General features: G+C 36.6%; 3 protein-coding genes and 1 long non-coding RNA gene across 4 annotated transcripts; 1 reads left to right on the forward strand and 3 right to left on the reverse strand.

Moving 5' to 3' along the window:
• Positions 1 to 36,687: 36,687 nt before the first annotated feature.
• On the forward strand, positions 36,688 to 40,021 carry LOC142504612 (stem-specific protein TSJT1-like). Its single transcript, XM_075617480.1, has 5 exons — positions 36,688 to 37,001; positions 38,175 to 38,415; positions 38,503 to 38,623; positions 38,864 to 38,973; positions 39,732 to 40,021. Exons 1-5 carry the CDS (start codon positions 36,799 to 36,801, stop codon positions 39,765 to 39,767), a joined length of 711 nt encoding a protein of 236 aa, XP_075473595.1. The 5' UTR covers positions 36,688 to 36,798; the 3' UTR covers positions 39,768 to 40,021.
• An 8,987-nt stretch (positions 40,022 to 49,008) lies between these two features.
• On the reverse strand, positions 49,009 to 50,125 carry LOC142504613 (uncharacterized). Its single transcript, XR_012804255.1, has 3 exons — positions 49,989 to 50,125; positions 49,353 to 49,531; positions 49,009 to 49,252 (listed from the first exon to the last, which is right to left on the reverse strand). It is a non-coding gene; the product is annotated as an uncharacterized LOC142504613 (long non-coding RNA).
• Positions 50,126 to 53,992: 3,867 nt separating this feature from the next.
• Positions 53,993 to 55,068, reverse strand: LOC142504630 (uncharacterized). Its single transcript, XM_075617496.1, has 2 exons — positions 54,842 to 55,068; positions 53,993 to 54,767 (listed from the first exon to the last, which is right to left on the reverse strand). Exons 1-2 carry the CDS (start codon positions 54,905 to 54,907, stop codon positions 54,288 to 54,290), a joined length of 546 nt encoding a protein of 181 aa, XP_075473611.1. The 5' UTR covers positions 54,908 to 55,068; the 3' UTR covers positions 53,993 to 54,287.
• A 347-nt stretch (positions 55,069 to 55,415) lies between these two features.
• LOC142504629 (uncharacterized) lies at positions 55,416 to 57,073 on the reverse strand. The gene is made up of 2 exons (XM_075617495.1): positions 55,961 to 57,073; positions 55,416 to 55,884 (listed from the first exon to the last, which is right to left on the reverse strand). Exons 1-2 carry the CDS (start codon positions 56,907 to 56,909, stop codon positions 55,490 to 55,492), a joined length of 1,344 nt encoding a protein of 447 aa, XP_075473610.1. The 5' UTR covers positions 56,910 to 57,073; the 3' UTR covers positions 55,416 to 55,489.
• Positions 57,074 to 63,039: the final 5,966 nt, after the last annotated feature.

Raw genomic sequence — 63,039 nt, forward strand, 5'->3', positions numbered from 1 at the left:
CCAAAAACAAGTGAACCATGAGTAGCACAAGGAAGGGCCGAAAATCTGCATCTTGGATTTCGAAATGTTTTTTCATGTATTTCGGTTTTGGTTGAAAGATCATGATCATGTAGTGTTTAAAAATCATAATGCGACTTGATTGAAGAGCAAAGAAGAACATATACATGCCTGGTTTCGTTTTGAAAAGAAAACGAACGAAACGCAACGACGCGGCGCGGAGGAGACGGAGTGTTTTGCTACCTTGTTTTCTTTCTCGGTTTTCTCTCCTATTTCTTGCTATGAGGCTCACGTTTTTGCTCTGAAATGCTCTCAATATTTCGGTGATGGGGCAGGGGAAATGGTGGTTAGGAGAGTGAGGGGAAGGGGTTGCAATATAAGAGGGATGGCAAGAACAAGTCTACCTCTTTTTGAAATTTGAATTTGTTTGATATCAAAATGCTTGTTGGAGAGGGAAATGGATGGGGTGTGGCCGAATCCTACATGCTAAACAAGGCTAGGATATTGATCTAATATTAATTAATTAAGGGTGATTAATAAATGAAAAGATTATCATGCTAAGGGATGACAAGGAAAGGGTCAAAGGTGAGTTGGCAAAGAATTGTTGATCATCAAGGGGGGTGGCCGAAAATCATCAATTAAATGGAGGGGAAATATTGTTTAGTTAGTAAATTTTTAAACCTTAAGAGCCTTACCTCTCCTTTAAATAATTTAAGGAATTAACACATTAATTATGGAACCTAATTGAACTTATTTCCTACTTACCTCAAGTTACTTAAATAATTCCTTAAACCTCCTTTTAATTTAAATCAACTTATTAGCTAACTAAAATAAACTCTAGGAATGATTTCTAAATTCTTAAATTCTATCTCAAAACTCCAACTCCAGTCCGGCCTCACTGAATTAACTGAAAAGATAAAAATTTAAACTACTGCATAAAATAATTAACTTTAAAGAAAAGCATTTAAAAAATCATGCAATAAAATCATTTTAATTTAAAATACTAAAATTATGCATGACTTATACATAGTCTAATTTACGGGTTCTACATAATGACACCAATAAGTTTGGTCTGAATAGCCTGAATTTCTTCAAACATGGATTCAGTTTCTATTGATATACCAGGAGACATGGCCTCAGAAGCTTCTGGTTCCTGCTCCCAATTTTCTTGATTGAAGTTTACCAAAGCTCTGTCAGTTGGTTCATTTTCAAGATTGACCATTTCTGAAGCATCCTCTGGTATAGATTCTTGTTGAAGCTGAGGAGAAGAAGAGAGAATCGGAACAGCAATGGAGCTTGAAGGCTCTGTAGACGGTTGATCAGCAGAAATAGTAACTGGTTCTTCAGTTGGTTGCTCAGCTAAATCAGAAATAAGTTCTTCAATTTCTTGAACAACTGAAACTGTAGTTGGCTCTTCAGCTAGCACCTCTTCAGTTCCTGTAATAACTGCATGTTCAGTCGTGGCAGTCGACTGAACTGGCTCTTCAGTCGGTTGAAAAGTAGCCTGTGAGGTTGGTTCTTCAGTTGTTGTTTGCTCTCCAACTGCTTCAGTTGTAGTCTGCTGAATATCAGACGCAACTGATTTTAATGACTTCGAAGATGTTTTCCAACGACAATTCATCATCAGTGTGAAGTTGAAGTTCTGCAGTTGAGGATTGAGGAGCAGAAGGTGACACTTGCGCATCTTTTGAAGAAGTAGCAATTGCTTGCTCAGAAAAATCAGCAACTGGTTCCTAGGATGGCTTTTGCGTTGGAACTGATTGTTCAGCTTCCTCTTCTGATGGGAGATTTTGGGAATTTGCTGGAATTATCAGTTCTTGATCCAGTTCCCAATGTTTGATCTCCATCTGTAGTGAGATAAGATCCGAGTCCAACTGATCATGAATTGCTTTATCTTTGAAGGCAGTTGGACTGGAAGGATCATAGTTTTGGCGTAGCTGAACAACCATTTGTCTCAACTTCTTGGCTCGTACTTGATCGAAAAAGTACTTTTTCCTCTGCAACACTTGAACCACTGAAGCTGCTTTCACCATTTTTAGGAATATGGTTTCCAGGGCAACAAACTTCTTCAAAACTGATTTGTTTTGTAGTTGCCTGACAAACACCTGAGTCCTAAATCTCACCCATTCATCATAAGCTTTAAGATTAGTCTCAAAAAATTCATTGACCTCTTTCCAGAGGAGGTCAATATGGGTTTGGAAGGTGTTTGTGGGTCGGGGCTCTTCTGTCAGTTTCTCTTTGCCCTTGGAGTCAGTCAGGACATGAGGAATGTTCAGTCCTAGTCTGGTTGCATCGATCACTTCTCTAATCACTATTCCTTTGGGTCGGCAAAAGGCAATAAAGTTTGGCCATAGATAGTGATTAGTGGAGCTTTAACTCCAGCAGGCTTCTTTTATCACCAGATTCGGTGATAGGCTTCTTGAGAGGAGTAGCAGGTTGAGGCAACTGCTCTTCAGTTAAAGATTTAACTGATATTGCCCCCAAAGGAGTAGCCTTGATCGGCTGCTCAGCTCCTGATAGAATCAGTCTCTCAGTTGGGATTGTGCCCACAACGACTGCTGGTTTGGTCTTCAGAGTTTTTGGCTTCTTGGCAATCTTGGGAGAATGAGTCTTTTCTGAATTAGTTTCATTGACAATCAGTTTGCATTTGATTGTCTTTTTCTGATCGGTTTTCTTGGCTTTCTTTGCTGGTTTAGGAGCCGCCTATGTCTCAGTTTCCTTCTTTATCTTGACAAACTGCTCAGGAGAGATGTCCAGCTTGAGCTTCGGCAGCTGAACACTCTTATCATTGAAGATTTTGAATTTGTATGACCTCTCAGAGGAGTCACCCACCAAGACCTTGCTCTTCAGCAGATAGCTGAGCTGCACAGCAAATCCCTTCGACTGCTTCGAAGACTGAAACATGTTCTTTAGAAGGTTGAAGATGATACCTTTCTAGTTCAGTCTTTTTCCAGTCATGATAGCAGTTTTAGCTTGAAATTTCTCCAAAGTAAGGGCAACAAACGATCCTTCTTTGTCTAGAAGCCCTTTTGCCACAATATCAGCCAGTAACTGAATTTCTGGCTTGAGTTCCTTCTTGGGGTCGGAAACCTTGATTTTCCGACCATCAGCAGATAGGAGAGTTTGAATCTCCTCAACATCAGAAGTTTTTACCTCAGAAACATTGACCAGACCATCAGTTGGCAGCTGAAAGAGGTTGCTGAAGGAGTCTTTTTCGATCATCAGCAACTGATTGTTGACGGTAGTAGTGAGGTTTCCGTCAGCAGAGATAAAACCGTTGGTATAGAGATCCTGAATCTCTTTTGGATAGATTTCTTGGGAAGAAAGTCCCAGAAATGTCTTCAGTGCAGCAGCTTCTAATTTGAGAAACACATTTTTGATAGCCTCGTCCTGAACAGACAGGACTGAATCATACTCAACAGCCATAGCGTTCAACATATATGCTGGAACATGATGCCTTACATCGATATATGTTGTTCAGTTGGTATGTATGCCAATCTGATTGCTTTCTTCAGAGCATGATCTCTAATGAAGTGATGCCTGACATCGATATGATTGGTCCTTGAGTGAAGAACTTGATTTTATGTTATTGCAATCGTGCTTGTATTATTACAAAAGATTGGTGATTCTTTTGCAATGGCTCCATAGTCTTTCAGTTGTTACTGAATCCGGAGCAGTTGGACACATCAGCTTCCAACAGCAAGATATTCTGCTTCAGTTGTGGAAGTTGCTATGGATGTTTGCTTCTTGCTGAACAATGAAATCAGTCTATCTCCTAGAAACTGACATGATCCACTGGTGCTTTTACGATCCAGCTTACATCTTGTATAATCTGCATCTGAATATCCAACTAAATTGAAAGAAGAGTATTTAGCATACTATAAGCCCGCATTTTGTGTGCCTGAGATATTTTAAAATGGGTTTGGCAGCTGAAAAATGTGATTGCTTAGGATTTGCCTGAAATCTAGCACACATGCAAACAGCAAATACAATATCAGGACGACTAGCAGTTAGGTACATTAATGAACCTATTAAACCTCTGTAAAGTGTCGTCTCAACTGATATTCCCCCTTGATCATTTTCTAGTTTGATTGATGAACTCATGGTAGTATTTGCAGCTAAACATGTTTCCATGCCAAATTTCTTAAGCAATTCCTTCGTATATTTGGTCTGACTGATAAAGGTACCAGCCTCCAGTTGCTTCACTTGCAGACCAAGGAAAAATGTTAGTTCACCCATCATACTCATCTCGAATTTTTCCTGCATTAACTTGACAAATTTCTCACATAATTTGGTGTTAGTTGACCAAAAAATAATATCAACATATATTTGCACAAGTAAAATGTGATCATTCTTTGAAAATTTGAACAGAGTCTTATCAATTGATCCAACAGTAAAATCATGATCAGTTAGAAATTTTGAAACGTTTCATACCAAGATCTTGGAGCTTTTTTAAGACCATATAAGGCTTTGTTCAAATGATAAACATGATCAGAAAGAGAGTGATTGATAAAACCTGGTGGTTGTTCAAAATATACTTCTTCCTGCAACTGATCATTCAGAAACGCACTCTTCACGTCCATTTGTTAGACTTTAAAATTCTTGAATGAGGCATAAGTAAGGAACATTCTGATTGCTTTCAGTCTTGCACTTGGTGCATAAGTTTCATCGTAATCTATTCTTTCTTCTTGCCTATATCCTTGTGCAACAGCCTTTATTTTTTGCGCACAACTGACTCGTTCAGTTTGTTTCTGTATACCCACTTTGTACCTATAATGGTTTTAGAAACTGGTCTTGGAACTAAGTTCCAGACATTTTTATGGGTAAACTAATTTAGTTCTTCTTGCATGGCATTTATCCAGTTAGGATCTGCAAGAGCTTCATCAGTTTTCTTAGGTTCCAGTTGGGAAACAAAAGCAGAATGAACAAATAAGTTAAACATTTGATTCCGAGTTCTTACCGGATCAGATGGATTACCTATTACCAATTCTGGTGGATGTGATTTCTTCCATCTGTATTCAGTATTTGTTGCATCCATCTCAGCAACTACTTCGGTTGGCAACTGAATATTCTCTTCAGTTTCAGTTGCTGATTTATCAGTTGGTAACTGATTATTGTCATTTTGCTCCACCAACTGATTATTAGTAACAATTTCTTGTTCAACTGATTGATCCAGTATTTCTGGTTCTGGTGTTTGAAGGATATTTCTATTAATGTGATTCTCTTCTTCATTATCATCCTCAAAATTGATATATGTAAAGTGATCAACTAGCTCAACTGGATCAGTTGGATTATCAGTTAGCACATATTCATCAAATACAACATGAATAGATTCTTCTACATTTAAATTGCATTTGTTAAAAACTCTGTAGGCCTTACTAACTGATGAATATCCAATAAATATTCCCTCTGCAGATTTAGCATCAAAATCTTTTAAATGATTTTTGTCATTATCAAGAATAAAGCATTTGCAGCCGAATATTTTGAAATAAGATACCACACTTTTGCGTCCATGCCAGATCTCATACGGTGTTTTCAAATGATTTTTATTAATCATTGATCTGTTCTAAGTGTAACATGCAGTGTTTACTGCTTCTGCCCAAAATCTTTGAGAAATACCAGAATCAGCAAGCATTGTTCTAGCAGCTTCTTTAAGGGTCCGATTTCTTCTCTCAGCTACGCCATTTTGCTGAGGAGTTCTTGCTGCTGAGAGCTCATGCTTGATCCCAGTATATTCTAAAATTTTTGAAAGATTTTGATTGATAAATTCAGTCCCTCGATCAGACCTTATTCGGTCAATCCCAATTGATTTTTCATTTAAGTCTTTTGAAAAGCTTAATCAGTTGTGCAGCAGTTTGGTCTTTTGATTTAAGAAATATAACCCAAGTACATCTTGAAAAATCATCCAAAACTACTAAGGTGGATTTCATTCCACATAAACTCATGACTGGTATAGGACCAAAAAGATCCATATGTAGCAGTTCTAAGTATCGGGAAGATGATTTACAACCATTGTTTTTAAATGAAGATCTTACTTGCTTACCAAACTGACATGCTGAACAAATTTTATCTTTTGAAAAATCTATTTTGGGTAAACCAGTTACAAGATCATGGTTACTTATATAGGCAATAGATTTGAAGTTTAGGTGGTTCAACCTCTTATTCCACAACCAGTTTTTAGAAGATTTGGAAGCTATAAAACATACTGGTGCATGAGGTTGATCAGACCAACTGACTTTATAGGTATTTCCACAACGATTGCCAGTTAGGATGACCTCATCAGTTGAGTCTCTAACTAACAATTGTGTCTATCAAACTGAACTGAGAATTTATTGTCGCATAACTGACCGATGTTAATAAAGTTATACTTCAAATTCTCAACTAGTAATACATCATTGATTGTAAATTTATCATGGATAAGCTTACCATTACCCATAATTTTACCTTTGGAGTTGTCTCCAAAAATGATGTTTGGACCAGTGTATTTGATCATTTGGGATAGCAAACTTGCATCACCTGTCATATGACGCTAACATCCACTATTCAGATATCAGGTTGATTCTTTGTTTGTACATGTCACCTGCAATCACACACAATATATAATCTTGGTACCCACATCTATTTGGATCCTAAACTGATTAGTCCTTAAGGAACCCAGACTTGAACCAGTCTAACTGACTTTCCAACTGCCGTGTTCCAGATAGTTTTTCTCGGCTTGTGTGTGCTTGATGTATAGTGTGCAGATGAAGCAATATGAGTTTTATCATTTTTCAACTGGTTGTTCAAGTCGATATCTTTTCTAAACTGGCTTATTTTTATAGTAATTGAAGTAGCCATAAGAATAGTTCAGGTTTTTATTTCTTAACCTTTTTGGTAACTGACTTCGTGGGTCAGCTGAAATTTTTGGGCTATAACCGATACCATACCTTCTAGCCTTGTTCTTATTTTCAATAGGTTGTACAACCGGTTTACTTGGCTCTGGTTGTTCTTGTACCATGACTGATTTTACAAAGTGAATATATTTCCCTTTGTCTATATTCAGTTTTGGCTGAGTATCGCTGGTGAAAGTTTCATCTTGGTTGCTAAATCCTAAACCTGTTTTATTAGTAACTGATTTTTGTTTATCTTGTATTTCAGCTAGTACAACAGATGATTTATTCCATGCATTAATAAGCTCAGTTTGCTTTGAATTCTCAAGCATTAACTGATGAATCATAGATTGATTCTTGTTTCCTTCAACATTTAGCTCAGCAATCTCCCGTTTAAGACTCAACAGATCAACCGATTCATCAGTTTCAGTTTTATCGTCTTTGCGATCAGTTTGCTTTGCTCTGGCCTTCTCAAAAGATAAGGCAAGCTTGTAATACTCATTAATCATGTCATGAAGTGTAGAAATAAGTTCATCTCGTGTGAAGTCAATTGAACTAAAGTCAAATACCTGTTGACTTGTTGACTTCAGTTCTGTGTCATCAGCCATCAGACACTTGACCTCTTCATCATCATCACTAGAGCAGCTCAAGCTCTCATATTATGAATCACCACTGTCATATTTTGCCCATTTGGACTTTCTTTGCTCAGCTAGAAGCACCTCGTGCTTCTTTCTGTAAGATTTCTTGTCATCCTTAGATATTCTCTTGTGCTCATAAGGTTTATTTCCCTTTTCAGTTGAGCCTCGACTGTCCTTCTTTGGCTTTGGACAGTCAGCAATGAAATGACCAGTTTTGCCACAGTTGTAGCAAGCACTAAGTTCCTCTTTGGAGTGATTTTTCTGATATTGTCTTTGAAGGTTTCCTTGATTTCTTCTCATAAATCTTCCAAATTTTTTGACAAACAATGACATTGTGTCATTGCTTAACTGATCAGCAGATCAAATGAACCAGTTGGTTCCAGTTTGACTGCAGTTAATGTAGTTGTAGCAGCTGGTGTAGAAGGTTCTCCTTCTCTGGTTTGCAACTCAAACTCGTAGGCTTTTAGATCAGCAAATAAACCATGAAGTTCGACCTTGTTCAGGTCCTTTGTTTCTCTCATTGTCATGGTCTTAACATCTCACTCCTTTGGAAAACCTTTAACTACTTTCAGTGCTACATCTTTATTTGAATACATTTTTCCACTGATTTTTCATCGTATTCGTGCATGGATTCTCCAATCTTCATCTTGATATTATCGAACTTTTGAACAGCAACAGATAGCTTATTCTCTTTTGTTTGCTCATTGCCTTCGCAGAGCTGATCAGTTTTTCATAGATTTCCTTAGCAGTTCTGCACATCTTTATCTTGCTGAAAGTGACTTTATCCAGCGTTTTGTTGTCCAAGTTGGCTTTTCTCTTGTCTTCAGCTGTCCATTCATCTCGTGGTTTTTCAATGTTGTGGGGTGCCCCATCAGTTATGGCAACAGCAGTATTGGCCTTCAATATTTTCATGGGTCCGTCTGTAATAACGTACCACATGTCATCGTCTTGTACAGCTAGATGAGCCTACATTATGATTTTCCAATCATCAAAATCTTCTCTGGAGAACATTGGAATTTTGTTGAATGAAGACATGGTGATCAGTTTGTATATAGAAATATTCAGAAAACAAGATTCAACTACTCTGATACTACTTGATAGGATCAGTTAAAGGTGGAAGAGTGTTTAGAAGGGGGGTTGAATAAACACTCACATTTTTCACAAACTTTTTTGATATAGATGTTCGGAGATTTCAAACACTCCTACGTCACCCCTTCTATCACAAGGATATGATTTTCACTAAAAGACTTTGATGGATACAGACATTTTTACAGACCCACTTCAGTTTTGGACTTAACAATTCCAAACTAAAACTCTTAGTTACAAACTTGTTCACAGTATTTACTAGAACTGAAATATTTTAGCACAACTGATCTCTTTCAAGATCAAGTATTACAGTATGTGCTTGAAATTTTTAAGTATAGCCTGAAAGCTATGAATGTATGCAATAAACGTGAGCTTTGATATTTGCAAGGATTTCAGCAGAGTAACAGATTAGTAAATCGATCAGTTGATTGTTTTATATTCCGAGAGAGTTGTTCAAAATTTATTTCTCAGCTCCTCTTCTCTGCTATTTATAAGCTTCCCTCCAACGGTAATATTAAATACGATTTGAAACTTTCTATCTGTTTCTTGCCACGTCAAAATTCTTCTGACAGTCGTACACTGCAGCTTTTCTGAAATGCGGCGATACCACTACTTGTTGCAGTCAGCTTTTGTCGGTTGAATGTCTTTTTCCATAACTGATGATGTGTACAGCTGAGGAATCAGCTGATCGAATGCAGTTGATAAGCTCACAACTGTTTTTAGTAACTGATCAGTTTCCAACTGATCAGTCAGTTGTCTGCGTAGTTCAGTTGCTAGTTCAGTTGCCTTCAAAAATATGCGTATTATTCTTCAGTTATTTGCAACCGATAGTTTGCATATTTTAGATCAATTTCTATCAGTCTTCTTGATCAGTTGGTTTAATCTTTTAAACGCTTAGCTTAGTTTGTCAAACATCCAAAATTTAGTTTCCAACACAGCTGGTGCTGATCCTCAGACTGATCTGAATATCATCACATAACAAAATGTGCTAGAAATTGAACTACCTCCAAAATCTCAAGTACATTCACCTCCAAGGATTCAAGACTCAGAACAGGGTGTTACCTACATTGAAAATCAGAGAACATGCGACATGAACATGGTTCATCAGTCCTTGTCCACTTTGAAAATCGAAATATCTGTTCTGCGGGCAGATTAGATGGCTTTAACATCTGATCTTGAGTTGTTCAAGACCAATATCAGGTGGTCGTAGCAGCCCAAGCAGCAGATACAGACCAAGCCATTCATCTCATCAACAGTTCAGGAGAAATAATTACTTAGTTTAATTTTAAATTGTTAATTATGTTTTATTTTTCATATCTTAGTTCATTTATAAAAGTTCAATTTAATTTTGTTTATTGAACTATTGATCAGTTTTGACATCACCAAAAAGAAGAAAATTGTTAAGATATAATTTTGAACTTAAGTTTTGGTGATTATGGAATAATCTAATCCGACCTAATTAATTGGATAAATGCAATATACTCAAAGATCCGGAGCTTACAAACTGAACTTTGGTGATTCAAAGAAAGAACTGATATGATAACTCTATACGGTGAAATAAACTAATCTGAACCAAGCTATGTCATGTCGTGCTAAGGTGAAGACATTCTTGAGTGTAACAGTTAGTTAACTTCTGAGCTTATTCGGCAAGGACAGACAAAAAAATATTTATAGCCGTTGGTTACCTCTTTCTGTGTTAGTGTCCAAGATAATTTAACTGGATAGTACTATATTTGCAAAGACGACAAATTCACGTGGCATTTTGTGCAGAATTTTCGGTATTCAGTATAATTGTGGGTATCGTCCATATTTATGAACGTTGTATCAACAACTATAAAAGGGGAATGCGTTAGATACATTTAAAAAAAAATTACTCTTAATATATCTTCAAGAATTCTCTGAATCATTAGCATATCTTGAAATCTTAGTTCAAGCTAATTTTCACACTTAAAAGTTCTATCAGAACGCTTAAAGATAATTATGGGCAAATTCGTTCTCACTTATTATTTGTTTACACGAGTCTTATTATATTGTGAGAATCATTGTGACAGTTAGAAAAAAAATTCTGAACAAAATGAGTCAAGCGATTAGTTTTTATGAGTTTCAACTCAATAGAGTCAGTGAACCGAGCTGAAGTGGATTAGTACAATAGATTATATCGATCAAATCTTTTAGTGGAATCCTTCTTAAAACTGAAGGAGGAGAGACATAAAAGCTTGGTTTTCGAACTTCCATAAACAAATTATGATATAAAAGTTTGGTCTTCGAACTTTCATAAAAGAATTCTCGTCTCTATTTATTTACAGTCATTTATATCCATATTATCTTATCTGATATGAGTATAAATTATTCATTTTTTATTGTTAGTTGATTATGTACTTGTATGATTTGTTGATCCTAGTATTTAGTTTGATTGAAAAATTAAGTTGAGATGCTCACACAGTTTGGGTTTGCATTAGTTGGCAGTTTATTCAAAAGTGCTTATCCACTTTCTTCTCACTCTTTTTTGGATCCTACCATAATAAATACAAAATTCTTTTTTTCTTTTTTTCCCCTCCGAAGTACCTTTTATTGGATCGATTTTACCCTTCTCCGTCTAAAGGAACTATGATGCTAGCCAATTTGCATAATTGACTTTCTTTGAGATTAGATCTACCAAATATCTAGGAATTATACAGCTTTTCCACTTTTCTTAAAAATTAAATTTCTGTTTAATTTTTTTTATATAATTTTAATATGTATATGCTTTATGATATGACTTAAATTTTTGTGTGGATCGATAACATAATTGCTTAGTTCTTGTGTGCTCAAACCTCGGACCATCCATTGTTTCAAAATTTGGACCCGGTTATTCTTTTCCTTGTGCAATAATTTATAAATTAAATGGAAATTGTTTTATAATCAATTTATACCCAAATTAGCAAATTTTATTTAAATTAGTTTATATATGCTTTGTCTAAGTGATGTAAAATTTTCTGAATCGAGAATTTTGAAATCCGATAAATAAAAAACTAATTATTCCCTATTATCATCTGCATAAAATATCGAATTATTTACTGACAATAAAAGAAGGGATATTTAAGAAAATATAAAGTTTTACACGAGTGTTTTGGGCATGGCATGAAGGTGGTAGGTGTGGGGATCCGGACGCTAATCATTCTCTTAATCATCATTTGGGACAATTTAATCAATTATAATAGACATGGTCTAAATTTTTTTTTTTAAATACATTAATAAATGCGGAACGTAATGGAATACATTATAATATACATGTCAGTATTAAAGTACAAGTCTTGTACTATATACAATCATTCAAACTAAGGTTTAACAACTAAATATCAAGTGTCCAAACCCTATCTCTAATCATGGTCCGTAGTCTCCACTCTAATCACAATCTCTCTTCATCTCCTCGACCCCGATCCTATCCCACCTGTTGCCATGCGCACATACAAACACGACAACAGCCGGATAACTCCGGTGAGAATAAAATCCCAGTATAAATCAATGAAACATGCAATCATATAATCAATATAGAGCATGAAGCAGATATCCATAATATGTATCAAAATCTGAAACCATAATCAGTATAAAACTGTCAATCAGACTCGTGACTCCACGGCTCAGACTAGACTCAATCCTAGTCTCGGGATCCCGGTTTCCAGACGTTGGCATTCCTATATCGAATTCAGTAATAGAGAAACTCCAATTCTATTCAATCGATATAACCAAACATCCGGTATCTTGACCTATCCGTCACAGACTTTAGCACTATCGCCAAATCACTGTCCTGTGATAATATGCAATGTGCCAGTGACGATTCCATCACTATCTGGCACTTATGTCACAAGATCACTCGTCTAATACATGCTTTCTATAAATCAATAGAACAAGCATATCAATTCAAATCAATGCACATAATAACAATAAGTATGTGATTTAGAGAAACTCAAGTATATCATACTCGAGTCGTTCTCCCGGTACCACATTGACTTATACCTTTCTTTTATTGCAGTTATGACGATGTTCCTGTCTGGAATTCAAAGTCTTTCAACACTCAATCTGGCAATGACAATATCAATAGTACCATATCAATATACTACTCAAATCAATTTCAATCTGATCAATCTGCATTTAACTCAAAACCAACGGCATAACGGAACAATCTCGATATCCCTGTCAATACAACATCAGCAGATAATAATTACAATCCATAACGGATATCCAATACAATCTGTAATCAATTCATAATTCAAGTCTATTCAATATCAATCGATATATTCGGAAAAATCATAAAAATTCCCTAATCTATCTGTTTCTCAATCTGACTTTGATTCTACGATGTCTAACATGTCAAGAACATCATATATGAATTATATTCGATTCTAACAATATCATAATTTCGAGATATATCAAAACTTGGTAAAACTTACGTCCAGTTGTAGCCTGCGTCGATAGGAACACAGTACTGAAGTCAGATTCAAAATCAGACGGAGGGATCGAAATGTAAAGGCGTAAGGATTTTTGGAGGATTTTCTCGATTTCTTTTCTTCTTTTAAACTGAATTCTGAAGGATATATATATATATATATGTATATATCTCAACTGCATGCCTTGGACACTTGGCTATTTCTTCTTGAAGTTGAGTCGGCGCTCGGGCGGTGCTAAACTATTGCTCGGGCGCGGCATTCTCTATCCAAGCACTTTCGAATTGCACCTTGACGCTCGGGCGGTCACAAACTACCGCCCGGGCGCCACATCTTCTGCCCGAAACATGTTCTTATTGAACATTTGCGCTCGGGCGGTCATTTTCTACCACTCGGGCGCCAATAGTTCTGTCCAAAAATGGCACCCATCATATGTTTTGGCCAATCTGGTCCCGGAAGAACCCGTCTATAATCATATCAATTCATAATCAATAATCTCAAATTAACAGACTAAAAATCTCGGCCATTACAGTAGGTTTGTGAGAACATACACATATGTTTCTTGTTTATCAAAAGTTATAATTAGTTATAATGATGTAAATTAAATATTTTAAATCGTACGACAATTCAAATATCAAGTATCGATCGCTTTTCTAACAAGGATGACTAATGTTATCAAACTATATTATTTTCAATAATTGCACTTCTTGTTATCCATATGAATTAAATGTTGGGATTTCGGTTTTCTCGTGCCCGAAACGCAGCGGAAGTTTAAAATTTTTTATTTTATTTTGACAACCATATGAATTAAATTTTGGGATCTCGGTTTTCTCGTGCCCGAAACGCAGCGGAAGTTTAAAATTTTTTATTTTATTTTGACAATCAAAATATATTTGTTTGAGCACTCGTATGGTTTTATGATTAAACATTCATAGGGAGTTTTGAAGTTTATACTTTTGGTGAAAGATTCACACGGCACCAACTATTCCGAGGTTAGCGAAGAAAGCTCTTGATGAATTTCCTACGAACGATCTTCAAAACTTCTTCCTTCAATCTTCAAATTAGGTCCACGACTAGAAGATTTATTCCTTTTCTAAATTGCACTAGAAATTTAGAAGATGTTTTTCGTTGGAAATCAAAATTTGAGAGACAGCTCAAACTTCTTTTCAAAAGTGTGGGCCGAAATTTTGAGAGAGGAAAGAGGAATTTTCGAAAAACACAAGAGAGTGGAGGCTAGGGTTTTTCAAAAATTGTGAATGAATTGTGTTTAACCTTAAGCCTAATACACATATATATAAGCTTAGGGCTCATTAATAAATTAAATACTTAATGGGCTTAATCAATTAATTATTCTAGTCCAACTAGTTTAATTAATTAATTAATCTTTTAAAGTTCAATTAAGAACCTTAATAATATGTATGTTGGTCTTGTACTCCTACAAGCCCATTATACATATACACATTACATTTAATTTAAATCCCTTATAAATTCAACATTTGAATTTAATATTTAAATTATATATTCAACTCCTTAAATTTATTACCTCCAAAATTTAATATTTAATAAACTCAACTTTTGAGCTCAATAAATTAAATCATCAAATTTTATAAATTCAACTACTTGAATTTATTCTCTCCAAATTTCATAAATTCAACTTCTTGAATTTACTATCTTATAAATTCAACTCCTTCAATTTATTTTCTCAAAATTTAATTATCATAAATTCAATTCCTTGAATTTACTATATCATAATATAAATTCAACTCCTTGAATTTATTCTCTCAACGGGAACAAACGATCCAGTGCTTGTGATTCAGGACATAATCTTTTATTCGGGCTTACCCTTACTTGCTCCATTCTATGTATCAACAATTGATCATCAGAATGTCAGAAATCATATTTCTGATTAAACCCATCGAATCATGGTAAGAGCGACTAGTAGCATCGCCTCATGATTCCCTAGGTATCACTGATAGTGCGTGCAAGAATCAGTCGATTATGATTAGCGTACAGTACGGTCCCTTCATCTCATATATCCCGATCGAATCTGCAACCATTGGTTCATCAAGTGTTGCATAATAATTCGATAACTATGTGATACATATAAATAGTGGCATCGCATGTACTATTGGAGAACTCCTTCTCTAACGTACAACTCATACTCTGGCCAGATATTCAACGTACTATTATTTCGTCGGATCACATAGGATATCCACACCCATAGGTGAGCGGTGAATCCCTCACTACAATGCACTGGCTCCTATATGTGTCGTAACTGTACCCAACCTCGCCACCTGATGACTCTCCTGGAGCCGGTAAACGAGTCAAAGCACAGCCCTAGCATATAGAGCCTCAGTGTTGTACCGGGTCGTAAGGACTAATGGTGTACAATCATAACTACGGACTTATCCTCTCGATGAATGATAACCACTTGGAAAGTCCGAGAGAGGGTTGTTCAGTATAATCATCATATGACTACCCATCTGCATATTTGGACATCTCTATGCCCTTACCAAGAAACGCAGTACAAACATCACAGATGCTAGTCTCGAGCTCAAGCGACCTTTATCCATGTTTTAAGCGGCTGAATCGACTAGAAACGAATTTAGATTATACAGTGTTTACAAATGAGTTACAACATCGAATTACGATTAATTTGTATTAAAGTATAATCAAGGATGATAAGTGCAATTTATTGTACTTTTATTACATGCTTTTAACTTGAAATTTTGTTATTCTTGAGCAGGTTTTATGTGATTTGTTGTTGTTTTTGTTGTTGTAGTTTGGAAGCTTAGAATGAGAATTTGGAGTAGTAAAGTGTTGAATTGGAAAGTGAAAAAGATAAAATGGCCGAAGAGTGACCGCACCCGCGGTAGCATATGGACCGCACCCGCGGTCCCTAAAGTTTGAAATTAAAAGATTCTGCCGAAGCCTTACCGCACCCGCGGTCCCTGTCTTACCGCACCCGCGGTCTTTGTAGTTCGAAAATGAAAGGTACTCCGAAACAGCACCGCACCCGCGGTCTGTGTTATACCGCACCCGCGGTCCTTCGCAAAATAGAGTCCGAAAAATCTGCAACTTTGTGGACTTCGAATAAAAGAAGAGGAAAATGGTGTGCTGCGTGGGAAAGTTTGTCTGGACTATAAAAGGCTTCTATTATTCATCATCTAGGGTAAGGGGGGGCAAAGGAAAGGAGAGGAGGCTACAAAGAAAGGATTGAAGCTCAAGTTCATCATCCTTGGAAATCTATTGCACATTTCTGGACAGAAATTTCATTGCACTCCATCTCTTGTTCTAAGTTCTTCTTTCTTTATTTTTATTTGATATGTCTTGTTTAAGATTCATGTGTTGTTGTGTTATTTTTATTATGAACTAATTCTTATTTCTAGAGGAATGATGGAACAAAACTAGACACCATGTGTTGGGATTTATGAATTATGCTATATAAGTTTTCCTTATTGTTCATTTGTATTTTTCCAATCTTAATGCTTTCATTTTATTGGCCATATCTTGAATGATTCTTATGTTTATAATTTATCACTTGGAAAAGGGAATTTATAAACAAGAAAGGGAAAAATGCATCGATAGTATTTATATAGTTCGGGAGGACATATATTGCTATTGAAGCCATTAAAAAAAGTTATTGCTTATTGTGTTATTTAATTATAGATTGTTGACGGGGACGTTACAATCCTTTGTTAGATAATTAGTATCTACTTAGCACTCGGGAGAGGGAGTAGATAATTTAGAATTCTTGGCTAATGTATAATAAGGACATTTATAATATAGCTACACAAAATAACACATGGTGGATAGTTGCGTGAAATCGGACCTCTAGATCTTTTATTTCATAGTTATTTGTTATAAAAAGTTTGGTGTTATAATATAATTAAATTTATTTTCAATTTAGTTATTGGTGCAAACAAATCTGTCAATTGATTTTTTTAAATAAAATTGAGACTATTTTAATTGCAAGCATTAATATACATTTAAATACGTACTCCTCGTGGGATCGACACTTGTACTCGACAATACATTTTATTACAACTTGACGTTGTGCACTTGCAAGCAATTAAGAAATCACGCGACAAGTTTTTGACGCCGTTGCCGGGGAGTGTCTATTTTAAATTTATATTAGTATTGTTACCAATTAGTCTTTATTTTAATTTAGAGCTGTTTTTATTATAATACATTAAACATTGATTTGTTTCTTATCTTTGTTTGACAGTGCATGCGAAGATCGCAAAATCTTGACTTGCTTATCTTTGATCCTGAGATCGAAAGAACCGTAAGAAGATTAAGAAAGGCAAGAAGAGAAGAGATTCGAGCAATGGCTGAAAACAGAGATAATGAAAATCCACCCCCTGCAATGCCCATCAGAGATCATTTTAGGCCGGTACTAAATGCTCTTTAATCGGGCATAGCACGAGGGACTATTAATGCAAACAACTTTGAGCTTAAGCCCGCATTGATAAACGTGGTTCAACAGAATCAGTTTGGGGGAGCCGCTACTGCAGATCCTCATCTACATCTCATAACATTCCTTGAAATTACTGACACGGTAAAAATAAATGGTGTTTCTGATGATATAATTCGATTGCGTTTGTTTCCTTTTTCTCTTAGGGATCAAGCAAGAGGATGGCTCCAATCGCTTCCTTTGGGGAGTATCACTACATGGCAGGAGTTAGCAACCAAGTTCCTTGCTAAATATTTTCCACCTGCGAAGTCTGCACAGTTGAAGATAGAGATAAGTACTTTTAGGCAGACTGACTTTGAGCAATTATATGAGGCATGGGAACGGTATAAGGAGTTGTTGAGGAGGTGTCCAAACCATGGTTTTGAAGATTGGGTACAGATTGAATTGTTTTATAATGGTTTGAATGGACAAACAAGAGGCACTGTGGATGCAGCAACTGGTGGAACGATATTTGCCAAATCACCTGATCAAGCATATGATTTGCTTGAACAGATGACCATTAACAGTTATCAGTGGCCATCTGAAAGGTCAGGAGTAAAGAAGACAGCTGGTATTTATGCCGTGGATCCTATCACTTCACTAACCGCCCAAGTTTCTGCATTGACCACACAACTAGCAGCCATGAATAAAGTGAGCATACCTGACACTGAAGGTCCTTCCGTGGTTGCTGAAGAAACTCATTCTCTTGAAGAAGCCCAATATATCAACAACAGAAACTTTGGTGGATTTGGAGGATATCGAGGTAACCCTCCTCCTAATACTTATCATCCAGGTTTGAGAAATCATGAAAATTTTTCTTATGCAAACAATAAGAATGTGTTGAATCCTCCTCCGGGGTTCAATACATCAAAAGGGGAGGGAAAGCCTTCGTTTGAGGAATTGGTAGGTACATTTGTGGCTGAATCTGGAAAGAGGATGGCTAGAACTGAGTCTCGGCTTGATAGCATGGAGACTCACATAGGAAACATGGGTGCTACGATGAAATCTTTGGAGACACAAATTGGACAGTTGGCTAATGCTTTGAGAGATCAGAACAGGGGTCAATTTCCGAGTAATACGGAAGTTAATCCAAAAGAGCAGTGCAAGGCAGTCACTTTGAGGAGCGGAAAAGAATTGTAGGTTCAAAGTCCCAAGGAGATGGTGGAAAATGAGAAGTCAGTGGAAGATGTTGAGTTTGAGGTTATAACAGAGAATAAGGTTGAGGACTCTAAGACAAAATTTGTACAACCTCCTGCATTTAAGCCTGCCATTCCATACCCTCAGAGGTTCAAAAAGAAGAGTTTAGATGATCAATTTGCAAAATTCCTTGAGATTTTTAAGAAGATACACATCAATATACCATTTGCTGATGCATTGGAGCAAATGCCCAACTATGCCAAGTTCATTAAAGATGTGATGTCTTAAAAGAGGAAGCTGCAAAATTTTGAGACAGTGAAGCTTACTGAGGAGTGCAGTGACATCCTACAAAAGAAATTACCACAAAAATTGAAAGATCCAGGGAGTTTTACTATTCCTTGCTTTATTGGTGGTTCTCATTGTAGTAAAGCTTTATGTGATTTAGGAGCAAGTATTAATTTGATACCATTTTCTATTTTCAGGAAATTGGAGCTTGGAGAAGTTAAACCAACCACTATCACCATACAGCTTGCAGACAGAAGTCTTACATATCCAAGAGGGATCGTCGAGGATGTATTGGTAAAAGTGGATTAGTTTATTTTTCCTGCAGACTTTGTGATTCTAGATATGGAAGAGGATAATGATGCTCCATTAATCTTTGGGAGACCGTTCCTTGCAACTGGAAGGGCATTGATAGATGTGCATAAGGGTGAACTCACCTTGAGAGTTGGTGGAGAAGAAGTCATTTTTAATATTTATCATGCTATGAGGGGATCAAATGAGGTAAGTACTTGTAAAAGCATTGATGTTATAGACTCATGTGTATCCTTTGACTGTGCAGGAACTAGGGACCCTTTGGAGAGTTGCTTGGTTGGAGCTGCTGAAGCTGTTAGTGAAGACGACTGGGAAGTGAAAGAGCAACTGGTGGCTCTTGAAGTATTGCATAAAGAAAAGAAAACGGATGTGTTGATTGAGGAGTTGAACGTCAAAGAGAAAATAGAGGTAATATCACCCTCTCCTGATCTGAAGGAATTGCCAAGCCACCTATGTTATGCATTCTTAGGAGAGAAGTCGACATATCCGGTAATCATATCTTCCTCCCTTACTATTGATGAAAAAGATAAATTATTGAGAGTATTGAGGGAATATAAAACTGCATTGGGATGGTCGATTTCTGATATTAGGGGAATTAGCCCCACTACATGCATGCATAAAATTTTAATGGAGGAGTCGTATACTCCTTATGTGAATCATCAGAGGAGATTAAATCCGGCAATGAAAGAAGTTGTGAAAAATGAGGTGCTTAAATTGTTGAATGCTGGTGTGATATATGCTATTTCTGATAGTAATTGGGTGTCTCCTGTACAAGTTGTACCGAAAAAAGGTGGAATAACTGTGGTTAAAAATGAACATGATGAATTAATATCTACTCGTACTGTAACTGGTTGGCGAGTTTGTATGGATTATAGAAAATTGAACAATGCCACCCGAAAAGATCATTTTCCATTGCCTTTTATTGATCAGATGCTAGATAGACTTGCTGGTTATTGTCATTATTGCTTCTTAGACGGTTATTCAGGTTATAACCAGATAGCTATAGCACCAGAGGATCAGGAGAAGACTACTTTTACGTGTCCCTATGGTACGTTCGCTTTTAGGAGAATGCCTTTTGGGCTATGCAATGCACCGGCAACTTTTCATAGGTGTATGATGGCTATATTTGTAGACATGGTGGAGGAAATCATGAAAGTCTTCATGGATGACTTCTCGGTATTTGGCTCTTCATTTGATCATTGTTTACATAACTTATCCCTTGTGTTGCAGAGATGCCAAGAAAAGAATCTAGTTCTTAATTGGGAAAAATGTCACTTTATGGTCCAAGAGGGCATTGTCCTGGGACATAAAGTATCATCTAAGGGATTAGAGGTGGATAGAGCCAAGGTGGTTGCAATTGAAAAACTTCCTCCACCAAAGAACATCAAAGGAATAAGGAGCTTTCTAGGACATGCGGGGTTTTATCGGAGATTCATTAAAGATTTTTCTAAGATCACTAAACCTTTATGTAATTTGCTTGAAAAAGATTCCACATTCATATTTGATGATGATTGTTTGCAGGCGTTTGAGAAAATCAAGAGGGCATTGGTGACAGCACCAATCAAGATAGTGCCGGAATGGAAGGAGCCCTTTGAGCTGATGTGTGACGCAAGTGATTATGCCGTTGGTGCAGTATTGGGCCAAAGAAGAGAAAGAATGTTTAGGGCAATCTATTATGCAAGCCGTACTATGGATGCTGCACAGCAAAATTACACCACAACTGAAAAGGAGATGCTTGCTGTAGTATTTGCCTTCGACAAATTCAGGCCATATCTGATCGGCACAAAAGTAATTGTTTTTACTAACCATGCAGCCATTCGCTACCTATTTGCCAAGAAGGATGCGAAACCACGCTTGATAAGGTGGACACTGCTATTACAAGAATTTGACTTCGAGGTCAAAGATAAGAAAGGAAGTGAGAATCAAGTGGCTGACCACTTGTCAAGACTTGAGCTAGAGGATAGGAAAGAAGAAGGAGCAATACAGGAAACATTTCCGGATGAACAACTTTTTGAGGTAAGTTCAATACTCCCTTGGTTTGTTGACATTGCGAATTTTTTGTCTTGTGGTATTCTTCCTCCAGATCTGAACTACCATCAGAAAAAGAAGTTCTTTCATGATATCAAATTTTTCTTCTGGGATGATCCTTGTGTATATAAGAGATGTGCTGACCAAGTGATTAGGATATGTGTTGACGGTGTCGAAGCACACCAAATTCTTGAGCTATGTCATTCATCTGCATATGGTGGACATTTTGGAGCGACACGAACTGCAGCTAAGGTATTGCAATCAGGTTTTTTCTGGCCTACTTTGTTTAAGGATAGCTATACCTTAGTGAAATCATGTGATAGGTGCCAAAGATTAGGAAACATCTCTAGGCGTCACGAATTGTCACTGACAAATATTTTGAAAGTGGAACTTTTTGATGTTTGGGGCATAGATTTCATGGGACCCTTTCCCCCTTCTTTTGGTCAATCTTATATATTATTAGCTGTAGGTTATGTTTCGAAATGGGTGGAAGCAATCGCCACCAGTACTAATGATGCTCGTGTTGTAGTTAAGTTTGTGCACAAGAACATCTTCACTAGATTTGGAACACCGAGGGCCATCATAAGTGATGAAGGTACGCATTTTTGCAATAAAATTTTCAACTCACTTTTGGCTAAATACAGTGTGAAGCACAAAGTGACACTAGCATATCATCCTCAATCGAATGGACAAGCTGAAATATCCAACCGGGAAATCAAACAAATATTAGAAAAGACTGTCAATACAAACCGGAAGGATTGGGCTATAAAATTGGATGATGCACTGTGGGCTTATAGGACCGCATTCAAGACGCCTATTGGGATGTCTCCTTATAGGCTGGTTTTTGGTAAAGCCTGTCATTTGCCGCTAGAATTGGAGCATCGAGCATTTTGGGCAGTTAAGAAGTTGAACTTTGATTTGAAAGAATCTGGCGATAGCAGAAAACTACAGTTAAATGAAATGGAGGAGTTCCGCAATGATGCATATGAAAATGCCAAGATTTACAAAGAGCAGACCAAGAAGTGGCACGATAAACTCATCGTACGAAGGGAGCTCAAACCAGGACAACAAGTACTATTATTCAACTCCCGTCTGAAGTTGTTTCCTGGTAAGTTGAAATCGCGTTGGTCAGGTCCATTTTTGGTGGAGACAGTGTACCCTCGTGGGGCGATTGAGCTAAAATGCAGTGATGGGAGGACCTTCAAGGTGAACGGGCAGCAAGTTAAGCCATATTATGGAACTGAAGTAAGGCAACTTGACAACATTCCTTTGGGCGGATCGACTTGATGTAAACTTATGGTAGTCGGGCTGAAGACGTTAAACCAAGCGCTTATTGGGAGGCAACCCAAATTTTTGTTTCTCTTTTGCATTTTGTTTTCGGTTTTGCTTTTATTCTAGTATTCTCATTTTAGGTTGTTTATATTTTTTTTAGTATAGTGTGTGCTTATATCTTCCCAAAACTAATGAATTCCACTTGTTTTATTTTCAGGCATAAAAAATGAAGAAGAAAAAAATTTTTCCCGAAAGAATACCGCACCTGCGGTACATGTTGCACCGCACCCGCGGTTAAAAAAAAAATAATTTCAAGAAATTGCCGAGAGATCACCGCACCCGCGGTATATTTTTGAGCGCGCCCGCGCAACATGTCCCGAGAGTCTACCGCACCCGCGGTTGTTCCTGCACCGCGGCCACGGTCGATTAATATTGAATTATGTTACATTTGCCGAGATCACACCGCACCCGCGGTCTCTTGTACACCGCACCCGCGGTCGATAGTTTTAAAAACAGAATGGGGCAGAAATTTCCATAATCGAAGAACACCTCTCTCAAATTTCTCTCCTTCCTTCGAAATCCTTTCTCAAGAACACTCTTTTCCCACTCAATTTTTGTTATTCCTTCAACAAATTTACCACTCCAACCTAAATATCTTCACTCATTCCATCAAATATCACTTTTCTTTCCACAAAAATCAACATAAAACCTAGGGTTTCAAGGAACTCGAAAATTTCATTAAGTATTGATGGGTGCTTCGAATTTGTTCTTCAAAGATACATTTAAACACTCAAGGTGAGCAAATCTATACTACATTCGCTTTGAATTCGAAATTCTTGGTGTTATTTGCTATGGAAGGAAATTACATTTAGTGAAGTACATTCTTGATATTGTGGATATTGTTGATTGGATTGTTGTGTATATTGTTGAGGTGTGCATATTGTGAGTATTAAGTTTGGGGGAGTGCAAGAATCATTAAATTTTGTGAATTGGATTGAGGAGAAGTTGGTGATTGAAAGGTGTTCGATAAAATGCCTCCAAAAAAAAAAACAATCTAAGGGTGCATCATCATCTGTGAATTACGATGCAAACAGGTTTTGGGACGAACAAGCGGAGGAGAACTATGGAAAGATTTTGAGCAAGAGCATTATAAAAGAAAGGGGATTTGATCTTAATTTCCCTAGAACTGAAATTGGACTAATGCTTACTGCTCGGCATTGGGATGAGTTCGGCAGGCAGCCACAAGATGCTGTCATTTCGTTGGTGAGAGAATTTTATGCTAACCTCAAGGTTAGGCATGATCAGTTGAAGGTGTTGGTGCGAGGAAAAATGGTAGCCTTTGATGCACATACGATCAATACGTTATATGGTATCCCTCATGTAATGCACGATGAATATGAAGAATACCGGGCTGAGCATGTAAATTATAATAATATTCTTCAAACAATTTGCATAGAGGGAGCTGGAATGAAGAATGAGGGATGATGTGCATGTTAGCCTAGCTAAGTCTGATCTCAAAAGTGTTGCCAAAGATTGGTATTCTTTTATTTCTGCTAGGATTAAGCCTACTGAGCATACCACCACAGTCATCAAGGAGAGGGCAATTCTTACTTTTTGCATTATGACGGGAAAGACAATTGATTTAGGTCAATTACTTCAGAGTTCGATGCTTGAATATGCAAGAGGTAACTCTCCTAGTGGACTCCTCCACCCTTCTCTTATCACTGCTTTATGCCAAAATGCGGTAGTGACTTGGGCAGTAAATGAAGAATTGTTGAAGCCTAAAAACCCCATTGTGTTAGTTCAACCACATAGGGTAGTTAGAGGTGAACATGCTGCGGCACGTCGAGCAGAAAGGGAATTTAACAGAAGAGCTGCAGAGAGACGTGCTCAGGCTCAAGCTCAAGAACCACAACCACAACCGCAACAACGAAATAGGAGAGATAGGTTGACCCAGTTGGAAGAAGATATGCAACATCAACGCCAAGAAATGGATGCATTTCGGTTTAGGACCGACACATTTATGGGATATATGATGGATTTTACATCTGTCTTGGCTCAGCAATTTCCATCGGCTTCAACTTCTGGCAATCCATTCCCACCTCCTCCACAGTGGCCACCCATATACCACCCGCCGGAGTTCCAACCATCACAAGATGACGAAGATGATGAGGATGGCGAAGACCACTGACGATTGTCGCCCGAGGTATGTGTATTCTCCTAATTTTCATGCTTATTTACATCGAGGACGATGCACATGTTTTAGTTTGGGGGAGATTTGATTTATTTTATTTTATTTTGTGTGTTTATTTTCTTTTGTGTGTTTATTTATTTATTTTGTGTTTATTTATTTTTGTAGTTGTTTGCTTGTGTGTTTATAGTCATGAAAATTTTTATTTAAAATGGTCAATGATGAGAAAAGAAAAATGTTGCATTAAGAAGAAAAGTCATGTATTACATTCATGTTAATCGATCAATTTGAAAAATTTAGAGAACAATCATGAGATTTGGTAAGTTTGAGACTTATAGTTTCTATACAACTCTCTGATTTTCATTTGACATCGAAATAAATTTTTGCAAACACATATATGATTGAGGCAATCTTTGATTTTATTTTGGCTTATTTATATTGTTCATAAATATTCATTTGAAGCCCTCTTGAGCCTATATGAAAAAAGAATTGTGTTCTTGAAATTTCTTGGAAGCCAAGCACTTTTCTTTTGAGATGCATTGAGACACCATTTACACGATGATTAGATTCTACTTTGTGTTGGTGAATTGAGATTTTGTCTAGAACTATACAAACATCACTCAAGGCGAAATACGGACAAATTATGATTTAGGAATGATTTAGGTGATTTTTGGATCGATTGAGCCTTTCATGCTACCAAATAAAAAGAATTTATCATTTGTCACCTCTTTGAGCTTAAATGAATTCGAATGGCACACGTTAATATGGGTAAAAGACCCTCATTCGATGTTCTTTAAAATATCCCACATTTACTACCCCATTGAATCTCTTAAACATTAATTTCCTACCTTCTCAAGGGAGTAAGAATTCAAAGGATTAAAGAAATGAAAATTCTCCTACAAAAGAAAAGAAAAATGAATGATGTTACATTGATGAAGTTGGAGAAAAAGGGGAGAAAAAGAGATGAAATGAATAAAAATAAATAAAAATTTGGAAATAAAAGAAAAAGTGGAGTTGCAAAAGAGATAAAATTCAACTTACTCCCTTATTTGAAATCCTAATCTTCATTTGTAGCCATGAGCCAAGGCCTAACATTACAACCATTGAAAATCCTATTAACCTAATCATAGTTGTCCAATATACTAGTGGAGAGTGATTGGGAGGATCTAGCTTATGGACAATCGATAAACACTTTCATTGAGTAAGAACCTTGATAAATTTTACACACACCTCATTGCATCAAATATTTATTGGGTATCCATTTCTTGAATGAATATTGCTTTGAACCCAATTTTTACCGGAAAAGACCTCTTGATTTGTGTTTGTAAAATTGAAATTGATTGAGAATGTTTTGAAACATGAGTTGAAGATATTAGAAGTTAAGAAAATTAACCGATTGCATGATTTTATCCGGATGAACAAGTGGTTGGATTGATTTGAATTGTGAATGCATGAAAAGTTAGTTAAAATATCTTGAGGCCAAGTTCTTTAAAATATTTCATGACTTGTTTGTTTGTGTTGTTTTGTTTTGCTCGGGACTAGCAAAATCTTAAGTTTGGAGGAATTTGATAAGTGCAATTTATTGTACTTTTATTGCTTGTTTTTAACTTGAAATTTTGTTATTCTTGAGCAGGTTTTATGTGATTTGTTGTTGTTTTTGTTGTTGTAGTTTGGAAGCTTAGAATGAGAATTTGGAGTAGTAAAGTGTTGAATTGGAAAGTGCAAAAGATAAAATGGCCGAAGAGTGACCGCACCCGCGGTAGCATATGGACCGCACCCGCGGTCCCTAAAGTTTGAAATTAAAAGATTCTGCCGAAGCCTTACCGCACCCGTGGTCCCTGTCTTACCGCACCCGCGGTCTTTGTAGTTCGAAAATGAAAGGTACTCCGAAACAGCACCGCACCCGCGATCTGTGTTATACCGCACCCGCGGTCCTTCGCAAAACAGAGTCCGAAAAATCTGCAACTTTGTGGACTTCGAATAAAAGAAGAGGAAAATGGTGTGATGCGTGGGGAAGTTTTTCTGGACTATAAAAGGCTTCTATTATTCACCATCTAGGGTAAGGGGGAGCAAAGGAAAGGAGAGGAGGCTACAAAGAAAGGATTGAAGCTCAAGTTCATCATCCTTGGAAATCTATTGCACATTTTCTGGACAGAAATTTCATTGCACTCCAAATCTCTTGTTCTAAGTTCTTCTTTCTTTATTTTTATTTGATATGTCTTGTTTAAGATTCATGTGTGTTGTGTTATTTTTATTATGAACTAATTCTTATTTCTAGAGGAATGATGGAACAAAACTAGACACGATGTGTTGGGATTTATGAATTATGCTATATAAGTTTTCCTTATTGTTCATTTGTATTTTTTTAATCTTATGCTTTCATTTTATTGGCCATATCTTGAATGATTCTTATGTTTATAATTTATCACTTGGAAAAGGGAATTTATAAACAAGAAAGAGAAAAATACATCGATGGTATTTATATAGTTCGGGAGGACATATATTGCTATTGAAGCCATTAAAAGAAGTTATTGCTTATTGTGTTATTTAATTATAGATTGTTGACGGGGACGTTACAATCCTTTGTTAGATAATTAGTATCTACTTAGCACTCGGGAGAGGGAGTAGATAATTTAGAATTCTTGGCTAATGTATAATAAGGACATTTATAATATAGCTACACAAAATAACACATGGTGGATAGTTGCGTGAAATCGGACCTCTAGATCTTTTATTTCATAGTTATTTGTTATAAAAAGTTTGGTGTTATAATATAATTAAATTTATTTTCAATTTAGTTATTGTTGCAAACAAATCTGTCAATTGATTTTTCTAAATAAAATTGAGACTATTTTAATTGCAAGCATTAATATACATTTAAATACGTACTCCTCGTGGGATCGACACTTGTACTCGACAATACATTTTATTACAACTTGACGTTGTGCACTTGCAAGCAATTAAGAAATCACGCGACAAAGGACTTCATCTATGTTGATTGCATGTGTATACAGATAAAGTAAAACAAAACCATAAAAAGTTAAATTATATTACAATAAAGATTGTTTATTACACTTGAATCAATAAATTCCCTAACCAACCGTTGGCTTGCAGGACATCTACTCTAACATTAAATATATATCAGCAGGAGAACACCTTATTAATTTTTATCTTGTGGGAAAGTTTTTATTCAAATTAAACATAAAATATAAAAATAAATATATATCATATTATTTTAATTTTTAGGATAAAATAAAATTATTAAAATATATAATATAATTCTTCTTAAATAGATAATTGCCAAATTGGTGAAATCGGGATTCAAACTACATTTCTCTAAATATTGTTTTTCTTATTCTTTCCAAGACGTGATAATGATAAATAGATATGCCCACCAAAAAACTTAACATATTGAAAATACGGCAATTTCACACACAAAATAAATATATAATCAATGACAAAATCCAAAAAACTAGTAAAAAAAAGAAATATTTTTTAGGTCATACACAGAAATAATAATAATAAAATAAAAGTGATGCTAGGAATTAAAACTTAAAAGTAAAAGCTAAAATAATTTTTAAAAAAACGTACAAAACTGAAATATATATATATATATATATATAATTCATTTTGGCATTGAACTATAAATTTATAAATCTTCGGCCCATAATTCTGTTGGGCAATAGTTATTCTCATATTAATAATATTATCAAATATTTGATATTTTATCAAAATTATAATTATTGTTAACATTGTAACTTAAATTTTTTAATTCACTTTCCATTCGAGTAAAATTTATTAATTTTTGTTTAGTTTTTCGGTTGGTGTTTTTTTATATTTTTTTGGAAAGAAAATGATGATTTTTTGTTTTATTATTGAGGATATCTTTTATGGCAAAAACTTGTGTAAGACGGTCTCACGGGTCATATTTTGTGAGACGGTCTCTTATTTGGGTCATCTATGAAAAAATATTACTTTTTATGCTAAGAGTATATTTTTTATTGTAAATATCGGTAAGATTGACCCGTCTCACAGATAAAGATTCGTGAGACCGTCTCACAAGAGACCTGATCTTTATTTATACGTGTATACTGCACTTTTGCTGGTAGTATGTAATTATTATTTCGATAATACACTGTTTTTTATTATATATATTTGTGAATTTTTTATAATTTGTGAATTTTTATATAAAAAATTTAGAAACAATATTAAATATATATGTAATTTATTTTCATTTTAAAGGTATTTTAGTATGATTGTTTGAAAAAAAACATATATATATATATATATATATATATAAATATATATATGTGTGCATGTATATTGTGTGATGAGTAGGTATCTTGTAAGACAATATCACGAATATATAACTGTGATATTGTTCAACCCGATCCATATATATAATTAACAGTAATATAAATAAGTCTCACAAAATTAACTACTCGTAAAATTTTTGTGTTGTGTGATGTATGCAGTACTAATCCATCAATTCATATGTTGAAATAGAGATATCATTATTAAGACATTAGTATAGGATAAGAATCACGTCTTTATCTCAATCTATCAAAATCCCACAACATTTCAAGTTATAATTTAGAGCTATAGGATACGGTATACATTTTTTTCAAAGGAATTTAGTTATAACAATTGAATTAACAACATTTCAAGTTAATCAAAATAAACTCGTCCACCCCTAAGTAACTTTTAGAACTTAGTTTCTTTTATTGTGGATGACATTTTACAACTAGTTAAAACCATAAATTTCTTTATTTAAGAGTTTTGTGAGAGATCTTGTTACCTAAACTCAGAAATCTTTAAATCGTTTTCGCTGTTTTTATGTTAATTGATCATAATCATATAGTACAAGTAAAAAGATTAATTAGGTAACGTGTCCATGAACAATTTCGACTCCTTAAATGCAAGATATGTGTTTAATATATTAATTAAATCAACCTTGATATAAATAAGAGAATTGAGTGAATGAAACATTCTCTCTTAACCAAAAGAACCATAAATTTATATCCGAAAGAAATATTATTAGTTTACAAAAACTCTTATAAGACAGTTTCATTGGACAATTTTGTAAGTTGAATCTCCGACCAAACCTTGAAAGAAATTATTTTTATCTCAAATTATTAATTTTCATCGTAAATATGGATAAAATCGATTTTCATTGTAGTTAGGTTAATGTTATTATTTTAAAATTTGGTGTCTTTTTAATTTTATAGAATGCTAATTCCTCTAAAATTGGTATGTATTATTTATTTTTATGTATTCTGAAAATACTCTTTATTTTAATAAATAAATATTGATGTTTTGAAATATTAATATAAAATATCTATATTTAACCTGTGATGATCCCCTCCCCGAACAGCCCTTAATTCCCTATCCCCTACCTTGCTTTTATCGCCACTGACTGACATGTTTACACAATAATCCACGTCGAAATCAGACACGAGAATCCTGGCCCATTATTCGCTGGCCCCACTTCGTATTTTATTAGCATTTAACCCCTATATTATCACTGTTTTTCGTTTTCCTCCTCCCAACTTTTGAATTTCTTGAGCACGAACTGACAGAAGCTTGAAATCAATTCTTGCAATTCAATTGCAGAATATATGAAATTATCATTTTATTTTTTTCCTTATTTAGCGACTGACGTTTCTGGAAATTTTATATCAAAAGTAACTTTGCTAATATTTCTCTTGATTTAAGTATTATTTATTTTAAAAAATTAAAAATACATCTTTATAAAAATAAGACAGATAAGATCAAGGGTATATTTTTTTTATTATAATTAACAGGGGGTTATAGATTTTTTTTATTCTATATGAGTTCAAACTTAAGTATTTGAAATTGTTATTACTCGTTTTTCTTTAAAATATACTATAATTTTTTTTCCTTTTAAACTTTTGGCTGAATACTATATATTTGTTTATATTCTTTGCACCATTTAAATAACTCACCAACTAATTAATTAAAATCCAAGACGCAGTGTCAAACATAAAATCGTCCAACCAAAACCTAAAGTTAATATTTTTTAAAAATAACAAAAACTCTTCAATTGTAACGCCCCGAAAATTTAAAGGTCCACGAGAACCACATGCATGCAATTATTAAATTTTCCTATATTTTTAAATAAATATTTTAATTGCATTAATTAATTATGTTGTGCATATTTACATGTTTAAAATATATTGTTGTACATAGTTGCATTAAAATATATTTTTAAAGGTTATTCGAGTTGCGATCGAGGAACGGAGACCGATGGCTGAAAATAGAAAAGATGCTTTTATTAAATAATTATTTTTAATTATTTAAATTGAGGGGATGCTTTTTCTTATTTTTAAAAATATGGGGTTTTGAGGTGATTTTATACGCCGGGATGTAATTTTATCGGTGTTGGATTTTCAACAAAAATACGAATTTATGGGCAACCCGGCTAATAAACTCACAAAATTATTTAAACAAAACTATTTTTAAAATTCTAATTAACCACTAATGGGCCTAAATTGCCTATTTAATGGGCCTAAGCCTAATTAGTGATTAATTAACTATAAAATATGTTAAACCCTCCCCATTATCACCATAATCCCCACGCCTACAATCTGAATTCTCACCAAAAATCTCTCATACTCTGCACGACACACACCTCAAGGTTGATAGAAAAATTCAAAAGCTTTAAGGGAGTTCAAGCCAAGGTCGTTCGTCGCCGTTCTTCGCAATCGTCAACGGATAATCGTGCGTTTAAAACGCAAAGGCACGCCATAATTCTCCTTTTACTCATCTTTCACACCATATTATGTGTTTGATACATGATTGCATGAAAAACATGATACAACTTTTATATTTTCGTTTTTATGGTTATACATGCACAAAACAAGAGTTTTTCTTTTTTAAAACTCTTCATAATGGTGCACAAAAGGGCTGCCATGGTAGGGGTACTTGAAGGGATGTTTTTCCACATGTTTAAGGGTCCCTAGGTGTATGTTTAAAGGCTGAAAAAAATAAGGAAGGAATAAAAACGAAAATAGACTCCTTAAGGGAAAGGACTCTTCGACTAGGAGTTTTTGAGGGTCACGGCTGCTAGATGCGGTTAGGGAGGGTCCACTATACTTAATTGGGCTGCATAGGAGGGATGGGTAGAGGCTGGACATGGTGGTTAAGGGCTAGAGGCAAAGCTAGCCTAGGTTCGAATCATATTAGGACTAGCACTCTTGTGCAGAAAAATTCAGTAGCTTCCTAGGCATATTCAATGGACTTAATGGGCTGGTATTTGGTTGTATATGGGTTAGTTAGGTGTTATTAAGCTTTGGTTTAATTTTGGTAAAGTTTGGTTAAGTTTCGAGTCCATACGAGTCAAAACTGGGAAGTACGTCTAAGTTAAAAAACGAATATGGAAACACCTAGATTTATGCTTGATAAAATTATGAAAATTATATTTAAGCTCAAATAATTATTAGAAGTTTAAGTTTTTAATTTGAGAATTTTATATTAAGTTTTGGTTTAATTCAGGATTAAAATGCATTAATACATCACATTTAGATATTAAATTAAAAGTCATCGATTTATGCCAAATAAAAATATGAGAAAATTAATTTAGGCTTAAATAATTATTTGGGACATGTTAGAGTCAATGAATTCAAGAAAATATCAAAAACTAAAAATTATACGTCCGGGTAAAACGGTCTTTTCACACCTAGAAATTAGTATAGGTCATGGCAGTGCCCTAAATTCTATTTTTATGAAATTACGATTATTTTTAAATGTTTATGAATTGTTCATGATTAAAATATGATTTTTGAATGTCTAAATGATTTTTATGATTTAAGAAGACATTTAAAATACATGTTGCATGCTTGGTTTCAAAAATGAAAAATATAAATATTACTCATGATTTTTCTAAGTGATGTGAATGTAAAATGTTGAAGGATGTGAAGTGATTGTGACTAATTCGTTAATGTTGGCGACGTCGTGAGGGTTATGGTCCTAGTGAGAGCCCGACGATCGTGTTTCCATCATTGAGAATATGTGGTAACGGTAAGAATGGGAATGTCGTGAGGGGAAAAGGCCCCAGAGGGAACTCATTTATGGGAAAAGGCCCCCGAGGGAACTCCGACGAGCGTATTTCTATTCGATCATGAAAGTCCAGGGCCCAGTTGACCGGTGAGAGTGTTGCTGGTGTCCCCGCCGCCCAGTTCTGAGGTTTCACGTAGATGGATCCATCGTCATGTCATGTCATGTCAGGAAAGTCACAATTAACGATCTGAATTCAACAAAGGAAAAAAAAAAGGAAATGTTCATGATTATGTTTAAGGTTTTATGTCATGTCATGTTGAGGAAAAGGAAATTCATGTTTGCATGTCATGAAAATGTTTATGTTTAAAGTTTTATGCATCATAAAAATGTTTACGAAAATGTTTATGTTTATGCATCTTCATGAAAACGATATTTTAAGTACAAGTATTTTTCACCGTTATATGTTGACTGTATTACGTATTACTCGCTATAAAAATATGACGTGTTGAGTCTTTAGACTCACTAGGTGTGATGGATGCAGGTGGTATTGAGGGAGGACTTGATGAGTGATTTGACTGGACTGAAGGCGCACACAACCCGAGGACCAGCGCTACATTTTCCGCAATATGCTTTATGATTTCATTTAAAGATTTTAAGACTATTCACTTATGCTTTTGAGAGATTTTGAGAGGTTTAGTATGGGCTTTACTTTTCAAATTATTGTTTTTTTTTTTTTGGTTTGGTAAAACAGTAGACGATTTTACTTTATGACTATTTCACTTGAATTTTTATATACTAGTGGGTTGATGTTTTATTTTAAGGGCAAAATATTTTATAAAAAAATATTTATATGTGTGGGCCGAAAATTAGGAAAAAAAATTTCCAGTACTTTTAAAGCAATAAAAAAGACAGGACGTTTCATCAATCATCTCAAAAACCACTCAAAAGCATAAAAGGCATAAAATCTTTAAAGTACTGAAAAATCATCATAATAGTGCGGAAAAACTAGCAGTAGCCCTCGAGTTATGTGAATCATCAGTCCAACCAGTTCAACCATCAAGTCCTCCAATATCATCGTAAACATCCTCAATTGCATCATTCACACCTAGTGAGTCTAATGACTCAACAAACCTTAACCGTTATAACATGTATTATGTATACATCCACATGAAACAGTGAAAATTACTTTTAATAAAATAGCTTTTCATGTATATGCATAACATTAAAATCTTTTTCCTTTCATCATATACGTATGTGTTTCTCTTTATTGAATTCAGATAATTAATTGTGACTTTCATATCAGCTGTTGTTAGATTGATCAATCTTACGTATTACCATGGTACCATACGGCTGAGACATAATCGAAACTCTCACCCGTCAACTGACCCGTGGTTTTATATGTAATCATATTCTTCCGTATTCGTATTAGTCACAATCAAATCACCTCCTTCAAAATCTTTCATCATATATCCATCACATATAAAAATTCATGCAAAAATATCATTTTTCTTTTATACCAAACATGTAACACATCTTTTAACTTTATCGTTTTTCATCCTGAAATCCCATAACTTTTCAAAATAAACATTTTAATATTCATTATATCATTCAGGGTACTGTCAGGACGTCTAACATTTTTCAGGTGTAAAATAACCGTTTTGCCCCTGAAACCCTAACTTTTCCATATTTACTCTTGGACCTAAACATGACGACCGAATCCAACCAAACTTATCATAACACCTTAGAATACACCCATAAATATTTCTTACATATAAACTTAAGCTCATCGACTCAATTCTTAATTCGTTTTAAAACTTGAACCTACACCCCGGTTTTAACCCGAATCGACTCGAAAATTAATCAAACTTTACCAAAATTTAACCATAGCTTATTAACACCTAACTATACCCTATGCAACCAAAATCAAGTCGTTTAGAACTATCAGAATCACCTAGACAACCTACTGAATTTTTCTTGCCTTTGTTCGAAAACCTTAGCCCTAACCAACCATGTAAGATCTTCGACCCTAGCCCTTAACCACGAGACTCGACCCTATCTGACCCTGTTGGGACCCTAACTGAACCCCTTGGGATCCCTTTTGACCAGCCCATTCACGCACTGCCACCAGCCCGCGCCCCTACAAGATTCATGCTCCCAAGCTCATGGTTCCAGCCCTAGCCCTTGCACCAGCAGCCCCTTAATCCAGCTAGGACCATGACTAGACCCTCTTAAAATCCTTGAATTCGTCCCAATAGCAGCACACGGCATGTGCCTTTCTAGACACCAAAATCGAAACCTAGCTCTATTGGAACCCAAATTCCTTCAACTCTTATTCCTTCACGTCCAGCCCTTGTGCAGCCTCATCTAAGCCTCGTAAACCGTCCCTAAATCGTGCCCATATGGTCCCTAACCTGGCAGCCCCCTTTGTGCATCATTAATATGAATTTAAAAGCATGAAAACTTAAGTTTTAATATTTATATGCCATAGAAACGAAAACAAATAAGAGGAGATCATATTTTTCATGTACACATATATAATCACGCATAATGTGATATGAATGATGAGTAAAGGAAGATTAAAGCGTGTCTTTGCATGTTTTACGCACGAAAAACAATCCTTGACGCGAGGGATGTTGGCGGATAGACGGGGAGACCTTGCTGCGCTTTTATTCTTCAAAACTGACGTGCAAAGCCTCAAAACATGAGTGTGTGTTTGGTGTTCAGCTACTAGGGGAGAGTCCTAGTGTTTGAGAATGAGTTTTTGTAGGTTTAGGGGCTTAGGGATTTCAAAGATTTGATATAAAAAACTTGGGTAGGAGTTTATGCTCAATAACCCTAGTATAATAGGCCCATCAGGTCCATTAGAATCTAAGAAAATTATTTCGTTTAGAAAAGTTTTCGAAAATATTAACCGAACATCCAGAATGTCCCTGTTTTCGTCAAAAATCGATTACATGTTTAAAATACGACTCGACGCGTAAAAACATATCAAAAGGCCTCATTTTCGAAAATCTCATGTTAAATATACCCCATATTAAATAATTAAAAATAATCATTTAATAAAAAATATTTTTCCTTTACAGTCCCCGGTCTCCGTTCCTCGATCGCATCTCGAATAACCCTTAAGAACACAATTTTATGTATTCTAATAGAAAACCATATTTTAATCATGTAAAAATGACTACCACATTTAATTAATGCATTTAAAATAATTTAATTAGACATTTTCCATTTATCCTAGATTTACATGCAGTTGTATTACGTTATCACATTTTGGACCTTACGATCTTTTTCAAAGTGGAGTTGCATATGTCATTTTACTCAAGCGGTGACGATATCTTTATTTTGTATAATACATAGACATCATTTGGCTTGTTGATGAGATGATATACGTATGATATATCCATATAGCATTCAAATATAAAATCAATGAGATATTTAACTTCTTTACCTATTTCAAATTGATTGAAAAATATTCCGAATAATAATTTCTTTTAAAAAAATTTATTTATTATATTAGGCGGCTGTTCATGTGGATTTTGAGTTGTTTAGGCAGCATAGACGATCAATTTTTTTAACAGCACTCACATCTACATTCTAAAAATGGGGACGATAAAAATTCACCAAATGTTTGTCTTGACGACGCTTTTTAGAACACTAATAAATAATAGCAGAGTTTTTATTTTAAATAAAAAATTAAAGTAAGAGCTATGAATTTGCAAGTGCTTTTTAAGGATCAATATTCAAATTTTTAGGATGACATATCTTATTCAAAACCCAATATTAACAAATCACTGTCCAAGGCCCCAAACTTTTTTTTAAAAAATTATTTTATTAATCTTAAAATATTGGTTGGAGGAGATTGTGAAAAACAAATATATTATAGGGGCCAAATGATAAAACCAAGAAGAATAATCCCTTTTAAAATGACAAATAAGCCCTCACTTTCTTTCTATAAATCCAAAACAACAGTCCTCCATTATTCCCAATTATTCACCAGAGATAAAAAGAAAGAGGGAGAAATACATTGATTGTTTGTGACTTGTTTGCATGTGCCAATAAGTCTGTGGATATATAGACAACTAAGATGCTAGGTGTTTTCAGCAGCTCGATCGTGTCGCCTCCGGACGAGCTGGTGGCGGCGGGGAGCAGGACGCCGTCGCCGAAAGTCACGGCGGATAAGCTGGTGGCGCGGTTCGTGGAGGCCAATTTTTCGGCGGTTTCCGTGCAGATCGGGGACGCTGTGCAGATGGCCTACACTCACCATAACCAGTCCGCTATGCAGCCTAGGTACGTGACGTCTCGGACTGAAAATTTGCAAAAGTTTGTTAGCTAACTGTAATTAGGAAATTCTTTTGGATGCGGAATTATGGTATCGAGGTGATGATCTTGGCGATCTTTATTCGGCGATTGAGCTGTGGTGGATAAGGATTGTTTATTTATACCAAACCTTGTGTTTGATGCATAGGAGTCTTTGTCTAAATTATACTCCTGACATTGGAAAAGGTAATCGGGTAATTAATTAGACCGAATTCAGATGTAAAAACAGTGTGCTTTTGCAGTATGTGCGTAGCAGTTAATCTAATAGTTATTCGTGCCAGTATTCTGCTGTATCGTGATCGATGAAAGAAGCTTTTGACTGATTATCGTCTTGCAGTTTCCGTTCTAACAATATTGATCTTATTTTCCAGTCATATAGGCCGGAAGCGGAACTGATAATATAATAAAAACTAAAATGAAAATTATGTTTTTCGATAAGATTATTCAGGCTTGGTGTGATGTTATTGATTGGATGTTTAGTTGAAATTCGATTCACATATTACTTTATCAGCTCCTATGAGTCGAAGTTCTCTGAAATGATGACCATATACTGATTGCGACATAAATATGAGAAATTTGTGTAGCTTACTTGAAATTTCAACAAAAATTAAGAGTTGGCGATTATTATATCAGAAGCAGGACAGATGCAGTAGAAAATTAACCAAGGATATCGCGGTCCCAACTTTGGAAGGTGTATTGGAATCCGGCCAAAGATTGTTAGCGATTTATTGAATTCTTCTTTTAAATTCTAATAATATCCCGACGCTTCTTGATTACACCAATACCATTGTTTTTGGTTTTTTATTTTTTATTTTTTAATGTTAAAGGCCGTTTACTTTAATTGCTTTTCTTCCATGAGGGCAAGGTCTTGAAAATTAAACGATAGTCTGCCTAGTGCAGATAGGTAGTTGTAACTTCTAACGTGCATAGGAGATTGAAAACACTCTACCGACTGGTCATGATTTATAGCATAAGGCAGCGAAAGTCAGATGCCGAGACTTGGCAAAATTACTGCGATAAAAAAATTTGGTTGGCTTGATCGGCTTTAGCAATGCTGTAGATTTTCTTAAATGTTGCTTTGTTTGCATATCTCTGTCTTTTAAATTATGAATCTTGAACTTAGTTGGGCTGATCATATGGCAGATCATTTGCTGTTAAGGACGACATATTCTGCTTGTTTGAAGGAGTACTCGACAACATGGGTAGTCTGAAGCAACAGTATGGGCTAGCAAAATCCGCAAATGAGGTTCTGTTAATGATAGAGGCATATAAGGCGCTTCGTGATCGAGCACCTTATCCTCCAAACCATGTTGTTGGACACCTCCAAGGGAATTTCGCCTTCATCGTTTTCGACAAATCCACTTCCACTTTGTTTGTTGCTACTGTACTCACACTAACCAATTGCCTAGTTAAAGCTTATTTAATTTAAGTGGCATCCACTTACAAATTTAAGTTGGTGGTGTTTTGACAGGACCAATTGGCCAAGGTTCCTCTTTATTGGGGAATCACCGCTGATGGGTATGTAGCATTTGCCAATGATGCTGATTTGCTTAAGGGCGCTTGTGGAAAGTCACTTGCTTCTTTCCCACAAGGTGAGTGCGCAAACTGCAACGTATGAATAAAATTGCAAAAATATAAACTTAGGCAATACTTCTATCGCTTCAAAAGTGATGTCGCGCTTTGTATCGCAATTTTTGCCTTGATTTGATGTTTGATAAACCACCTCTTGTTGCAGAGAATCATAATTGAGACGTCATTTTAAATTACAAACAACAGAAAACAAGTTATTATCCTATCCTATTTAACCATGAATCTCTTTCTTGATCTTTCAGGATGCTTCTTTTCCACGGCAGTTGGCGAACTTCGAAGCTACGAGAATCCAAAAAACAAGATCACGGCTGTTCCTGCTCAAGAAGAAGAAATATGGGGAGCAAAATTCATGGTAATATCAATTTTTCTTCTCTGTTGATTATGCTCGTTTGCTTGCTACATAACTTTATGCATACATACAAATATATATACATACAAATATATATATATATATATTAAACAGAATCTCCCAAGAATATACCAAGAAGACGACCTTGGTATATTCTTGGGAGATTCTGTTTGATAAGATCCAAGATAACATATTATCTGAGGCCACTGATCTATTTAAATAAAGGCGCAACCTGCAGGGCGATTTAACTAACACGCCTTTATGTATGGCCAAATTTCCTTTTCACGTGAAAATAAATCCTACGCTCTGCATTGTAGAAAGTCAACCAAGTCTTGAACTTTTCTTCTGGGATTTATGCGTTATTACCATTGCACCTACTGATTTATTGTTCATAAATAAAACCCGGACAAACGCGGGACATATCATGAAGATGAAACCGAACCCGCACATTAAAAAAATGTTTAAATTTTATGAACAATTGTTCTAAATGGATACTTAACATTTGTATACACAAAGGATGACCCTATCCAATTATTCTTGCATGTAGATAGAACAAGATTGAAAAATTTATAAAAATTGTATCATGAGAAGAATAGTGACAAAATGGGGACCATATTGAACATCTATCAGAGTATTTCTGATGTGTATTAAATCCATTAGCTGAAAAATTGACAGATCCAACTTCAAAAAGCATGGCCCTTGAAGCCACATATTTTTTCCGATCTCTTGCTGATGATGACCTATGTGTTTGGGTGTTCCAGGTGGAGGGGCCAAGTCTTCTTGCAACCACGGAATAAAAGGTGGTCGAAAGTTCTATTGTCTGTTACTCAATGATAAGGTGAGGAGCTCAAGCCATATGTAAGAGCCATGTAAATCAGTGGATTGGAGTCCCTCGTCATTGATTTTGTATTAGGCTTGTTGCTCGTTTCTTCCAAAAGTGCGCTTCAACCATTTTCGTCTATGTATGGTCAGTCATCTTTTTGATTCATGTAATCAAGTTTGTGTTACGTTTCCAAACGGCGGAAAATCAAGAATAGACCATTTTTCTTTCGTTTTTCTCTGTCCAAGAAAAATCTAACATTGTGTTCGGATGCCGAACGGGAAAACATGGAAAATAAGAATGATGCATGGTCCAGAAAGTTTTCTTGTCCCCCTCTTTATTTCCTCATCAAAAATAGCCCCATCACGTTTTGATGTAGTGAGAGCGGGGTGTTAGAGTAGATAACCTGCAAGCCAACGATTGGCTAGGGATTTATTGACTCAAGTGTAATAAACAATCTTTATTTTAATATAATTTAACTTTTCATGGTCTTGTTTTACTTTATTTGTATACCCATGCAATCAGCATAGATAAAGTTCTTGATTATACTTTAATACAAATGAATCGTAATTCGATGTTAGAAACTCATTTGTAAACATTGTATGATCTAAATTCGTTCTTAGTCGATTCAGCCGTCATGTTAAGGTCGTTTGAGCTCGAGACTAGCATCTGTGATGTTGTGTACTGCGTTTTTTGGTAAGGGCATAGAGATGTCCAAACATGCAGATGGGTAGTCATATGATGATTATACCGAACAACCCTCCCTCGGACTTTTCAAGTGGTTATCATTCATCGAGAGGACAAGTCCGTGGTTATGATTGTAGACCATTAGTCCTTACGACCCGGGACAACACCGAGGCTCTATATGCTAGGGCTGTGCTTTGACTCGTTTACCGGCTCCAGAAGAGTCATCAGGTGGCGAGGTTGGCTACAGTTGCGACACATATAGGAGCCAGTGCATTATAGTCGGGGATTCACCGCTCACCTATGTGTGTGGATATCTTATGTGATCTGATGAAATAATAGTGCATGGAATCTCTGGCCAAAGTATGAGATGTACGTTAGAGAAGGAGTTCTCCAATAGTACATGCGATGCCATTATTTATACGTATCACATATTTATCGAATTATTATGCAACCCTCGATGAACCAATGGTTGCAGATTCGATCGGGATATATGAGATGAAGGGATCGTACTGTACGCTAATCATAATCGACTGGTTCTTGCAGGCACTATCAGTGATACCCAGGAAATCATGGGGCGATGCTACTAGACGCTCTTATCATGGTTCGATGGGTCTAATCAGAAATATGATTTCTGACATTCCTATGATCAATTGTTGATACATAGAATGTGGCAAATAAGGGTAAGCCCGAATAAATGATTATGTCCTGAATCACAAGAGTTGTGAACTCACGGCTAGATGTATCCCTGAACCATTGAGTGTCACACAAGCACTGGATCGTTTGTTCCTATTGAGAGAATAAATTCAAGGAGTTGAATTTATATTATGATATAGTAAATTCAAGGAGTTGAATTTATAATAATTAAATTTTGAGAAAATAAATTCAAGGAGTTGAATTTATAAGATAATAAATTCATGAAGTTGAATTTATGAAATTTGGAGAGAATAAATTCTAGGAGTTGACTTTATAAAATTTGAGGATTTAATTTATTAAGCTCAAAAGTTGAGTTTATTAAATATTAAATTTTGGAGGTGATAAATTCAAGGAGTTGAATTTATAATTTAAATATTAAATTCAAATGTTGAATTTATAAGGGGATTAAATTAAATGTAATGAGTATATGTATAATGGGCTTGTAGAAATACAAGACCAACATACATATTATTAAGGTTCTTAATTGAACTTTAAAAGATTAATTAATTAATTAAATTAGTTGGACTAAAATAATTAATTGATTAAGTCAATTAAGTATTTAATTTAATTAATGGGCCCTAAGCTTATATATATGTGTATTATGCTTAGAGTTTAATTTAATTCATTTACAATTTTTGAAAATCCTAGCCTCCACCTCATAGTGAGTTTTTCGAAAATCACAACAATTTTCTCTTCAAAAATTCGGCCACTTCTCTTTGGGGAAAAGATTGAGCTGTCTCTCAAACCTTGATCTCCAACTCAAAACTTCTCCCAATTTTCTAGTGCAAATTGGAAGAGGAAGAGATCATCTAGTCGTGGACCTGATTAGAAGAAAAAGAAAGGAGTCTCTTGAATAAAGTTCGTAGGGATTCATCAAGAGCTAGATCCGTCATACCGGATCATTTGGAGCCAAGTGATTTAATCACCAAAGGTATAAAATTCTTATGCCCTATGAATGTTGATTCAATAAACCATACTAGTGCCCAAACAAAACATATTTTGATTGTCAAAATAAAATAAAATTTTTAAAACTTCCGCTGCGTTTTGGGCACGAGAAAACTGAGATCCAACATTGGTATCAGAGCCAAGGTTTTTTCTATATCGTATGGTTTTGATATTGAATAATTTATTTCTAACCACACAAGAAAATTTTTCAGAAAATTATAGCACCATAAAAATTATTTTTTTTCCAGAAAAAAAATATTTTCGGATCTGCCCAGAACAGACCGCGCGTGGGCCTGGAATTTGTGATTCCTAACAAATTACTAGATAACATCAATTTGTTGTCTTACTCTTCCTCATTTGACGGGGTTATGGTGAACTTCAATTTGAATAAGATAGATGATAGCCTTGAAGAACTAGTCAATATGCTTATAACTTATGAGATCACCATAAAACATGTAATTGTTGTTTTTCTAATGGGTCTCTCGTCAGACGAAAAATGGCCCATAAGGTAAGGGAATAAAATATTGAAAGCACTTGTAATAGTTGCATTTGCATCCCTGGATTCACCTAGGTTTTGGACCTGGATCCATGTATGGCTCACATGGATCTAATAGTGTTGGCGATCGATCATCCTTATTTATTGTTGAGTGTCATATTATGATATATTTGCGATATGTAGTAGTATGCATTATGTATATTATTAGATATTATAGTTGCATGGATCCGGCAAACATACAAACTCGTGGCACGCGATTTTAAAAATTAAAATGATGAGACAATTTTAAAATTAAAATCCTTCATTTTGAATATGATTCAAAATTCATATCAAATCGTAAAAGTAAAAATTAAAAGAGTTTAATTTTTTCTTGCCTTCCATCAACCGTGTTTGCATGTTGATTGCTACCCGCGGACAGTGTCTGGCTCATATTATTGGGGAGGTCTGGACGCCGGAAAACTGTGACTTCCACCAGACATATGATGTGAATTGAGTGAAACTCCCATGACTTCGGCTCATATTATTGGGGGAACTCATGGCGACCGTCTACTACAATTCAATATTGATGGGTCGCTTTGACACGCGAAAATAAACGGCGTCATATTATTGGGTCCTTATTAAACGTGAGGCAAAACACGCGGAGGTTGTATATGGATGCAATTGGATTCTACCTTTTAGAAATTATAATTGGCTGATATTATTAGGGATTATAATTGGCTAATTGGACTCTACGTGCCTACTAAGGAAATACGATTTTTCTTTTTCATCAGAGGGTGGTGAAAATGTCAAAATAGCGAGAGGAAAATTTATAAAATAAAATCCATATTTTATATCTTAAAATTATTTTAAAATAATCAGCAACCATTATTCTGTTTTTATATCAGTATATTTTCGATTTCGTCACGTAATCCATTTTTGTTATTAACAAGCTAACCAAATCTAATTTTCAAGACTGGTTGGGAAAAATTGTTCTAAATTCGGAGAAAATGACATACACACTAATGTCAGTCTTGTTGAACTGACAATGCATACAAAATGGTGGGACCATAGTGTGCAAGCTAAAGTGTAATGTGCTCGCTTTTATGTGAAATGAACTGTAGGGACAGTTTGAGGAAATGTTGAATGCTGCTGACATTCGAATACACATGCAAGAGTTGCATGGTACATGAAACTCGTACAATGATGCACACCATTTTTAAAAGCTCATGACTACATGCATGCAGGATGGGGCTCTGGCCCATAAGCGTGGTGTACATATGATTGGGCTTATTGAGAATGTGGTGGGCCTGGAATTTGTGATTCCTAACAAATTACTAGATAACATCAATTTGTTGTCTCACTCTTCCTCATTTGACGGGGTTATGGTGAACTTCAATTTGAATAAGATAAATGATAGCCTCGAAGAGTTAGTCAATATGCTTATAACTTATGAGATCACCATAAAACATGTAATTGTTGTTTTTCTAATGGGCCTCTCGTCAGACGAAAAATGGCCCACAAGGTAAGGAAAAGAAATGTCCTGCCCCTCACAAGAAAAACAAACCCAATAAGAGGCAAACTATGAAGGACACTTAAAAGGCCTACAAAGCCAGATAAGTTAAAACATACTTATTTCATTGCAAGAAGTCCGGACATAAGAAATTATATGTGCCAGAAATGTTCTGGAAATGATAAGTGAATGTCCAAGTAAACATGATTTCAACAACAAACAAAAGAAAGTTAGATGATCCAAATCCCACACAAATATGGCACGCTAGACTATGTCACATTTTCCAAAGAAGGATGCACAAACTAGTGGGAGAAGACATGTTTGACTTGTCAGACATAAATTCTCTACCTACTTGTAAATCCTGTCTAAAAGGAAAAATGACAGACTCCATTCAATGGAAACGTGGAACGTGCGCATGGTTTATTGGATTTGATTCACACAGACATTTGTGGCCCGCTAAGTGTTAGCACAAAATATGGGCAATCCTACTTCATTACCTTTACTGATGACCATTCGAGGTATGGGTATGTTTATGAAACACAAATCTGAAGCATTTGAAAGGTTCAAATAATTCAGATCTGAAATAGGAAAACAGCTAGAAAGGAGTATTAAGACACTTCGATCTGATCGAGATGGAGAATACTTGAGTGCTGAATTTTTGGGTTATCTAAAAGAGAATGAGATTCTCTCACAGTGGACTCCACCAGCAACACCACAATTGAATGGCGTCTCTGAACATCGTAATCGAACCTTGATGGACATGGTTCGATCTATGATGGGATTCACTGAATTGCCTACAAAGTTTTGGGGCTTTGCGCTTGAAACTGCAGCAATGTTGTTGAATAAAGTCCATACTAAAGCAGTGGATAAAACACCATATGAGATATGGATGGGAAAAACTTCCAAATATTCTTACATGAGAATATGGGGATGTCCTGCTTACGTGAAGCAGACAGTGGGAGACAAATTGGATAGTAGATCCACTTTGTGCTACTTTGTAGGATATCCAAAGAATTCTGTTGGATATTATTCCTATCATCCCAATGAAGCAAAAGTGTTTATTTCAAGAAATACCACCTTTTTGGAAAAGAAATTTCAACTAGATAGAAAAGGCAAGATGATAGAACTTGAAGAAATTCAAGATACTCCCTCAACTATAGAAGTTGAACCCATTTCTCAGCAACCAGTAGTTGAAGTACAAGCTCCTAGAAGGTTTGATAGGGTTATTAGACCACCTGCAAGATATACGCTTCTTCATGAACAAAGCCGTGATGAGCATTGTGTTGGATGTGATCCAATGAATTTCAAAGAAGCAATATATGATACTAATTCAACCAAATGGCTTGAAGCCATGCAGTCTGAAATGGACTCTATGTATTCAAACCAAGTCTGGACATTGGTGGATCCACCTGAGGGAATCGTTCCCATAGGATGCAAATGGATCTACAAAAGAAAGCTTGGGGCGGATTGGAAGGTATTGACCTTCAAAGTAAGACTGGTTGCAAAAGGTTATACTCAAAGGCAAGGAGTTGTCTATGAGAAAATTTTTTCACCAGTTGCTATGTTTAAGTCAATTAGAATACTACTAGCCATAGCAACATGGTATGACTATGAGATATGACAAATGGATGTAAAGACTGCATTCCTCAATGGAGACATCAAAGAAGAAATTTATATGTCTCAACCTGAGGGATACACATCAGTGGAAGTGAGCATAAGGTATGCAAACTTCATAGATCAATATATGGTCTCAAGCAGGCGTCAAAGAGTTGGAACCTCAGATTTGATAACACTATGAAAGATTTTGATTTTGCTAAGAATCCTGAGGAACCATGTGTGTACAAGAAAGTTAGTGGGAGTGCAGTGACATTCCTTATGTTTTATGTTGATGACATCCTACTAATTAGAAATGATGTAGGACTACTGCAATCAACTAAAGTATGGTTAGCAAGTAAATTCTCCATGAAAGACATGGGTGAAGCATTCTATGTATTGGGAATACAAATCTATAGAGATAGCTCAAAAGAGGATGCTGGGAGTCACCCAAGCCATTTATATCGATACCATTTTGAAGCGATACTCTATGGAAGAGTCCAAGAGATGATACTTACCAATGTGTCATGGTGTTACTCTATCTAAAGCTATGTGTCCCAAAATTGATGAAGAGATAGAGATGATGACACGTATTCCATATGCGTCAGCCATTGGTAGTATCATGTATGATATGATATCGACACGTCCCGATGTTGCTTACACTCTAACTGTTACAAGCAGATATCAGGCGAACCCTGGTCAAATTCATTGGAAGACCATGAAAGATATTCTTAAGTACTTGAGAAAGACTAAGAACTTGTTCATGGTCTATGAGGGTGGAAAATTAAAATTGAAAGGCTACACTGATTCTAGCTTCCAATGTGATGTAGATGATTCGAAATCGACCTCTGGTTTTGTATTCATGCTAGATGGTGCGGCTGTCTCTTGGAAAAGTTCCAAGCAAGATACCGTTGCGGATTCCACCACTGAAGCTGAATACATCGATGCATCTGTTGTAGCCAAAGAGGCAGTTTGGATAAGGAATTTTGTCCAAGAGTTGGACGTTATTCCTAATGAAGTTGATCAAGTCCCGGTGTACTGCGACAACACTGGTGCCGTTGCGCAAGCAAGGGAACCAAGGTCTCATCAGCGATCCAAACATGTACTGAGGAAGTTCCATATCATCCGGGAGATTGTGGGAAGAGGAGATATATCAGTTGAAAGAGTCCCCTCTGCAGATAATGTTGTTGATCCACTTACAAAGCCCTTGCCAGAACCATTGTTTGAGAAGCATCGCAAAGCAATGTGATTAAAGTTATGGGTAGTTGGCTCTAGGGCAAGTGGGAGATTGTTAGAGTAGATGCCCTGCAAGCCAACGATTGGCTAGAGAATTTATTGACTTAAGTGTAATAAACAATCTTTATTTAATATAATTTAACTTTTCATGGTCTTGTTTTACTTTATTTGTATACCCATGCAATCAGCATAGATAAAGTCCTTGATTATACTTTAATCGATGTTGAAACTCATTTGTAATCACTGTATGATCTAAATTCGTTCCTAGTCGATTCACCCGCCTAAAACATGGATAAAGGTCGTTTGAGCTCGAGACTAGCATCTGTGATGTTGTGTACTGCGTTTCTTGGTAAGGGCATAGAGATGTCCAAACATGCAGATGGGTAGTCATATGATGATTATACCGAACAACCCTCCCTCGGACATTTCAAGTGGTTATCATTCATCGAGAGGATAAGTCCGTGGTTATGATTGTACACCATTAGTCCTTACGACCCATGACACACTGAGGCTCTATATACTAGGGCTGTGCTTTGACTCGTTTACCGGCTCCAGGAGAGTCATCAGGTGGCGAGGTTGGGTACAGTTACGACACATATAGGAGCCAGTGTATTGTAGTCAGGGATTCACCGCTCACCTATGGGTGTTGATATCCTATGTGATCTGATGAAATAATAGTGCGTGGAATATCTGGCCAGAGTATGAAATGTATGTTAGAGAAGGAGTTCTCCAATAGTACATGCGATGCCATTATTTATATGTATCACATAGTTATCGAATTATCATGCAACCCTCGATGAACCAATGGTTGCAGATTCGATCGGGATATATGAGATGAAAGGACCGTACTGTACGCTAATCATAATCGACTGGTTATTGCAGGCACTATCAGTGATACCTAGGGAATCATGGGGCGATGCTACTAGACGCTCTTACCATGGTTCGATGGGTCTAATCAGAAATATGATTTCTAACATTCTTATGGTCAATTGTTGATACATAGAAAGGGGCAAATTAGGGTAAGCCCGAATAAAAGATTATGTTCTGAATCACAAGGAGTTGTGAACCCACGGCTAGCTGTATCCCTGAACCATTGAGGGTCACACAAGCACTGGATCATTTGTTCCCGTTGATAGAATAAGTTCAAGGAGTTGAATTTATTTTATGATATAGTAAATTCAAGGAGTTGAATTTATGATAAATAAATTTTGAGAAAATAAATTCAAGGAGTTGAATTTATAAGATAATAAATTTAAGAAGTTGAATTTATGAAATTTGGAGAGAATAAATTCTAGGAGTTGAATTTATAAAATTTGAGGATTTAATTTATTAAACTCAAAAGTTGAGTTTATTAAATATTAAATTTTGGAGGTGATAAATTCAAATGTTGAATTTATAAGGGGATTAAATTAAATGTAATGAGTATATATATAATAGGCTTGTAGGAGTACAAGGCCAACATACATATTATTAAGGTTCTTAATTGGACTTTAAAAGATTAATTAATTAATTAAACTAGTTGGACTCGAATAATTAATTGATTAAGCCCATTAAGTATTTAATTTAATTAATAGACCCTAAGTTTATATATATGTGTATTATGCTTAGAGTTTAATTTAATTCATTCACAATTTTTGAAAACCCTAGTCTCCACCCCATAGTTAGTTTTTCAAAAATCACAACACTTTTCTCTTCAAAAATTCGGCCACTTCTCTTTGGAGAAAAGATTAAGCCGTCTCTCAAATCTTGATCTCCAACGCAAAACTTCTCCCAATTTTGTAGTGCAAATTGGAAGAGGAACTGATCATCTAGTCGTGGACCTGATTAGAAAAAAAAAGAAAGGAGCCTTTTGAAGAAAGTTCATAGGGATTCATCAAGAGCTAGATCCGTCATACCAGATCAGTTGGAGCCAAGTGATTTAATCACCAAAGGTATAAAATTCTTATGCCCTATGAATGTTGATTCAATAAACCATACTAGTGCCCAAACAAAACATATTTTGATTGTCAAAATAAAATAAAATTTTTAAAACTTCTGCTGCGTTTGGGGCACGAGAAAACCGAGATCTAACACGGGAAGGGAAATGAATAACAAAGCTCCAGGCAAGCTGAACCAATTACCTCGGAGAGGTATTTTACAGCTGATTATTATAATTTGTCCCCACGACGTTTTTGTAGAGTTCAAATTCGAATTTATTACAAATACTTTCCACGGTAGCTATGTCCAAACCTCTCTTTTCAATCCAACATCGAAAAAAAAGAGGATCAAGGTAGCAGAAACACCACTGTGTTCTCATCGAGACACCGGACAGATTCCCTCCAAACTGCAGAACAAAAGGTTCATTAATCAGCTCGTACGTTCTCGTACGTTCGTTACTCATAATGGTTTCGAAAAGTGTTACGATCATTTTGGTGGAAGGTTACCTTGTCCCCAAGTGTTCGATTATATCAGAGTCAGAGTAGATCTTCTTTTAATCTCAAATACGAGTGAAGCAGCTTTTCTTAACAGAACAGAACCAGCAATACACCCCAGTATCATGGGACTGTCACCCAGCTTCTCTACGGCAGCAGACTGCCGTGCCCATGAAAGAAATAGTGCTACACTGGAAACAGAACCAAAGACGATTGTGAACTCTTAACGGTAACTTGGGCTAAAATTTTGAACTTCTTGAGCCTTGGATGAGGAAAACTCTTATAATTACGATTTCACCAAGGTGCATACGCTGCCCAACTGTTGTGTATCATTCTTTTCAAAGGAAAAGACAAATTTTCACTTTCGGATTAGTTTCGTAACGTGAAAAAGGAAGTATGAATTTTTCAGAAAATATGGTTTTCAAAATGGATGTAAAGATGATCAGCAAAACTTGAAAGAAGGGAGAATGAGAATCAGTTTTATCAATCAAACCTTAAAAAGAAAAAAATAATAATATAAAAAAGAATGATAAAAGGTAAATATAGACAATTTACACTACGGAAAGATTTTTTGACTGAAAGGGAAATGGAAAACGTTGGATATTGCAATGCATTGATATGAGAATGCTAGAGCTGACTGACGCTTACCTGCCGGAAAGTATATCACCTTGGCCACCACAGCGCCGGGGAGAACCATACAAGTCGACGTCACTAACTGTACAGAAGACAACATAAATAAAATTCCTCATATTAGAGAATTTTGATTTCCAGCATAACACAGACATTAGCACAGGAATGGATCTAACAATCCGAAAGTGAAAATTTGTCTTTTCCTTTGAAAAAATAAATTTTTACTTTCGGATTAGTTTCTTAACGTGAAAAAGGAAGTATGAATTTTTCAGAAAATATGGTTTTCAAAATGGATGTAAAGATGATCAGCAAAACTTGAAAGAAGGGAGAATGAGAATCAGTTTTATCAATCAAACCTTAAAAAGAAAAAAATAATAATATAAAAAAGAATGATAAAAGGTAAATATAGACAATTTACACTACGGCAAGATTTTTTGACTGAATATTAGGGAAATGGAAAACGTTGGATATTGCAATGCATTGATATGAGAATGCTAGAGATGACTGACGCTTACCTGCCGGAAAGTATATAACCTTGGCCACCACAGCGCCGGGGAGAACCATACAAGTCGACGTCACTAACTGTACAGAAGACAACATAAATAAAATTCCTCATATTAGAGAATTTTGATTTCCAGCATAACACAGACATTAGCACAGCAATGGATCTAACAAGTTAAAAAGAGGCAAAATTTGAACAAACCCCATACTCTAAAATGTTAGACCGGCGGCTAAACTGAAACAGACATGTTTACATAATGAAAGTACCAAAGAATGTTAGCAACACGAGCATGAAAAAAAAAAAAAAACTGATAGGATCTAAAACGTAACAATAGACACAAGTTCGAGTGAGTGTTCAACTCCCAGAAATTGTAGAAAAGGAGTCTGAAAAAGAACAAGGTGGGGAAACAGCATAAGAGGGAAAAAAGCTTTGAGAAAGGGGAGCTTTCAAGCATTCGGTGCCCTCCAAATATAACAATTTAACACTGATATAGTCGTACTCTCTAACATCCTAACCAACTACTATTTCTACTAATTTACCTAATTACAATAATCTGTCCAACACAAATATTACTACTATTTGTTTTAGTTCTCAATCATAATACGTATCACAAACACAAAATTTCATAGCTCAAGAACCATCATCGTGCATTTAAGAAATACTAGAGGTACTAAACTAATAGTAAACTCAAATAGAAGGAATCTTTTGGGTCCCACCTCCAACAGGATCCCCATGCTTTGTACCACTTCTATGACACAAAGGTTTGGGGGTTAACCCAATTAGAAAAGACAGCCCTGCAGCCAACGGACACAAGTTTGACACTGAGGCATGGATGATGACGATCACACCACCCATTCTTACAAAACAATGAGGATATGAAAAACAAGTGAGCACGTTTGTTCAAGCTTTGGGTATGCAAATTCAAGTTCCAGTATGTACGTTTTATTTTAAAGTTGTATGTGATTTTATTACGTATTACTCGCTACTTCCAATTTATACGTGTTGAGTCTTTAGACTCACTAGACTTGATCGATTCTGGTGAGGATGACTTGGAGGAGACTAGGGGTGGGGACCAAGGAACTGGCTTGGACTAAGTGGGAGGCTAAACCCGAGGACCGTCAAGTTTTAAGTTTTTATGAATGTTTAAAAGTACTCTGATTTATGTTACTGGTTATGAGATTTTAAGCAAATACCTTTGATAAACTTTACTTTGAGATCTTTCATGCAACTAGTTTGGGGTTGGACAGTCTGTTTCATCGAATTTTGATGGTTCACGATTCATTTATGAAAATTTTTATTTTTCCGCAAATTTTAAGTAGTTAAAAGTACGGTACGTTACAGTTGGTATCAGAGCGGTTTTCTTGTAAAAGGTTATGTCTACTGCCAGTTGCAAGAAGCTCACGAAGTCACACCTCAAGTCTGTAAGTTTTAAAGTTTTGAGTTATGTTGTGTACTAAGCATTAAGTCATGATTTCAGCATGTCTATGTTTCAAGTTCAAATTACGTGCATCGTATGCTATTGATGTCATGTTCATGCATATTGGGTTTACGTGTTGGGTAAATTGTTGGAACAGTATGCCTCCTAGACGTATGGTTAACCGAGAAGCAAGGGAGGAGGACAGAGAGGACCGAGAGCCTCGAGATGAGGGGAGGGCCAATCCCCCACCTCCACCTTCGGATATGCAGGCGCAGATGCTCGCAGGTATTACGCAGTTCTTCGCACAGTTTGCGGGGAACCAGGCTGCGGCAAACACAGAGGCGAGACCCAGACCAGAAACAGTATACGTGAGGTTCAGGCGGATGAGCCCAAAGGAGTTTTCGGGGACCACCGACCCGATGATAGCCGAGGGATGAATTAAATCCATCGAGGTGATTTTTGCCTTTATGGAGTTGCAAGATGCAGATAGGGTCAGGTGTGCCACATTTCTACTGACCGGGGACGCCAGACTGTGGTGGGAGAGCGCGTCCGTAGCAGCGAATTTGCAGACCTTTTCTTGCGATGGCTTTAAGGAGGTATTTTACTCCAAGTACTTCACTGAAGAAGTACGATCAAGACTGATCAGGGAATTCATGACACTGTGACAGGGAGACAGCAGTATTGCAGAATTTGTCAGGAAGTTTGAGAGGGGGTGCCATTTTGTGCCCCTGATAGCTAATGATGCCCAGGGAAAGTTGAGGCACTTCATGGATGGGTTGCGGCCGATCTTGCGCCGTGATGTTCGAGTTGCTGGTCCTACGACTTATGCAATTGCCGTGTCTAGAGCTTTGGCGGCGGAGCAGGATCAGAGGGATATTGAGGCTGACATGCAGGGCAAGAGGCCCTATCAGGCTCCACAGCAGCAGCAGCGACCTCAGTTTAAGAGGCCGTTCCAGGGACAGTCAGTAAAGAAGCCTTATCAGAGACCGCCAAAGGGCAAGGGTCCTATGCCACAGCAGAAGGCGCCACAGAGGCCGGGAGAGCACCCGGTGTGCCCGAAGTGCATCCGCCAGCACCCGGGACAGTGTTTGTATGGGTCAGGTAAATGTTTCAAGTGCGGAGCAAGTGACCACATGTTGAAGGAGTGCCCACAGTGGAGGCAGCCGACCCAGGGCAGAGTGTTCGCCATGCATGCGCAGGAAGCGAACCCAGACACGACATTACTGACCGGAAATATTTTCATAAAGAGAATATCCACAAAGACCCTGATAGACTCAGGAGCCACCCACTCCTTTATTTCGGAGACATTCGCTAGTCACCTGGACGTCAAGTCTATTGGACTCGATGTGAGCTATTCAGTGACAGTCCCATCAGGGGAAGAATTGTCAGCTACTAGCGTGGTCAGGGACATCGATCTCGAGCTGCAAGGCCACCTAGTGTATGCCGATTTGATTGTGTTGCCGATGCCAGAGTTTGATATCATTCTGGGAATGGACTGGCTGACAAAGAACAGAGTCCTGATTGATTTTCAGAAGAGATCAGCATTGGTTAGACCGTTGGGCATGGAGCAGTTTCTATTTGAACAAGCCACATGGAGAAGTTTCCCTCGCATGATCTCTTGCATGCAGGCACTGAGACTTATTTCCAAGGGATGTCAGGCTTTCTTGGCCATTATTGTTTCCGCACCTGACATACCCACTCCGTCATTATCAGATGTGCCAGTAGTCAGAGACTTCCCAGATGTCTTTCCTGACGACGTCACAGGTCTTCCACCAGAGAGAGAGGTGGAGTTTGCAATCGATCTTATGCCAGGCACTGTGCCAATCTCTAAGGCACCGTACCGATTAGCTCCAGCTGAGATGTTGGAACTCAAGCAACAGATTCGAATTTATCCGCCCTAGTGTCTCACCGTGGGGCGCACCAGTGCTCTTTGTGAAAAAGAAAGATGGGAGCATGAGACTGTGCATCGATTACCGAGAGTTGAACAAGGTGACGATCATGAATAAATACCCACTTCCTAGAATCGAAGACTTGTTTGATCAGTTGCAAGGAGCTATAGTGTTCTCGAAGATAGATCTTCGATCAGAGTATCACCAGCCATAGTTGTCAAAAGCACGAGGCGCAAAAAAGCGCTCAAGTGTCTTGGGGCTTCAAGCGCAAAGCGCAATGCGAAGCGCACGCTTTACGGAAAAAAGCGCAATAAACAAAATATTATCAAAAAAATCAAAATAAAATAAAGTCTTTGAAAATGTGATAGATGAAATATCAAATATCATTATAATCGTCATTTTCATTTTTCAAATCTACGTCACGCCACAATAAACAAAATATTATAAAAAAAATCAAAATAAAATAAAAAGTCTTTCAAAATGTGATCGACGAAATATCAACTGTCATTTTAATCGTCATCTTCATCTTCCAAATCTACGTCATCAGCCCCATCACTTGATTTGTATCCATCGGTATCTTCTTCTTCTTCTTCAGTTTCATCATCAATGTTGATCTCTTCTTCATCCACAAGACTAGTTCGAGCTGAAGATTGCTTTCTTTTTGCTGAAGTGGATGATGACGCTCCTTTTGAAGTAGATGCATTTCGAGATCGAAAGTCATATGCACTTTCACCAACCCCAACCGCTTGTGCTACATCACTCCAACGCAAATCATCATCTTCAAAGACCAAATCGTTATTATCATTCTCGTTATCACTATCATCCAACTTTCCCAACAACCATTCGTTACTATCATCTATTTCTGACAAAGAAATAGGATCAATCTTATCTCGCATGGCATATCTTCGCTTCAACGCTCTGTTGTATTTGATATATACCAAATCATTCAATCGTTGTTGAGACAACCTATTTCTTTTTTTAGAATGTATCTGCCAAAAAAATAGAAAGTAAGAAGTTAGTTCATACTATAAAATTTAATAAGTAAAAAAAACTTCTAACTTACATGTTCAAATACATTCCAATTACGTTCACAACATGAAGAAGAGCATGTGAGGTACAAAATCTTCATTGCAAATGTTTTTAATTCAGGTGTTGATGCACCATAAGAAGACCACCAATCAGCTTGAAAGATGAAACACAAAAAAATATAAGATTAAATTTCTTATCATTCAAAGTTTGTATCTATACTATAAGTAATGTTTGAGAAATAAATTAATATTGTACTAAATATTATTTACCTGGTGATTTTGAAGCTCTTTGTTAATAGTCATGGGTAAACCAAAAAGTCCTTCTGCTTTTTTGTATTTATCCAATTGATTTGTAATCTTATCTTGTAAATCTTCACCTCGCACCAATCTAGCTATGCATTTGTACAGACCTTCCAACACTTCTTCATCATTTTCTATGTCACGATTTGAGTAAAAAAACTCAGGATTTAAGAAATATCCAGCCGCATGCAAAGAATGATGGAGTTGAACGTTCTATCTTTTGTCGATGATTTCAAAAATACAACGATATTTCTCTTCATTATTATTAAATGATGCAGCGATAGCTTCTTTGACTCTGTCCATTGCCTCATAGATGTAACCCATTGGGGACCTTTTTTCACCGTCTACTAGCCGCAATACTTTCAGCAATGGGCCGCCAACTTTTAACGCAAAAACCGTAGTTTTCCAAAAGAAGGCATCAATATCACTTCTGCAACACGTTTTCCAGCCGTCTCTCTAGAATATCGACTTTTTGCCCACTTTTCAGATGTAAACATCTTTCTCAGGTTTGCTAGTTGAACTTGAAACCGCTTTAAAGTCAAAAAAGCGGTTGCGAAACGAGTCTTTGCAGTTCTTACCATGTCTCTCTGTCCAGTAAACTCTCTCATCATGCTCAACAACTGTGGTCTATTGTAAATATAACCATTCACCATCAATGCCCGTTCATGCAATTTTTTGAGGTTAGGAATTTTGAATATTTCTTCAAGCATCAAATCTAAGCAATGAGCTGCACATGGAGTCCAATACAAGTGTGGAAAATTGTTTTCCAAAAGACGACCTGAAAAAATGAAGTAAATTTACTTTAAAAATCGAAAAATCAGATTTTTAATTCAATTTGCAATTTAAAATATTACCTGCTCTAACATTGCAGCTTGCATTATCTGTTACAACCTGAACCACATCCTGTTCTCCAATTCGATTCACAAATTTAGAAAGTAACTCATACATCTTATCAGCAGTGTGAGAATAACTTGAAGCATCCACCGATTCAACAAATATAGTTCCTTTAGGGCCATTTACCAAAAGATTTATAAGAGTTATACTTTTTTTATCCGTCCACCCATCTGCCATGACTGTACAACCATACCTAGCATGATCTTCTTCGTAGGATTTGAGAAACAGGTTCGTATTTGTCAACTCCTTCTTCAAATACTTAACTCTTACTTCATGATATGATGGAGGTTTCATTCCCACTCCAAAAGTCCCAATAGCATCAATACAGGGTTTCAAAGAATCGTATTTAACAACATTAAAAGGAATTCCGGCATCATACATCCACGTAGCAAATTTCTGAACCGCATCTTCTCTTAATTTCTTCTTATTTTCATCAAACTGGCCTTTATTTTTCGCACGTCTCTGTCTGACAATTTCTTCTACATCTTTCGCAAAATAAAGATCAATAGGCCCTGCTTGTTTACATCTTTTACCCTGCATCGTAGGAAGGATACTTGAACCGGATATTGGTCGTTTCCCTTTCAATTTAGTTTGAATATCATCATCATCTTCATTTTCTTCCAAATCAACAATATCATCTAAATGAGGAATATCATCCATTTGATTCTTCAAAACATTCTTTTTTTGTATAAACTCTTTAATTTCTTCTTTAACATGCTCCGGACCCTTCGGACAAGCTTTCACATTTCTATTGCCCCCAACCAAATGTAGCTTGTGCCGATAAATCCCACCATTTGTTATTTTAGCACAAAAACAACAACATACAATATTTGGATTTTTAGGATCCGGAAGTGTTGCATAATTCCAAGCAATGTCTTTTCGATTTGATGGAGTTGATGTGTTTGACATGATTAAATACTGAAATATAATACAAATCACCTATTATATTATTAAAAATAAAAAAACACAATTTAAATTTTTTTACAAAATTCTTAAAATTAGGGTTTACCAATTTTTGTCTAGCAAATGAGAAGTGAACAAGGCGGCGGCGGAGCGACGGCGGCAAGGCAGAAGCAGAGAGGAGACGCACGCAGAATCCAGAGATGCAGTAGCACACGTGACACGACTTCAGAATTGTTAAGCAACGTTATATATTTTAATTATGGACTTGGGCTGGCTTTAATTTTTATTCTGGACTTGGGCTAAACCTGGAATTGGGAAGATTTTAAAGTAACAATTGTGCACAAGCGCACAAGCGATCGCTCCAACATCTCAACAGAAGCGCCCAGAAGCGTGCGCTTCATCTATCTGATGGGCTTCGGCTCAATCCGAAGCGCTTCCAAGTCGCCTCGCCTCGCTTTGCGCTTAAGCGAGCAAGGCGAGCGCTTTTTACAACTATGTCACCAGTTGAAGGTGAAAGATGCAGATGTGCACAAGACAGCCTTCAGGACCAGGTATGGGCATTACAAGTTCTTAGTGATGCCGTTTGGACTGACGAATGCTCCAGCAATTTTCATGGACCTCATGAACCGAGTATTTCAGCCTTACCTTGATCAGTTCGTCATAGTTTCATTGACGACATCATTATATACTCCAAGAGCCATGAATAGCACAGTCAGCATTTGAGTACAGTTTTGCAGATTTTGCAGAGTCGTAAGTTATTCGCGAAATTCAGTAAGTGTAAATTTTAGTTGGAGAAGGTAGCGTTTTTGGGCCATATAATATCTAGCAGTGGTATTGAGGTGGATCCAGCTAAGGTAGCAGCAGTCCAGGAATGGGTTGAGCTGAAGAATGCGTCTGAGATTCGCAGTTTCCTAGGCCTAGCAGGCTACTACAGGAAATTTATTCAGCGATTTTCGTCGATAGCAGTGCCACTCACCTCATTGAATAATAAGAATGCTAAGTTCGTGTGAAGTGGCGAGTGCCAGAAGAGCTTCGATACTTTGAAGCAAGTTCTTATTTCAGCGCCGGTGTTAGCCATGCCATCAGGGCAAGGAGATTATGTATTATACACCGATGCATCTAAGCTCGGGTTAGGCGCAGTGTTGATGCAGCATGGTCGGGTGATAGCTTATGCTTCCAGGGAGTTGAAGGTGCATGAGAAGAACTACCCGACTCACGATCTTAAGTTAGCTGCCGTTGTCTTTGCATTGAAGATTTGGAGACACTACTTGTACGGCGAGAAATGCCAGATATTTACTGATCACAAGAGTCTCAAATATTTCTGCACGCAGAAAGAGCTGAATATGAGACAGAGACGGTGGTTAGAATTGGTGAAAGACTACGATTGTGAAATTAGCTACTATCCAGGGAAAGCTAATATTGTGGCAGATGCCTTGAGCCATAAAGTTGCAATCGTAGCACAGTTGTCATTACAGAGATCTCTTCAGCCAGAAATTCAGAGATTTGGATTAGAGGTTTATCCTAAAGGCAGGGCTCCTAAACTGTCTAATCTGACAGTCCAGTCTTTGTTGTTTGACCGAATCCGTAAAGGTCAATCTTCAGATGAGCAATTGTAGAAATGGAGACTGAAGGATGAGGCCAAGGGCAGTGTACTCTACACAGTGTCCGATGGTATTGTGAGATACAGAGGTAGAATGTGGGTGCCTTGTGTCGATTCGATCAGAGAAGATATTCTGACAGAGGCACATGCATCTCCGTATTCAATCCATCCAGAAGGTACCAAGATGTACAAGGACCTGCAGGTTTTGTATTGGTGGCCAGGGATGAAGCGAGACATCCGCAGATTTGTGTCTGAATGCCTCACTTGTCAGCAAGTGAAGGCAGAGCATCAGAGGCCAGCAGGAATGCTTAAGCCACTCCCTATCCCCGAGTGGAAATGGGAGAATATTACCATGGGCTTTGTAGTTGGTTTACCAAAGTCAGTCAGAGGATTTAATGCTATTTGGATCATAGCGGATTGACTCACTAAGTATGCGCACTTTTTGCCAGTAAAGACGACTTTCTCCATGACGCAGTATGCGGAGCTCTATATCAGGGATATAGTTCGATTTCACGGGATCCCAATTTCTATTGTGTCCGACAGGGACCCGAGGTTTACATTGTCCTTTTGGAAGAGTTTCATGCAGCCATGGGGACGAAGTTGCTATTCAGTACAGCTTTTCACCCGCAGACAGATGGCCTGTCTGAGCGAGTGATTCAAATTTTGGAGGATTTATTGCGAGCCTGTATGATCGATTTCCAGGGGACTTGGGGATCGAAGCTACCTCTAGTGGAGTTTACCTACAACAACAGTTTCCAATCATCTATAGGTATGGCTCCCTACGAGGCATTGTATGGAAGGAAGTGCAGGTCGCCGATTCATTGGGATGAAATCGGTGAAAGAGCATAACTTAGTCCAGAGATTGTTCAACAGACTGCAGATGTGGTGGTCAAGATCCGAGACAGGATGAAGACCGCACAGAGTCGTCAAAAGAGTTATGCTGATAAAAGGAGAAAGGATCTAGAGTTTGCCGTAGGTGATCACGTTTTTATAAAGATAGCACCCATGAAGGGTGTTATGAGATTTGGGAAAAGAGGCAAGCTGAGTCCGAGGTTTATTGGACCGTTCGAGATTCTTGATAGAGTTGGGACACTAGGTTATCGTGTTGCCCTCCCGCCGAATCTGGCCGGGGTACACAATGTGTTCCATATCTCGATGCTGAGAAAGTACCTAGCAAATCCTTCGCATGTGTTGAGCTATGAACCGTTACAGCTTGCTCCAGACCTGTCATATGAGGAAAGACCCGTCCAAATCCTAGACAGACAGGAGCGCAGACTTCGGAACAAGGTGACCAAGTTGGTCAAAGTCCGGTGGCTGAATCAAGCAGTGGAGGAAGCCACTTGGGAGACCGAGGCAGATATGAGAATCCGCTACCCAGAGTTATTTGGTAAGATTTAATTTCGAGGATGAAATTTATATAAGTGGGGGAGGAACTGTAGAGCCCCAATTTCAGTACACATAAAACCCATGCATTTATTTATTTTTAGATCATTTATTTAATTTAAAAATGAGTTTTAGCCAGTCATGATTATTTAAATGCATTATTTTAAATTAATGATGTTTATGTGATGCACGTTAAATGTTTTTCGAGTTTCATATTTCAGACGATTATTCGAGGCGGGATCGAGGAGAAGACCGGTGACGAATTTTGGCAAAATTTTAATGTGGTATTTTATTTTATAATTATTTAGTTTTAATAAATTTTTAAAAGCCTAATTTATTAATTAGGTGATTTTAAGATATTACAACCTTTAAAGACTTAGTGCTTGTGCCCTTTATTTCAATTATGGGACTTTTATTTAAGGATTAGTAGGCAAAGTATTTTATTTAATTTGTTAATTGAGTTAACTTTTAATTAGCACCTTAATGGTAGAATTAAGCCAATTTTTATTCCCTAATTACTAGCATAACACACACGTTACAATTGTATCTCACACACACGATAGACTTGCACACACACTTCCCCTTATTCATTTCACTTCTAAATTTTTAAGAAAACCTAGGGTTCATAACAAGAGAGCAGCCGTCCCTCCCCTTCAGTTTCCAGCAAAGTTTTGTTGAATTTTCTTCAAAGGAAATCGAGCCATCATCGTCCCGCATCAATCTTCGCGCCATCTCCGCTTCGGTATCGTTGGTTCGGTAAACTTTAACATCATAAGCACGTATATTCTATTTTTCCTGTTTCGATCATGTCATAGTATGTTTTTGAACGTTTCTGGATCTGAAATCTCGTTTTTGCTGTTCTTTTAAAACCTGCGATTTTGTGGTCGCGATTTTGAGAAAACATTCAACATGAAAATCGTAGAACTTTCGATACCTTCGATTTGATATAAAATTCGAAGTATTTGGATAAAAATTGAGTGAGTTTATGGTGATTTTCGTGGGATTGCTCAAACTGCGTTTTCTGAAATTATGCTATTGATGTGTTCTTGAAGTTATTTGTTGCAGGCTTCGTTGGGAACCGTCGGGTGATCACTGCTGTGTTTAGGTATATGGAGTATGAGTTTGAGATGAGTTTTGATGCTTCGTTTCGTGTCGATAGTCATTGGTTGCATAAGAAATCGTAGGAATCAATTGGTGTCAAAATTTGAGTTTACGGATTTGTTGCTTGTTTGGTGTGCGTCGTCGTTGAGACGTTTTATGGATTCGAGTCAGTGTCATAGCTTCCTAGGATAGTCTCGATGGATTGGTTCACGATTCGTATGATTTAGTTAGGAGTATTAAGCTTCGAGCGCGGAGTCCAAAAACTCGGCGCCCCTAGCGGTAGTTTCTTACCACCCGAGCGCCACTCTTTCTGTCCGAGGGTAATCTCCAGAAGACCTGGCGCTCGAGCGGTAAGGCCCCATCTGTAAAAATGTTTGGTTCTTTCTTCTTTTCAAGTTAATAGTGAGTTCATGTCTTTTATTTTTGGAGTTTTGTTTCGGGGTTTGAATGTCATGGTTAGTATGATTAAACGAGGTCAAGTCCCGAGTGATCTAGAATGTTATAAGCTATTTAATTACTTCGGTGGTGAGCACAAGTATCTACGTCTAAGCTATGAAAGTTAAGTGCCTTGTAATCATGTTAGTATGTGCAGCAGTGGCCCCAAGCAAGATCCAACGAATCCCTCAACACCAAGTAAGTAGTTTGACGTGCAAAGAAAATATTTCAGAATTTTGAGGTCTGCTAAATGTCTTGTGACCAATTTATATATGGGATTGGAAAGCAGGTAAAGCATGACCAGGGACCAATCCACCCCGTTAAATCATGAAGGGGTTTAGATCAGGATTGAAAAAGCGTTAAAGCATGGAACGAGGACCAATCCACCCGTTAAAGCATGAACGGGGATCTCATGTATGTGGCAAGTGGATTTTTTCCCTGTCAGCCCCAGTACTGTGATTTTGTCTGATCAGGCGATTTATGTTATGGGTCACTTCCTTTGAAACATGCCTCTACGCAAATGACGAAGTTTTAAGTTTGTTCAAGTATGTACAAGTATGCAAGCATGTTTAAGAAAAGTTTCATGTTATGACACGTCTACGTATGTATGCACGTATGTTCAAGCTTTGAGTATGCAAGTTCAAGTTCCAGTATGTACGTTCTATTTTAAGTTGTATGTGATTTTATTACGTATTACTCGCTACTTCCAGTTTATATGTGTTGAGTCTTTAGATTCACTAGACTTGATCGATGCAGGGTGAGGATGACTTGGAGGAGACTAGGGTGGGGACAAGGAGCTGGCTTGGACTGAGCGGGAGGCTAAACCCAAGGACCGCCAGTTTTAAGTTTTTATGAATGTTCAAAGTACTCTGATTTATGTTACTGGTTATGAGATTTTAAGCAAATACCTTTGATAAACTTTACTTTGAGATCTTTGTCATGCAACTACTTTGGGGTTGGACAGTTGTTCATCAAATTTTTGAAGGTTCACGATTCTTATGAAAATTTTTTATTTTTCCCAACTTTGAAGTAGTAAAAGTACGGTACGTTACAAAGATAGAGTTTGATATCCTGCTGACCACAACGAACGTAAGTCACCAATCCCTGAATCACTGAAAAAAACAACCAGGTGAGTAAGTAGAGGGTCCTGCAGTATTCAACTCAGTTGCTGGAATATTAGTGGAAAACACACTTGGTTGACTAACCATGTCACTTCCCCACCCGAATGATGACTGATGCAAAAAAGGAGAAGGCATACTGAAATTTGTTGGACATTAAATTGCCTGGCAAAAGTATTGTACGGATATGGTTGAAAACCAACGACATTAACTGTAGGTGATATGATGCGTACAGTTATTCGATTATACCATTGAAAGTAGTCTTCGTCAGTTTGCATCGATCGCCCGTGTCGTACCCCTTTAGCAACATAAACAAACTTGGTTTAGTCTTCGTCAGTTTGCATCGATTGCCCGTGTCGTACCCCTATACCATTGTACAATCTGCTCCCCGTAAAACATAAACAGACTTGGTTCGAAATTATGGAATATAAATGTTTTATACAAAAAGAAACAATTAATTTCCCGAAACATAAGTAACTGAACTTTCAGAGGTTAGAAA

Source organism: Primulina tabacum, chromosome 9 (genome assembly GCF_025594145.1).
Source record: "Primulina tabacum isolate GXHZ01 chromosome 9, ASM2559414v2, whole genome shotgun sequence".
In the NCBI taxonomy this organism is placed as follows: domain Eukaryota; kingdom Viridiplantae; phylum Streptophyta; class Magnoliopsida; order Lamiales; family Gesneriaceae; genus Primulina; species Primulina tabacum.

Excerpts from the sequence above, each read along its gene's own strand:
- LOC142504612 (XM_075617480.1), top strand. The coding sequence starts at position 36,799 with ATGCTAGGTGTTTTCAGCAGCTCGATCGTGTCGCCTCCGGACGAGCTG. Across the intron at positions 38,416-38,502 it reads CCACTTTGTTTGTTGCTACT|GACCAATTGGCCAAGGTTCC; the intron begins GTACTCACACTA and ends GTGTTTTGACAG. Across the intron at positions 38,624-38,863 it reads ACTTGCTTCTTTCCCACAAG|GATGCTTCTTTTCCACGGCA; the intron begins GTGAGTGCGCAA and ends TTGATCTTTCAG.
- LOC142504630 (XM_075617496.1), bottom strand. The coding sequence starts at position 54,907 with ATGAAGATTTTGTACCTCACATGCTCTTCTTCATGTTGTGAACGTAAT. Across the intron at positions 54,768-54,841 it reads ATTGGAATGTATTTGAACAT|ATACATTCTAAAAAAAGAAA; the intron begins GTAAGTTAGAAG and ends TTTTTTTGGCAG.
- LOC142504629 (XM_075617495.1), bottom strand. The coding sequence starts at position 56,909 with ATGTCAAACACATCAACTCCATCAAATCGAAAAGACATTGCTTGGAAT. Across the intron at positions 55,885-55,960 it reads AAGCTGCAATGTTAGAGCAG|GTCGTCTTTTGGAAAACAAT; the intron begins GTAATATTTTAA and ends TCATTTTTTCAG.